Here is a 72,089-nt window from a genome sequence, read left to right on the forward strand (position 1 = left end):
GTTCAACGGAGTTCACTGCCCTTTTATGAAGCTTCTGATCGCGCTTGCACAGGCTAGTGGTGAAGACATGATACTGCCCACTATTCAACTGCTTCGGGTTGCTCTGGTAACCCAACTGTTGCTGCTGCTGACTCCCCTGATGATTATAACCACCCTGGCTGCCCTGACTGCCATGATTGCCATGTCCGCCTTGATTACCTTGAAATCCTGAGCCAGAACTGCCTCCACAATAACCCGGCCCGTGAGAACCGGGTCCTGAACCGTCGGACGGTCCATGATCATATTGGAACACAACCAAAATTGAACTCCCGCATAATAAAGCAATCCTTCCACAGGTGCGTAGCTGGCCTTTCTCGCGTCCCGTGCCTTGGGCAAGGCTGGTTTAACAGGCGCTCAAGATTGACACCTGATCCTCCACTCCACGGGGGCGGTTTACCCTTACGACGCTGACCATTATTCTGCATGTTGGTGTTAGCCACAAAATCTAAACTGTTATCCGCTTTACGCTTACCGTTGTTTCCATGGCCCGCCGGGTTATGTTGTTGCCCTTTGGTGCTGCCGCTCTTCTTTCCCTTTCCCGATGAAAGATCGTGGATGTCGCCTAGAGGGGGGTGAATAGGCGCTTTAAAATAATTACGGTTTAGGCTTGAACAAATGCGGAATAAACCTAGCGGTTAATTTGACAAGCACAAAACCTACAACAACTAGGCTCACCTATGTGCACCAACAACTTATGCTAAGCAAGATAAACAACTAAGTGATAGCAAGATATATGACAAGAAACAATATGGCTATCACAAAGTAAAGTGCGTAAGTAAAGGGTTTGGTTAAGAGATAACCGAGGCACGTGGAGACGATGATGTATCCCGAAGTTCACACCCTTGCGGATGCTAATCTCCGTTTGGAGCGGTGTGGAGGCACAATGCTCCCCAAGAAGCCACTAGGGCCACCGTAATCTCCTCACGCCCTCGCACAATGCAAGATGCCGTGATTCCACTAAGGGACCCTTGAGGGCGGTCACCGAACCCGTACAAATGGCAACCCTTGGGGGCGGTCACCGAACCCGTACACTTTGGCAACCCTTGGGGGCGGTCACCGGTACCCGTCAAATTGCTCGGGGCGATCTCCACAACCTAATTGGAGACCCCGACGCTTGCCCGGAGCTTTACACCACAATGATTGAGCTCCGAACACCACCAACCGTCTAGGGCGCCCAAGCACCCAAGAGGAACAAGCTCAAGGGCACCAAGCACCCAAGAGTAATAAGCTTCTCAACTTGTAACTTCCACGTATGACCGTGGAGAACTCAAACCGATGCACCAAATGCAATGGCAAGGGCACACGGAGTGCCCAAGTCCTTCTCTCTCAAATCCCACCGAAGCAACTAATGCTAGGGAAGAAAATGAGAGGAAGAACAAGAAGGAGAACACCAAGAACTCCAAGATCTAGATCCAAGGGGTTCCCCTCACATAGAGGAGAAAGTGATTGGTGGAAATGTGGATCTAGATCTCCTCTCTCTTTTCCCTCAAAAACTAGCAAGAATCCATGGAGGGATTGAGAGTTAGCAAGCTCGAAGAAGGTCAACAATGGGGGAAGAGCACAAGCTCAAGAGATAAGGTTCATTGGGGAAGAAGACCCCCTTTTATAGAAGGGGAAAAATCCAACCGTTATGTGCTCAGCCCGCACACGAGCGGTACTACCGCTCCACGAGCGGTACTACCGCTCCACGAGCGGTACTACCGCTCTGGCGGAAGAAGCAGGGAAAAGGAGCAACCAAACATGAACCTTGGGGCGGTAGTACCGCTTATAAGCGGTACTACCGCGCACACTAGCGGTACTACCGCTAGAGGAGCAGAACACGGGACCAAAAATGCAGTAGCGGTACTACCGCCCGACCGGAGCGGTACTACCGCCCATCGGGGCGGTACTACCGCTTATAGGCGGAACTGCCGTGCCTTACTGCCGTGCAACTACTGCAAAACTCGACACGAAAAATGCAAGACCCAAAATCGAGGCGGTACCAGCGCGGAACTGTAGCTGTACTACCGCTTATGGCCATAGGCGGTACTACCGCTTTGGACAGCGGTACTACCGCTTGGGGCGATAAGCGGTACTGCCGCTCTGGCCGCGGTACTACCGCAGGGAGAAAACCAGAACTGCCATAACTTCTTCATATGAGCTCCGAATTGAGCAAACTCAAGCTTGTTGGATACAAGACGATGAGTAGCATCAAAACGGCGACTGGTTATAGTAAGAAGAGGCAGGGGAGGTATGCCAACAAATAGAGGAGTGAAACCTCCAACCGAGAAGAACCGGCATAACCTCCAACATCGAAAACATCATAGAAGATGCGAGTGAACTCCGTTTTCGATGAACTCGAGCTTGTCATCAAGATGACCATAAGCTCCAAAACTCACAAAGAGAAGAACCAAACAAGAACCAACAAAGATGATGCAAGGATGCAATGGTTTGAGCTCTCTATGAACGATACGATCAAGCTACTCATCGAGAGCCCCCCTTGATAGTACGGCAATCGATCCTATAACCCGGTCTCCCAACTACCATCATGAGACCGGTAAAATAGAAAACCTATCAAGAGCAAACCTTTGCCTTGCACATGGTCCACTTGAGCTAGATGATGACGATCTTGACTCCCTCAAGATGGACCACCTTTCTTGGTTGTGTTGGCTCGATGAAGTCTAGTTGATTGCTCCCCCATACTCCACTATGGGTGAGCCACTCTTCCGCACATCTTCACCAGTCCATTGTCACCACAATGGACGGCAAGCTTCAAGCATTTGATCTCTTCATGATGCTTCACTTGAACTTGCACACCGCAACCTAACCCCACAAAGAACTCTCACGAAGATCATGGGTTAGTACACAAAGCGTAATTGACAATGCTTACCACACCATGGGATCGCTTGATCCCTCTCGGTACATCTTGTGCGCTTTGTGTGTTGATCAACTTGATTTAGTCTTGATCAACCTTGACTCTTTCCAACTCTCTTCATTTGGATGATGTCTTGAAGGTAAACATGAATGATCACACAATCTTCTTCTTCAAGACATGCTTGCAATAAGCTCTACTCTCACATGACCAATCTTTGGATAATTCCTTAATAACACCTTGGTCACCACATAAACTCCTTGAAACCAACACATGGACTTCAAGAAAAGCCTATGGACAAATCCTTCAAATATAACTCAAGGCAACCATTAGTCCATAGAGATTGTCATCAATTACCAAAACCAAACATGGGGGCACCGCATGTTCTTTCACCCGGCTTTTCATCGTCAGACTCGGGGTCCTTGGTACTATCAGAGTCGGCATACCTAACCAGAGCTGCCATAAGCGTTCCCATGTCATTGCAGTGACGCTTGAGTCGTCCTAGCTTCAGCTTCAGAGGCGTGAACCGGCAATTTCCTTCCAACGTCAAGACTGCTGTATCGGCGTTGATGCGGTCCGATGAATGCAGGATTGCCGAGACCCGGCGCACCCAATGGGTTCTTGATTCACCTTCTTCTTGGACACAGGCAGCTAAGTCCACAATTGACATGGGCTGCTTGCACGTGTCTTTGAAATTCTGGATAAACCGGGCCTTTAACTCGGCCCATGACCCAATGGAATTAGCTGGCAAGCTTTTCAGCCAAGTGCGAGTTGTTCCTTCCAACATCATGGTGAAGTATTTAGCACATGCCGCATCATCCACATCCAGCATCTCCATTGCCATCTCATAGCTTTCGACCCATGACTCGGGGGGTAAATCGGCAGTGTAATTGGGCACTTTACGAGGACCCTTGAAATCCTTGGGCAGCCACACATTACGCAGAGCCGGGGTGAGACACGGCACCCCCAAAGAACTGGAAGCAACACCTGGTTCCACTGAAGTAGTTGGACGGACCGGAGTAAGCTGACGGGCCGCATACTGCGCCGCTAACTCGGCTTCTCGACGTGCTCTACCGTGATCCGCCACGTCCTGAGCATTAGCACCACCGCCCGCCGGGTTATGCCCTCGAGGCGGGTTACGGTTCCGCGCACTGCTTGACACAGCCGGTTCATCAATATGCCTGCTATAACTCCGGCTTGGGCGGGGGGTGGAATGAATCCTCTCGCGGCTGTACGAATAGGCCTACTGCTGAGTCAAAGCTGTCTGAAGGAGCTCCCTAGCCCGTCGCGTCTCAACCGCTATGGGGGACTCGCCTTCGACTGGGAGGGCCGCCAATCGTGAAGCTGCGGCGACTATGTTATCCAAGGGGTTGGAGTAATGACCCGGAGGCGTTGACACGTGTTGTGACAGGACATTCTGACGAGGCGGATCCATTGTACGCGGCTGAACTGGCACCCCCGTTCCAGGTGCTTCTACCCGGTTTACCACTGGCTGGTTGCTGGTTCCTGCTCCTGGCGTGTTAAAGAGATTCCTTGCCTCATAAACCAGAGGCAGGTGAGACTGGTACCTTCTCCTCATTACATCATTTGACGCGTTCTGATCCAACATAAGCCGATAAGCCTGTGCATCCAACTCGGCCCGCTCTGCAGCCATCCACGTGTTTTCAGCTGCCAGGTCTGCCTTGGCTTGACCTATCTGATCCTTCACCTTTGCAACTTCTGTGTTATGCTGATCCTGATCCGCTGGGTTAACTTCAGCCGCCAGCAGTGTTGCCAAAGTGTCGAATAAATCGGACAAAACCTGAACCGGCAGTTGCGCAGGGCCTCCTGCCCCAGCCGTTGTCGCCGCCGCCGAACCAGATATCATCGCTGCTGCAGTCGAAGAGTGCTGCGCTCACTGTGTACCGGCCATGAAGATCGCAACTCGGCTCGACGGATCGAAGGGGTCCGGAATACTATCACCATCGGAACAGCCCCAAAACCGGCCATCTCGCAGTTGATACAATGACTCGGTCTCTCCGGTAGATGACTCATCATCAGAGTAAACGACGGTTTCACCACCAGATACCGATCTATCCTCAGATTCCACTCCGTGGACGACTCCCACGAAGGCACGCTTCATGGCAGGCTGAACCCGGGCAGGTCTTGCACGCTGAGCCGTTTCGACTATGTCGGTGCAGATGTCCGGCTCAGGGCCCGGTTCGCCGATCTTGCCAATGAAGACGTGAATACCGCCAAAGGGGACCCGATACCCGTACTCAATTGAGCCGGCCTCGGGGCCCCAGCCTGCATCGTAGAGCTTGCCGCGGCGACTCTTGGTCATCCAGCCCACAACGTATCCCTTGAGCCCTTCGAAGCTGCCGTCTAAGAACTTGAAACCATCATGCGATAGCCCCACGGTGGGCGCCAACTGTCGTGGTTTTGTCACGACAGATGTCCTAGCGTAAGGACTTAGTCGTGGAGCCATCGCGACGTAGTTAGCTTAAAGGGGTTAAAGCGGGACAAAGGATGCAAGGAGTTTATACTGGTTCGGCCCCTTACGGTGAAGGTAAAAGACTAATCCAGTTGTGGTGGAATTGCTAGGGTTTCGATGACCAGGGAGCAAATACGCTTTGCCTGGCTCTCGTTCTATTGTTTCTTGTCCCTAAACCGTCGCCGGGTCGTCCCTTTATATACACAGGTTGACGCCCGGCGGTTCACAGAATCCCGGCTGGCTCATAAATGTGTCCGGCTCGGTTTCTACCCTTTCCTGTCTTACAACACAAGTCATACACCATATGGCGGTTTACATCTACGGGCCTTAATCCGCCTTTGGGCCCTGGGCCTTCATGTTAGATCTCCTCCGTAAAGCGCCATACTCCTTGTCTTCATGGGCTTCAATATGAATAACTCATTATAGGTATAACCCGGACCCTTCTGGGCGGTTTATACTCAGTAGTTATATCCCCAACAGTACCCATTTTGTAATGGGTCCTTTGATGTTAGTAACAAGGGTCTTAGGAACCCAAATAGACCATTCAATGTACTCATAAGGAGAACCAGCAAATTTGGCATAGACATGCCCATCACTAGCACGACACAACACATAAGAAGGGTTAAAGTCGCCGGCTTTGTTGGAAGGAGTGGCATTGCCCTTCTTGACACCACCACCCTTCACATTGTTCTTCTTCTCCTTGAAAGCACCCTCTCCCTCCTTCACAAAAGTTTGCTTGAGAGGAGGAGGTCGTTTGGCCTTGTCATTCTTCTTCTTGTTCTTGGACTTGGGTGCGAACCCAATTCCCTCCTTGACCACAACTTCCTTTTGATTTCTCAAAAGGTCATTGAGGTTTTTCTCACCTTATATGCATGACACAAGGCCTTTCTCAAGTTGCTTCTTCAACTTAGCATTCTCCTCCGCAAGATGCACATGCTCACAACATGGGTTAGTAGCATTTGCATTATCAATTAAAACCATATGAGGAAAAGTGGCCTTTTCCTTAGTTAGCTTCACTTGGAGTTGATCATGAGACTCTTTGAGGCTAGCATGAGCACCCTTCAAGGCTTTGTGAGCCTTGTCAAGTATATCAAACTGATGAGGACATCAATACCATTGTTACACCCACAGCCCCTGCTGCTATACATATTGGACCAATTACTAGAGCTCGCGCACGCCAATTAAATTACCAGGTACTTTCGTTTCTTGGTAATGATTCTAATGTTCATGAGAATATGATGCTGCCTAAATTGGATACATTTGTTTTGCTTACAAATGAAGGGCCTAGCTTGGAGAAGGATGAACATTGGAGCAAGAACAAGCATGGAGATGATGGCATGCGCAAGGGGAACAAGAACGGAGTTACAAGTGATGATTTCAGGACGCTGAAGCCACCATAATGCGTGCATGAAGCCTCGGACGAAATATACAAGATGCTACTTCATAACTTTCGTCCAGAGGCTATTCTAGGTGCTGCGTCACCTTATTATTGGGCCAGGCCCATGTAATTTCAAAATACTTGAGTATAGGCTGTTTTTAGAGTCCGTATGTGTGGGGAAACGAGATAGGGTTGGTTTCGCACCCCTTCCCCAAGGGCCACGAAATTTCCCCCCTCTTCCTCCATATATACAGCCCTTAGGGCGTCGTTTAGACTTTGGGTTTTGTTTAGATTAAAGTTCGCCATAGCTGCAACTTCGCGTACTTCGTTTGTGTTCAACGACCAGACAAAGGCGTCACAGAACCCCACCTTGATCAATAAAGCTTTCATCTTATATTCGCAATATCTAGATTGCAATATCAGTTTCTTGCTTGTTCTTCGTTTGCTCGCAGCAAATAGACCCTCGTGGTCAGGTTGATCGTGCTCCGGTGTGGTCAATAACCTCTCGGAGTTGGTTTAGCGATTGCTAAGGCGCGACGTCCTCGCACGTTCGTAGTCGGATCGTCAAAGTCGACTTCCACCAAAGCGATATCCATCATCTCATTGAAAGACGGGACACCTTTGCCTCTATCACAAACTCCTCCTTGAGTCTAGCAAGATCAACCCCTAGTTTGGCCTTCTTGGAATTGAGCACACGAGATACAACAAGAGCATGATCAAGGTCTTTCTTTAATTTAGCATGCTCATCGTTGTGTGACTCCTCAAGAGCCAAACGATGACCACGCTCTTCTTCAAGAGCATTAGAAAGATCTGATATCTCATGGGCATAGTCACGACTATGTCCCTCCATCTTAGAGATGGTGTCTTTGTGAGCCTCGATCACGTCATTGGCTTCACCAAGTTGTTCCAAGAGAGCAACAAAGTGCTTCTTGGATTTACCCTTGAGCTTACTCATAAAAGACTCAAATTCATTTTCTTCTTCATTAGACCCCTCACTTTCATCAATGCAATCCGTCAAAGAGGGATTAGTAGTGATGGTAGTTTTGATGTTGGGGGTTACCTTGTTGGTGGCTTTGGCCATGAGGCACTTGGCGGTGATGTTCTCGTTGGGTGAGTCGAAGAGGGACACCCGTGGAGTTGTTGCAATGGCGACGGAGGCCATGGCAACCGTCTCACCGTCTTCATCATCATCATCATCATCATTGTACTCTTCTTGTGCCACCAACCCCTTGGGAGGAGTCTTCTTGGTGAAGTTGCTCTTGTTAGGGAAGGACTTGGCCTTGTCTTTTCGGATGAGCTTGCCACCATTGTCTTCCCTCTTCTCATATGGGCATCCCGCAACAAAGTGGCTCACATTGCCACAATTATAGCAAGTCCTTACACGTTGCTTGCCCTTCGTGCCACTTGAGTTGTTCTTGTTGAAGTTGGGCCTTGTGTTCTTCTTGCTCCAAAATTGCCTTGAAGCGAGAGCCATGTGCTCATGATAAGCATACTTTGTATCTTCGGGGTTGCTCTCCTCTTCTTCCTCTTCGTCCTCTTCTTCCACACTCGCCTTGGCCATTAGAGTGGTTGGTATTCTTTGCTCTTTGAGAACCCAACATGGCATTGTCGGCGGTCTTGTCCAAGATACTCATTGCCACAAACTCATCCAACACTTCACTTGAGGACAAGGTGTGGAAGTCCGGCCTCTGACGGATGACGGATGACATGGCCTTATGGTAAGGCATCATGGCTTTGAGAAACTTCCGCTTGATCCAATTGTCATTTGTATCCTTGCTCCCATGATCTCGGAGTGAGACCGCGAGAGTGGTTAATCTCCGGTAAAGCTCACGAGGTTCTTCACCTTCATTCATTGCAAACTCATCGGCTTCATCTTGCACCACTTCATAGTTGGAGCGTTGAATGCCTGCGCTTCCCTTGTAAAGGGAAACAACATGGTGCCAAGCTTCCTTTGCCACGGTGAAAGGTCGGAGATGCGCAATATCTTCGGATGGGATTGCATCTTGGATGATGAAGAGAGCATTCTCGTTGAATTGATGATCCGCGACTTCTCGAGGGGTGAAGTTGCTTGGGTCATGTGGATAGAAACCTTGCTCAATGATTCTCCAAATATTAGCATTGACATGATTTAAATGACGTTTAAAACGATAGACCCAAGAGTCAAAATCCTCATTTTTCACAATCTTAGGAGGAGAGCCGGCATGATTTAAATGAGTGGAGGGAACCGGTCCTCCATATGTAAGAGGTGGTTCAACATGGGCATAAGTGTCGTTTCCACTTTTACCACTTGACAAAGGAACTTTCTCAGTAGTAGCTTCCTCCTTGTCGGAGTTAGCATCCGTCACCTTGTTAGCGGGATCGACCACTTCCAAACGTGCGGTGGATAATTTAAGACCATCTAGAAAGTTCTTAAGCATGCCTTTGACCTCAGCCGTCATGGAGGTTTTCAATGTGTCCAAAGCCACATTGAACTCTTCACATGAGACCGAGGTTCCCCCATCGGCCGTAGACGAGGATGGAATCACACCGGGGTGCTCCTCCCCATCGTCTACGGTGTCAACCATACTCTTCAGACAACAAAGTCCTTAAAAAAGAGACGAGGCTCTGATACCAATTGAAAGGATCGATATAGTTGACTAGAGGGGGGTGAATAGGCAACTAACAATTTTTAGCTTTTCTTTACCAATTTAAACTTTGCATCAAAGTAGGTTGTCTAGATATGCAACTAGGTGAGCAACCTATATGATGCAACAACAACGAGCAAACAAGCAAGCAAGAGAAGCAACACAATATAAGCTAGCACAAGTAAAGGTACGAGATAACCAAGAGTGGAGCCGGTGAAGACGAGGATGTGTTACCGAAGTTCCTTCCTTTTGAGGGGAAGTGCGTCTCCGTTGGAGCGATGTGGAGGCACAATGCTCCCCAAGAAGCCACTAGGGCCACCGTATTCTCCTCACGCCCTCACACAATGCAAGATGACGTGATTCCACTATTGGTGCCCTTGAAGGCAGCAACCAGACCTTTACAAGCAAGGTTGAGTCTCTCTCCACAACTTAATTGGAGTCTCCCAACGAAACCCCGGAGCTTCACCACAATGGATTGTGGCTCCGAAGTGACCTCTTCCGTCTAGGGTGCCCAAGCACCCAAGAGTAACAAAATCCACACAAGAAAGTATGGGGGAATCAAGTTTCCTTTGGTGAGAGTGTAGATCTAGGTCTCCTCCTTCAATCCCTAGCAAATCAACGAGTTTGAGTGGCTAGAGAGAGAGAGATTGGGCAAGAAAGCTTCAAAGGCATTAATGGAGGAGAGAGAGAGGCAAGAGGTATAGGTGGGAGGAGGGAGAAGCACCTCCTTAAATAGGGTCCCCTCAGATCCAACCGTTATGCGCAGAAACCCATAGGAGCGGTACTTCCGGAAAGATCACCGGTACAACCGGTGAATGCAGGAACCCCTGCTAGGGCACCAGGGCGGTACTTCCAGTGGGGCAACCGGTAGTACCGGTATATCGGAATAAACCGGAACTACCGTTCCACCACCGCTCGACTACCGCAACACAATCAGAAGGTTTTCACCCTAGACCGGTAGTTAGAGCGGTGGTTGGGCCGGAGCTACCGCTGGACTAGCAATTCCTGGGCGGTGGAGTTCCAGGCAGTTCTACCGCCCTGAACACCGGTAGTACCGGTTAGTCAAGACAAACCGGAACTTCCGTTCCACCACCGGTCTACCACCGTACCCGGTACAGAATGGTGTCACCCCTGAGCGGTACTTGGAGCGGTGGTTTGACCGGAGCTGGATGCCAGCGGTACAACCGCTCAAGAGAGCGGTACTACCGCAATGACCAAAACTGCACAGTCATAGAGGACTTTTGGGAACCACTCTCACCTCGAACGGAGGGTATATGGTGGGTGTCAAGAATGTGTAGTGATTCACCCAATACCTTCCGATGTGGATTCCCTCTTAATAGTACGGATATCCTACGACCAAAGGAATAAAAAACGTCAGAAATTCCGTCTTCGATCTTTTCCGCATAGAGGGAAGGCCTAACCGTCTTGCGCCACACAATGTGTACCTGAGAAAACTAGGACGCACGATTAGTCCAGACGAGTGTTGTCACCATCACCAAAACCATAAGGCAGAAGATGCCCTTACATCTTTCTTGGACTATGGGTGATCGCCGTTGTCGGTGACATCGTCGTTATCAGTTGCCTCGAGGCTAGCATCGCTGTTACCTGCGCCTTTATTACGGCGTCATCGACATCGATGTTTGGGTGGCTCCTCCACTTTCCCCCCTTTTATCTTTGGGGGTGTCTACCATGTAGACGTCGAAGAAAGAGGTGGCTGCCCAGTTCCTGGTGTAACCGGATGTTAGAGGTGACATTGTATATGACATATCGTCGACGTCCTCCTCCATGTCCATGTTTTCCTGAGAGGCATAGTCTAGCACATCAGTTAAATCCTTGATCGTGGTGACTAAGTGGGTGGTGGGTGGGGCGAAAAATTACACACCTTCGAATCTGAATTCGATCTGATCATGGGCTGAGTTTTGCCCGTCCGAGATCCTAAGATCCCGGATCTGGCCCGGCATCTCGTCAAAGGTGAGAGTGTCGGTTCTACCCTCCTTCCAACAATGGGTGGTGCCGAGCTGGGCTTCAGTTGATGTACCGCAAAAGGTTGTCTCGGAGCTTTTACAGGATAGGCTCACCGCCTGGGCCGATGAGGGAGTGTTCGGATCTGAGATCGAGATTGGATCCGTGAGAGCAACTGTACCAAGGGCCCGTTCCAAGATCGAATCCGGGGCATGGGCGGTGGTGTCGACGGGCCGGTCTGACATCTGTCCTAGGGCGGTGATCTTGCCGTGGCGATCCGTGGCATTCTCCGAGCTGCCGAGCCGAACAGCTCGCCGTAGAGGGAGATCCTCTATCTAGCCTAAATGGCCTGTTGTATCGGCGAGTAGCGTGAAGCTGCCGAAGACAAAGAGCAGGCCTCGGACAAAGATGTCCCCGTAGCCGGTGTTGTCGACGATCCATAGATCCGCCATCGAGCTGGTGCGATCACCTGGTGGGACCTATATGGGCCACCAATGTCGGTGCTAAACCCGGCAGATCTCGGGGTAGGGGGTCCCAAGCATGATGATCAGATCTAGGTGGTACCAGGGGAAGTAGGGACACGATGTTTTACCCAGGTTTGGGCCCTCTTGATGAGGTAAAACCCTACGTCCTGCTTCTTATTGTTGATAATGATGGAGTACAGAGTAGAGATTGATCTACCTCGAGATCGTATGAGTATTGTCTAAGCTCTAAACCTTGCAAAGGTGAATGCATGTGTCCTCTAAGCTGTAAACCATGCGGCTTATATAAACGCCCGGGGTACCTAGGGTTTACAAATGGGCGGTTACAATCTCTAGAGATAAGCACGCCTGTTGAAGCACGCTTAAAGTGAACGCCAAGTCTTCAGGAGATCTTCATCTTGATTGCTCCGAGGGCCAGGGCTGATATGGCCACGTCAACAATCTTCAGTGAGTCCTCGACCCGACCCATTACTAGCGGGCCGACCTGGCAAGCACCCCCTAAATCAGGACACCAACACTTGGATCCTTCAAGTCTTGAGTTTTCGTGGCAGTTTTGGCTCGACGGCTCGTTGGTTTGGCAAAGGCAGAAAGGCGGTAGAATGAGGAGGGAGGGCTTCTTGCTTGGCAAGAGTCGAAAAGGAGGGAGGTCAATATTTTTTTGGGGGGAGGGGGAGGGTTTACTAACAGAGTGGGGCTTAGCCGAGCTGAAAGAGGGGGGGGGAGGGGGGTTGGCGAGTGGAAAGGTGGTGCAGATGCTGGCTAGGATCTTTCAGCAACGAGGGTGTCCATTAGCGAATAAATTAGTTCGCTGGGTTTGATCAGCCAGCCTGAACTAGTAGTTAGCCAGGATTCGTACTCATGTGAACGATCACTGGATATTCATCTATTAAATAAAATTAAATTATAAAATTTGTAACTACTCCACCTCTTTATAAAATCTATCTTTCTTTTGATTCCAAATCTCAATCGCAGTCTTCCTACCAACTGCATTCTTCAAATCTTGGTGCTTTCTCTTCATTGGCATGGCGTTCAATCCCTTCAATACCCACCACTTCATTTCTAGATCTCTACCGCCCAGATCCATAAAGCGTCACCCTATATGGCGATGCTATTGATGTCAACCTTATCAACGTCACGGAAGCTCTAACAACCTCCAACCAAGACTACTTTGTCTTCATCTTCATCGTCGGTGCGTCGAACTGTGAACTTAAAAACAATAGACTAATTTGTATTTAGTTTTGAGCTTATATATTTTATTGCTGACAAACAAATCCTGCTTGCCTTTTCGCACCGATTATTTGTCCTTTTTGGTTGAATGATGACTTGCAAATAGGAGATCACAAATTTCATTTCCAGCCTAGAGGGAAATCCCCACCCCTCGCCCCCTGCCTTCACATCTCTCTCTCCTCCAACCCTTGTCTCTGGCTCTCTCTCTCTCACTACCCCCAAAGCAGCAGAAACAGCAGCAAGCGCCAAGCGAGCAGCGAAGCCGATTCCCCAAATCGCCTCCCACATGCAATTCCTCGCCTGAAGAAACCCTACCTTACTCCGCCGCCGCTGTCGCCGCCATGTCGCTGCCACCGGTGGACCCGCCGGAGTGGCTGCGCACACTACCAGTGGCGCCGGAGTACCGCCCCACCCTCGCCGAGTTCGCTGACCCCATCGCCTACATCCTCAAGATCGAGCCAGAGGCCTCTCGCTACGGCATCTGCAAGATCGTCCCCCCGCTCCCCTCGCCGCCCCGCGAGGCCACCGTTCAGCTCCTCAAGGCCTCGTTCGCCTCCAATGCGGCCGCTTCCGCTTCCGGCGACGCTGGCCCCACCTTCCCGACGCGGCTCCAGCAGGTGGGCCTCTCCACAAAGAACCGTCGCGGCGCGAACCGTCGCGTCTGGGAGAGCGGCGAGCGCTACACCCTGGAGGCCTTCCGCACCAAGGCCCGCGACTTCGAACTCCCGAGGCACGCGATACCCCCGAAGCACGCGACGCCCCTCCAGCTCGAGGCGCTCTTCTGGGGTGCTTGCGCTGCGAGGCCATTCAATGTCGAGTACGGCAACGACATGCCGGGGTCCGGCTTCGTCAAACGGGAGGTGCTAGACCTGGACACTGACAGTCCGGTAGCTGCGCCCAGGGACGTCGGCGAGACGGAGTGGAACATGAGGGTGGCTCCGCGCGCTCGGGGCTCGCTGCTGCGAGCGATGAGCCGGGACGTGGCTGGCGTCACGACGCCGATGCTGTATGTGGCGATGCTCTACAGCTGGTTCGCGTGGCACGTGGAGGACCACGAGCTGCATAGCCTCAACTACCTCCACTTCGGCAAGCCCAAGACTTGGTACGGCGTGCCCCGAGATGCCATGCTTGCCTTCGAGGATGCCGTCCGTGTCCATGGGTACGCGGACGACCTCAATGCCATCAGTGAGTCATCTGTTCCACTATGCTTTTATTGTACTTCTGTTTCTTGCTTAGAAGCGCTTGAATTCTATTTGACTTGCTTGAGAAGTCGTAAGTGTTTCATTCTTGACTTGTAGAGTCAAAACCTTGTTTTGAATTGTCAAATTCTGCTGCCAATTGGGGAGATAACTGACATTCGGTAGTGTCAGGCTGTCAGCAACTTCAGATGAGCAATCTGCAATTGCAACAATGTGTAAATTAACCAGGAACCAGTGCCCTTCAATATGCAATTTATGGCTCTGAAAAAAGAAACATACTAGCGAATATGCGATCTGGAAACTGAACTAAGCAAGTAGATACAATAGATACTTTAATTTCAAATTGAACCATTGCAACCTCAATGATCATAGGAGGTTGCACTGCGACACCCTGGTAGGCCGGGGAGGGTCACGGCAGTGCACAAGCTGTGATTTGTGGGTAGGGACCGAGAGACAGGTGAGAGATTTAAGAAGGGTAAGTTGAACTTGAGAAGGGAGCCTATGCATGCTCGATTTGTTTGGTAAACTGACTTTTACTTTCGTATGGATGTGATGTGGGGGCAGCACTACACAGCTTGGTGATCAACTCTGTTGGGAATATTGAATAATAAACACATAACACGGTGTTTACCTCCGTCCCTATCTCTCCCTCCTTGGCGCAACTGCGCCAAAGCCCAAACATCCTCGCCCTCGCCCTCCACCTCTCATAACCCCCCTCAGAAACTCAGCATGTGACAGACCTATATGAAATGAAAGTGCACACTGCATGCACCAAGGATATGTCTATCAATCAAACCATCCTTCGTAGTAATGAAATCTAGTCTGGCTCCAAAACCTGTTTCGGACTTTCAAGGTATCTTAAGCTTCATAAAATTGGGGCTACTAGATTGCAGAACATGTAGGATTGGGGCAATAACATACATGTTATGAGCAGCAAGACATCAATGATAGCGGTTGAACAAATGGCATTGTGTGAGGATGACATAGATCACCGATTTTGTTCTGTGGGTATCTGGCCGACTGATTATTTGTGTAGTACCCTCAGAAATCATGATGCTGCACGGCTTCCTGCGTTGCTGGCAAATTCAGACATAGGTATGTATTACCCAAAAAGGCTTTCGCCCCGCTTTATATATAAAGCATACCGCCCAAGCCACACACAGGATACACGAGTTCATCCGCACGCACAAGGCGCGAGAGTCCACAAACGCACGCACACACATAACGAAGGTACCAAGGTTAATGCTGAGGGCACAACTCAACAAGCCCGAAAAAGGAGAAAAAAAGGCCGGCACACCGGAGAGAGCTGAAAGCCTAGTCTGGCTCTGGAGGAGGCGGCGGAAGCGGGGGCGCCACGTGGAAGGCCATCGCTCGAAGGTTGGTGATGAGGGTGTCGATGGCGTTCCGGTCCTGGAAGCGGCTAAGCGGCCGCCAGAGCTGCAAGAAACCACACATTTTAAAGATGGCGTCAGTCGCACGTCGAAGAGGGGCACGCTGGATGACAAGCCTGCTGCGCACGGTCCAAAGCGTCCAAGCGAGAACCCCAACACACCTAATGTGGCGGTGCCAGGGGGCAGAGGCCTGGATTTCCGCCAACAAGTCAGGGAAGTTGGTGTTGCACCAAGTTCCACCAACAACGTCGCGGAAGCAGGACCACAAGAACTGAGCGGTGACGCATGAGAAGATGTGGTTAGCATCTTCCGCCACGTCACAAAGGGGGCACTGACCGTCACCGGGCCCGTTACACTTGCGCACCTCAACCCCTGAGGGCAAGCGTCCTCGAATCCACTGCCAGAGGAAGATCCTGATCTTCAAGGGGAGGCGGATGTCCCAGATCAGACTAAACGGCTCAGGGGCCGTGGAAGGAGCAATCGCTTGATAAAGGGACTTGGTCGAGAAGCGCCCCGAAGTCTTGAGGCGCCATGAGACGGAGTCATCCGCGTTGTCGACGTTTAGAGGCTGAAGAGCGATGGCCTGAAGGAGAGCATCCCATGCAGCCACCTCGAGGGGGCCAAAGGGTCTACGGAAAGCGAGGCGCCCTAAGTCAATAAGGGCCACCTCCACGGAGACCCGAGGGTCAGCCGCGATGGAGAATAGTTCGGGGAAACGGGCGGCGAGGGGAAGATCCCCCACCCACCGGTCAAACCAAAACAGGGTCGAGGAGCCTGAGCCCACCGAGATGGATGTACCAATGCGGAGGATTGGCATGAGCTGGATCACAGCCTGCCAGAACTGGGATCCGCCTAAGCGCTGGCAGAAGGCAAGGGGCTGGCCATGAAGGTATTTGGATCAGATGATGTCCAACCAGAGGCCACCCTCCCCGTTGGCTATCCGCCAAAGCCAGCAGGTCAGGAGGGCGATATTCATGCGCCTAGAGGACAGGATCCCAAGGCCTCCTTGGTCCTTGGGTTTGTAGATCTCCGGCCAACTGACCATATGGTATTTCTGCTTATCCCCCTCGCCGGCCCAGAAGAATCTGGATTGGTATTTGGCTATCTCTTGATGCAGCGTCTCATGTAAGCTATAGAAGCTCATCAGGAACCAAAGGAGGCTGGAGCAGAATCACCCGGGCAGCCTTAGATAGCCACCTGCCCCTCTAGGGTTCAACCTGGTGCTGCATGCGGGTTACGGCCGGGCGGAGATCCACCACTGTCAGCCTAGAATCGCTAATGGGAATCCCCAAATAAGTGATGGGGAAGGAGCCCAGTTTACAGTTAAGCCGGTCAAGCCATATCTTGGCACTCCTCCTGGGAGTAGCCAAGGATCATCATCTCGCTCTTGTCGAAGTTGATCGTGAGGCCCGACATCTGCTGAAAGCAGAGGAGGAATTTAAGGTTGGCGATGTCGGAGTCCGAGCCCTCGATCATGATGATGGTGTCATCCGCGTACTGTAGGAGGGAGACCCCTCCCCCTCCCACCAGATGTGGTACCACCCCTTGGATATGTCCAGTAGCCTTGGCCTTATCAAGAATAGCAGCCAGGGCATTGACCACCATATTGAATAGGAACGGAGAGAAGGGATCGCCCTGACGGACCCCACATAGGGTGGGGAAGTAGGGTCCAATCTCGCCGTTGATGTTTACCGCGGTTCGACCGCACGAGACTAGCTGCATGACTCGGGTGACCCAACGATCGTCGAAGCCCTTGCGGAGGAGGACTTCGCGAAGGAAGGACTACCGAACCGTGTCATAAGCTTTATGGAAGTCAAGCTTCAGGAAGACCGCACGCTGGCGTTTTGAGCGGACTTCGTGCAGGACTTCGTGGAACACCAACACCCCATCGAGAATGAACCAGCCTTGGATGAAGGCGGATTGATTGGGGTGGGTCACGGAGTTAGCGAGCAGGGTCACCCTATTGGCTTACCCCTTCGCCAGGATCCGAAATATCACGTTGATCACCGTGATAGGGCGGAACTGGCGAATATCCGAAGCACCTGGGACCTTAGGGATTAGAGTAATAATCCCATAGTTGAGGCGGCCCAGGTCCATGGACCCCACATAGAACTCATTAAATAAAGCCATAACCTCGGGTTGATAGCTTGCCAGAAGGTTTGGAAGAACTTCACCGGGAGGCCATCCGGTCCCGAGGCTGAGGAAGGGTTCATGCCCTTAAGCGCGGCGAGGACCTCCTCCTCCCCGTAGGGGGCCATAAGGGCCTCATTGTCTGTAGCCGAGACCAGCTGGCACCCCGACCAAGTGTCCAAGGCTAGTGAAGCGCCACCCCGAGGGGTGGTGGAAAATAGGGCTTTATAGAAGCTGTCGACGTGAGTGCGAATCTCCGTGGGACGAAGGAGGATGGTGTCCCCATCCCAGAGGCAGTGGATGGAGTTGTGACGTCTCCTACCGTTGGCGATTGCCTGGAAGTAAGCGGTGTTAGCATCACCACGGAGCACCCATCGTTGGGTGCCCCGTTGGCGCCAATAAGCCTCCTCGTCCGTGTATATGACCGATAGCTGGTCCTCGAGCTCATAGTGCAACATCCATTCATCGGAGGAGAGCCCGGCGGTGTCGGCCCGGGCGTCTAGGATCTGAATGGATGAAAGCAGAGCGGATTTCCGCTCCCTAAGGTCACGGCCGAGATTGGCCCCCCATCCCTTCATAAACTGTCGGGCCAGTTTAGCACAAAACTGCCAGGAGTCTATCGTGGATAGGGACCTGTGCGGGCTTCCCAGGGCCCATCCACCGCGCGCCCACCGCGTCCACAAACCCCGGTTGGTTGAGCCAGGATAGCTCAAACCGAAACCGGGGCGGGATGGGAGGGCGGTCGTTGGATGTGGAGAGCAGCAAGGGGACGTGGTCCGAACCAATGTGGGTAATAGCCCGCAGTGAGGCGAGGGGGCACCGGAGCTCCCAGTCCGGAGAAACTAGGACGTGTCGAGTCAGCTTGTCTATTGGTCCAGGTAAACCTGGCCCCAGTCCGTTCTAACTCGCGGAGACCCAGATCCGTGATGCAGTCATTGAACATCTGCATGCGGGGGAGGTTCACTAAGTCGTTGTTTTTGTCCTCGGGAGATCACAAGAGATTGAAATCCCCACCAACCACAACCGATAACTGGGCCGCAGTGACCTTCCTCCGAAGCTCGTCAAGGAAGGTCGCCGAGCGGCGGTGGTCGGCAGGGCTGTAAACAATCACAATCTCCCACTTAAAGTTGAGCGAACGCTCGAACACTTCCATACTGACGATGAACTCGCCCCTATCCATGCCACCCACCTCAAAGGTGTCATCCTTTACGCCTAAAAGGATGCCACCCGAATGGCCTGCGCTCCCACTAGAAGGGAGCCAATGCCATGCAAACAGGTGGGTGCTCAGATGTTCAAGCTCTTGGAGGGAGAAGTCCGTCCGCATGGTTTCTTGGATGGCTACAATGTTGATGTGCTCGTCTCGGATGTACTCGACTAACTGGCGACGCCGGCCGTCTTGGCCGAAGCCGCGGATGTTCCAGAATAGGGTCCGCATCAAGGCGCCATTTGGGGGCTGCTTGACCCCAAGACGATGGAGGCACTACGGGCCCTGAGGGCTGCCGTGCAGGAGCGGGTGTGGCCACGGATCTCCCCAACCGACACCTCGGAGGGGGGCTGAGGTGCCAGCGTACGTAGGAGACGAGCCCGTGTCTCGGCGAGTTTCCCGTCAAGGATCTCACGGGCGCGAAGCGCCTCAATCTGCTGTAAGGGGGGGCCTAATTCCCCTCGGAAAACGATAGACGAGTCGGTGGCGACCTTGGCAAGGTGGCCGAGCGGAACAACCTCAAGTGCGGAAAACGAGCAACTGGAAGAACCGGAGGGGATGTCGGTCGCACCTGGCTCGAGGTTCCGGGCTGCCGCCCTAAGCTCAACACGCTCGGGGATGGACGGAGCCGGGAAGCCGGACGGGCGGTCCGCGCCGAGACGGACACTGCGGCGGGAGGCAGTCACCGGTGTTGAGGAGGCCCTGGCCCGTTGGACGTACGACACTGTCCGAGGTGGGCGGGAGGCGACGGGGGTGGACACAGCGTCGGCATCCCCCGGGAGTAGCAGCGTCGGTGAGGCGGGTGGAGAAGCAACCGGAGGAGCGTCGGTCCCCGACCGAGCGAGGGTGTACGAGTTCGGGACCAGGGCTCCAGCCTCCCGCACCACCTCGGAAGAGGGGTCCGGAGGGGCGGGTGAGAGCATAGGCGAGCAGCCCCCGGGGGCCACTGGCAGGGGGGCTCCAGGGGAGGGGGGATCGGCCATCGGGGGGACGACAGCTCAGGGAGGTGGGCGTCCGAGTCCAGCGGCGCAGCGTCAGAGGCGTGGATGGAGCAGGGGGAGCGCCGCGAGGAGGTCGGGAGGACGAGGCACGCTGGAGATGTCACTCATGTCGGCTCAGGAGGCGGGGGAGGCAGCCGGCAGCAGGGCGGGCACCGTCCCGTCTGTGAGGGCCAGCGCACGGGACTGTCCGGCTCCCGAGCCCCCACGGCTTGGATGAGGGTCGGAGGGCTCCCGGGAGGGGGAACGGCTGTGCCTAGAGCGCTCGTCGTCGTTGTCAGGGTCCCCGTGCCACAAGGGGCGAGGTCGACGGTAGTGGGAGTCGTCGCCCTTGCCCGAACCACCCCCACCAAAGTGGCCATCATTAGAGTAGCGGGGGCAGCCGACGTGGTTGGGAGGCTCGGAGCAGATCTTGAGGTCGAATCCCTGGTCGTTGAAGAAGACCCGGACGGTGGCGCGAAGCTTGGAGGAGTCCAGACATTTGAGTTTGACCCGAACCTCCTCCTCCTTGCGAAGGGAGAGCTCGTCCACCACCATCACCTTGCCGAGTATCTTGGACATATTGTGAATCACCCTCTGAGAGCGGGCAATGTCGGGAAGCCCGCTATGAGGATCCAAGCTGTGTCCAGGACAGCCATCGCCTTGGGGTCAACCTTTGGCTCAGATATGTTGACCACCAGCTTGTTAAGGGCCAAGGTGATGTCGTCGCTATGGGTGCAGTAGCCCATGCTGATGGCATCTGGAAAGATCACGGTGAAGGAGCTATCAGAGGTCGGAGTCACCCGCCAATCCCAAACGCACCGGCACAGGTGGTTGAGCGACGGGGAGGGAGGTGGGATGTCCTCCACCTCGATGTGGAAGAAGCCAAGGCCCTCGACGCCGTGGCCGTACATCATGAGCTCCTCCGACACCGGCCGGTCCGGGCAGAGAACCGCGGGGTGTCCCGCATCCTTGCACAGATAGCACATCGGGGGATTGGTGCACTCGACTTGGTAGTGACCCGCAAGCCCGCAGTTGAAGCGGACCGGCGCCGGTCCGAGCGCCACGACTTCGCCACAGGGGATCGAGGCCGGTCCCTACGGCCATCCCTGGCAGGGGAGCAACGGGAGTCGCGGACCGGCGAGCGGCGGGAGTCTCGGGGAGGAGAGCGGCGCGAGTCCTTGGAGGAGAGCTGACGGCTCAGGTCCGCCTTCCGACTTAAGCCCTCCGGGGAGGAGCGGGAAGGGGCCCGGCGGTCGTCCAGGCTGGGTTTGGGGGTGGCCGGCGTCGTCGACCCAGTCGCGCGGCACGGGAGGCGATGGCGGGGGGGTGGGGGGTCGACGCGGGAGGGGGCGGGGCAGCGGCGCGAGGCATTGGGAGCAGAGGGGCGGAGTCGGGGCGGAGGGAAAGGGACGTGGGGAGGGGAGGCGGCTGGAGGGGAAACCCTTGCGGGAGCCAAATTCCGCCCCTCACAGCCAGGCGAGGGAGCTTGGCCCTAGATGGGCTGGCACCCGCCGCAAGCCGCCTCGACCCGTCAACCACATGCCCACATGAGGGGCCTGCTACCGAGTGCAGCGCGGGGTGGAGGCCCAACAGCCGGCCCGGACCAGGCTGGGGGCGGCCCAGCCCAGTCGGGCGCACCTCGCTGCCGGCTAGGGTTACCCCTGCAGCCGCCGGCGACGACGGAGCGATGATCGGCCGGCGAGAGGCGCTCTAGGGCCGCAGGCAGCTCGGGTCGGGGAAGAAACGGAGTCGAGAGGAGCCGAAGGTTGCGATGAATGGCCGGAAGGGAGAGCGTCGGGAGATCACCGGAGGGCCGCAGTGCCTCGCCGGCGGGGACGCAGACGAGCCGGCCGGGGCGAGAGCGACCAGAGCCCTCCACGACGAATGGGTAGGGCCGAGGTCAGCCCGACCAGCGACCCCCCAGCCGGGCGGCGGCGGCGGCGGGAGCACCCAGCACGCAAGGCGTCGCCTTGCCCCGCGGGCAACGTAGCCGGCGACGGGACCGAGCTCGTGCGCGGGCAGCCGAACTCCCACCCCTGGGAGTAAGGCCGCCGGCGGCACGGAGCTGCGGCTGGCGAGCCGGAGCAGGAGGGGCACGCGGTCACGGCAGGCGACAGGGCGACCCGCAGCGACGTCGTCAGCTTCCGCCACGTCCGCCGAGACCACCCGAGCAGGGGCCAAGGAGGACCGGGGGGGGGGGGATCTACTGCGGGGTCGACGGCCGCCGGAGACGGGGGCGGGGAGGGCGGAGGCGCCGCGGGGGAGGCCGCGCCGGGCGCATCGCCCCGTAGGTCACCAGGGACGGGATCGCCAGAGCTCTCCGCCATCCCTTCCTTCTAGGCATGTATTTACGAAGACAAGAAGATTTAGGGAACATGACCAATGCTTCTAGGACTTGGATTCAAAAGTAACAGAAATACACAAACTACACGTAAGTCATCCGCACGTCCATCCAGATGCCTAGAATAAATCTTGTTTGGGTCATCCGTGTTTAGTACTCCCTCTGTCCATGATATAGTGCACATTTGTTTTTATGAAAGTCAATCTTAACAAACTTTGATTAAGTTTATATACAAAATTATCTGTATCTACAATATCAAATACATACCCTATGAAAATATATTTCATGATGAATCTAACGGTATTGATTTTATATTCAAGATGTTGATAAATTTTCGATAAATTTGGTCAAAATTTACGAAGTTTGAGTTAAAAAAAAATCTAATACACACTATATTTTTGGACCGATGGAGTATAAAGTTAGGATATCAAGATGTGCTATTTTTTGGGGTATACTTCATTGCAAGGAGCAACATTTCAGGATGGCTTTGTAAAGGCCTGGCTTTTATTCTAGGGGTTCTCCCAGCAAGATGGTTGCAGCTAAATTACGTTGTGGTCATGTCATATCGGATCTTCTCCACATTTTGAAGACTTGAAGTTATCAAGTCACCTCATTTGCATGGCTCCAAAAGTCCAACAATATTTTCCAATAAGTTAATCTCTCAGAATTCATAAATTGTAAACTATAACCAAAATATATTTGAATTGACTACCAATCACTTGATCACTATGTTGGATTGGTCCATGACCACTTTGTCTTGCCCCAAGTCCACCCACAATGATTAGATACACCAGCAAGGCCGCTCTTGCATATCATTCGCTGGTGTTTCTTGATGGTCTATGTGATTCCTTGCTGGTTGCAAGTTCTTGTGAAATTCTTTTGTTTCGTTTATTTGCATGAATTATGTATATGAGTCCCAAGAAACCTCAAAAGACCTTAATGCAACACCCCTGCTAAGGGTGTGTACAATAGCTTAGACAAGTTCCGCGTCTGTCTTTAGTGCCTCGCCATGCCACATGTAGATCATACTGTAGACACCTCCTACAATAGACTATAATTAGTTGTACATATAAGACCTCAAATAACGAGAAAATAAAAAACTATCGATGTAGGAATAATTAATTCTATTTGGGATCCCACCTAGTCCTACATGGCAAGTCAACAAAAATCCAAGCCTGTCAACAGCAAACCAAGAACATGGCCATGGTCAACAAGTCAATGGAGAAGAGGAAATAAAAAGACAAAATCAAAGGAAGAAGCAAAAAAGAAGAGGCCGAAGCCTAGAACATGCCCATATAGCCAATGCTCATCATGGTTGAGGGATGAGTGTTGGCACCCTCCACCTTTGACTAGTCCACGATGGACTGGTGGACCAAGTTTTACAATATACCCTTCCCAGCTACCACCACCATGGTAGCTTTGGTCACTCGTCAAGGATCCCTAACCTATGTAAGGCCCCATGGGCCCGTACTCATTCACTCTCACTTGAATGAAATCAAGGGGAGGACACTAGGGCAACTAAGGTAAGAATGGGAGCTCTAGGGTTTGAGTCCGAGGAGTCGCGTACGAGTTGGATCGACATTGAGGAAAAGAAGTTTGGAGAGGGTGCCGAGGAGTCACGCATGACTTCGACCTGCGACCAAACCTCCCTCAACGCTTTCCAAACATAGGACTAGGTCGCCCTCGTTGAGGTGAGGAAACCTCTTCAAAAAACATTGAGGTGTTAAATTTGTTGGTGTACGACTAACTTACTGTAAGACCGTCGTAGACACCTCTCTAATCTTTGTTTCGGCCTCATTGCTAATGTTACCCCCATTCACCCGTTGTTTTAACTACAATAACATTGGCGTCGATCGTGGGGAATTCTCTCCATTGTGTAAAGTCGTGAACCGATGAAGCTAGATGGCCCCCGCCTAAACAAGTTCCTTAGCCAAAAAGCAAGAAACAGTAAAGTGCAATAAGACGAAAAGGCAAAAGGCTCCTCGCGCCGGGATGTCGCTTGTCCCAGCTTGGTGTCGCGCCGATCCTCGACGTAGCTCGTCCTTGCCAGCGTGGAGCCGCGTAGACTGTTGATGGTCCAGTTACTAGGATGCCAAGCAGTTCTAGAACCCCCAAGTGCAAGGGATTGCAACTAGTCAAATTTAACAAATGAATACGATACAAGGGTCTTACGTCCAAGATACAACTTGCAACGGAAGTGAAATATACCTTACATAGGTAAAGTTTAACAAATGCCTTAAGAAGGCTAAAAAAAGCAAAAGGACATCCAGATCCCTGCCCAGGCCAAGTCTGGTGATAACCATAGTTAACGCTTCACCAAAAGATTACGTGCTCCAAATGCTATTATCTGATTTGCAGCATCTGGATAAAAAAGAATAATAAAACAAGGTGACCAAATTGTACTTGCAAGACTTACATCAGATGTATCTACGTAAGCAACATTTTGTATATGTGGTTTGAGCGGCGGCAATCACTAAGCATCTATAGAAGACACGCTACAGCTTGCTTCTACCAGAGACATGGTAGAAAGCGTATATGAGGTAAGATAGCATTAAAGATCAACTACTCTATTCACCTACCTAACCGCAAACATCCTTGCATTCCTCTTCGCATCATCCACAAAGAAGAATCTCCAACGCACTCACATGGTTGGCAAGTTTAATTAATTATTAATTGAAGTTGTTCTATGATCAAGTTAACAATCTCCAAGCTGTCCATAGCCGTGGACATGACTATTCGAATAGATTTAACCATGCAGGGGTGCACCAAGTTACCCATACACGTACGATCGTATCTTAGATGACGCACTGCACGGTGTATGCTGGCAGAGGTGATCGACTCAACACTTCCCGTATGTTGCAAACAAGTCCAGGGAGCTACTTGAGTTTTACCCGAATCGGGAGTCCAATCGAGGTCTGAGTCAAATCCAACCGTTGCGTGACATGCCCCTACCAAGTAAAAGGGGGGGGGGGAGGCTAGCCCACAATTCCTACATGTATGCAAATATCAGGGGATAACCTCCCCCAATGACAAAAACAAAATCATAACATACTCGTCTGTACGTGGAATAACATGAGTAATGTGCCCAGAAGGAAAGCCAGAACTATTGTGGCCCTTGGACAAGTCTGTGGTCTAAGGTAGTAGGTAGTAGGCTGACGAGGGCCCCATTTAAACCTCGCACGAGTTGTTAGTGCATCCAATCTTGAGTCGAGATAACAAGAACTCGGATCCTAGGCCGGCTCGAATGGAACAAATCACCGATGCTCTAAGCATGTCCTGCCAACCTTTAAATACATGTTAACATAATTAACTCCATTGCATAATAAAGAATGTATAAGAGCCAAGTTAACATGTATGATGCCCTAAAAGAACATCATGTAGATATGGCATAACTAAAGCATATACCCTAAACATGCATACTACAGTCAGAGCAGGCTCCCATGGTAGTATCAAGCAAGTAACTAGCATAATGAACGAAAGGTAAAGGCATATAAGGGTTACAATTGTTAGAGTTATATATATATATAGCCATGTAACCTTTCGTATTTACCCTATTGTATAAGGTTTTTTTTGCATATATTCCACACCTGTACATGTATATATACTGGCCTATGGCCACCTGGAAATACAAGTTGCATATTCCTAACATGGTATCAGAGCTAGGTCAATTTTTTGCACGCTGCAACTCGTGCTATTGATCCACTCTGCGTCGCCACCGTCCTCCGTGGCCGCCGCTCTTTTCTTTCTCCGCCCCGTCCGCCAGGTTCGCCCCTCTGGATCGATCTCTTTCTTCGTCTTGCTCGGTCTTCTCGGCTATCGATCGAGGCCCGCTCAAGTCTTCTAGGCTCCCTGGATCGAGGCCCGCCGGTCTTCCTGCTGCTCGAGACGGAGTCGGCCCGAGCTGGTTTCCCCGTCGCTGGAGCCAGCCCGATCTGTCTTCCCGTCGCCCGTGGCCCGCCGGCCGTCTTGCCGCTCGAGACCGATCTATCTCCACGTCGCCCGCCAGTCTTCCCGTCGCTTCAGTCCGCCAGATCGAGATTCTGCTTCCAGTGCGAGGCTCGTCCACTTCTGATTCCTACAGCTTGATCGAGACTCCCGCCGCTGCTGCAGATCGAGACTCCTGAACGTCTGCTTTCTGTTGATCCAAAAAAAAGAAAAGAAAAAAAAGGGCGTGATGTCTCTGTCCTCGGGCTATGTTGCTGTTCCTCGTTGTCCGATGATTTTTGATGGTACCAACTACATTGAGTTTGTCGGCTTCATGCGGATTCACATGCGTGGCCTTCGTCTTTGGGGCGTTCTTTCTGGCGAGGTCCCCAGTCCGCCGTGTCCAGTTCCTCCTGTGGCTCCTACTCCGCCGACGCCACCGGTTCTTGCTGCCGACGCTGATCAGGCTGCAAAGGATGCAGCTGAGCTGGCTGATGACGCTGCCGTTCTTGCTTATGATGAGCAGGTTCAGACCTATGAGGACGCACTTCAGACTTATCATGCAGCTCTGTCTGCTTACACTCAGTGGCTTGATGATGGTGCTCGTGCTGCAGCTATTTTGACTGCTAGTGTTCTGCCTCAGTTTGCCTCTGAGTTTCTCGGCTTCTCTACTGTATTTGAGATGTGGACTCGGCTTCGTCAGCACTATCAGCCCTCTGGTGATGCCTTATACCTGTCTGTGGTTCGTCAGGAGCATGCTCTTCAGCAGGGTGACTCCATTGTTGATGAGTTCTATGCATGGAGTTCTGCTATCTGGCATCAGCTTGATTCTCTCCGCACTGTTGGTTGTCGTACTTGTCAGTGTTGCCAGGCTGTGCGGGCTGATTTGGAGTTTCATCGTGTCTACGAGTTCTTGTCTCGACTCCGTAAGGAGTTTGAGCCCCGACGCGCTCAGTTGTTTGCTCGTGGTCGTATCTCCCTCATGGAGGCGCTTTCTGAGATCCGTGCTGAGGAGACTTGCCTCGGTGGCGATGGTTTACTTGAGGTTCCCTCTGTGCTCGCTACTCGAGTTCCTGCTATGCCTGCTGCACCGACTCCTTCCCACTCGAGTGCTCCGCCGCTCTTGCCTACTCCTACGGGCGGCTAGGGTCGGTCTCGTCCTCACTGCGGCTACTGCAAGATGGATGGTCATATTGAGTCTCAGTGCTTCCAGAAGAAGAAACACCTGCGTAAGGCGCGATCATCAGCTTGAGGGACTTCTTCTACTTCGACATCTTCAGCCACCGCCTTGACTGAGCAGGATATTCTACGACTTAAGCGTCTGCTTGCCGCTTCAGGTTCTCCTTCGACGGGCACTGCAGGTTCTGTGACTGATGCTTCCCGCACTGAGCAACCACCCTCTACACAGTCAGGTACATCCTCGTGGGTTCTGGACTCCGGAGCTTCTTTTCATATGTCTTCTCATTCTTCAAATTTGTCCTCTCTTAAATCGCTTGATTTTCCTGTTCATGTACTCACTGCTGATGGTACTCCTCTTTCTGTTGCTAGTCGAGGCAATCTTACCACACCTTCTTACTCTGTTCCTGATGTTGCTCATGTTCCTCGACTTACCATGAATCTTTTTTCTGCCGGTCAACTTACTGATTCTGGTTGTCGCGTCATCCTTGACGTTGACTCTTGTTCTGTTCAGGATCGTCGAACGCACACTTTGGTTGGGGCTGGCCCTCGCCGCCGTGACTCTCAGGGTCTTTGGGAGCTAGACTGGCTTCATGTTCCTTCCGCTGCCACCACTATCGCCAGTCTATCCGCTTCTGTCGCTTCAGCTACCGGCTCCTTCCAGCAGTGGCATCATCGACTTGGTCATCTTTGTGGGTCTCGCTTGTCGTCATTAGTTCGTCGAGGTCTTCTGGGGTCTGTCTCAGGAGATGTCTCTTTAGAGTGTCAGGGCTGTAGACTAGGAAAACAGATTCAGTTACCTTACCCTACTAGTGAGTCGGTGTCTCAGCGTCCTTTTGATTTAGTCCATTCTGATGTATGGGGTCCGGTTCCCTTCGCTTCGAAAGGGGGCCATCGATACTATATTATTTTCATACTCGTTACACTTGGCTTTATTTTATGATTTCTCGCAGTGAGGTTCTTTCCATCTATAAGCATTTTGCTGCCATGGTTCACACTCAGTTCTCTTCGCCTATTCGTGTGTTCCGTGCTGACTCCGCTGGCGAGTATATTTCCAAGATGTTGCGTGGTGTTCTTGTTGAGCAGGGCACTCTTCCTCAGTTCTCTTGTCCTGGTGCTCATGCTCACAATGGCGTGGCTGAGCGAAAACATCGCCACCTTCTTGAGACGGCTCGTGCGTTGATGATTGCCGCTTCTCTTCCACCTCATTTTTGGGCCGAGGCTATATTCACCTCCACCTATCTCATCAACCTTCAGCCGTCCGCTGCTCTCCAGGGTGGTGTTCCTTTCGAGCGTCTCTTTGATTGTTCTCCTGATTATTCGACGCTTCGCTTGTTTGGTTGTGTTTGCTATGTTCTTCTTGCCCCTCGGGAACGCACCAAACTGACCGCTCAGTCTGTTGAGTGTGTTTTCTTAGGCTATAGTGATGAGCATAAGGGCTATCATTGTTGGGATCCTATCGGTCGTCGGATGCGTATTTCTCGGGATGTGACTTTTGATGAGTCTCGTCCCTTCTACCCGCGTCCATCTTCCTCGACCTTTTCTGTGGAGGATATCTCTTTCCTTACTTTTCCCGACACACCTATCCCTCCAGTTGAGCCCTTGTCTCTCCGTCCTGCTCACTCTACTTCTCCACCTCTTGTGGATTTGCTGCCACCATCTCCCACGGTTTCCTCACCTCGCATGTCACCAGATTCTGCACCTTCATCCCCGGTGATTTCTTCATCTCCACCTCCTGATTCTACCTCGGCTATTCCTCCTCGTATTCTTCCATCTTTGCCTCAGTATTACACTCGTTGTTCACGTAATGTGGATGTGTCTGCTGACGTGCCGTCCTCCTCGTCTCAGCCTACCTATGGCTTGCGTCCTCGTCCGCTTTCGCCTGTTGATCGCCTTGGTTTTTCAACCGCTGGTGCTGTTGTTCTTGAGCCGACTTCTTATCGTGAGGCTCTTGTTCATCCTGAATGGCAGTTTGCGATGGCAGAGGAGATTGCTGCTCTTGAACGCACTGGTACATGGGATCTTGTTTCTCTTCCTCCAGGTGTCCGTCCCATCACTTGTAAGTGGGTCTACAAGGTTAAGACTCGCTCCGATGGTTCTCTTGAGCGTTACAAAGCTCGTCTTGTGGCTTGTGGTTTTCAGCAGGAGCATGGTCGTGATTATGATGAGACATTTGCTCCTGTGGCCCATATGACCACTATCCGCACACTTCTTGCCGTGGCCTCTGCACGCCACTGGTCTGTATCTCAGCTTGATGTTAAGAATGCCTTTCTTAACGGTGAGCTGCGTGAGGAGGTATACATGCAGCCACCATCTGGGTATTCTGTTCCTGATGGCGTGGTATGTCGTCTTCGTCGCTCTCTCTATGGCCTTAAGCAAGCCCCCCGCGCCTGGTTTGAGCGTTTTGCCTCTATGGTGACTGCCGTTGGTTTTTCAGCGAGTGCTCATGATCCAGCATTGTTTGTCCACCTTTCTCCTCGTGGTCGGACTCTTCTTCTTCTCTATGTTGATGACATGATCATCACTGGCGACGACCCCGAGTATATTGCCTTTGTAAAGGCCCGTCTTAGTGACCAATTTCTTATGTCTGATCTTGGACGTCTTCGCTACTTTCTTGGGATTGAAGTCTCTTCTACCTCTGATGGCTTTTTTATATCCCAGGAAAAGTATATACAAGATCTTCTTGTTCGTGCTGCTCTTACCGATGAGCGCATTGTTGAGACTCCAATGGAGCTCAATGTTCACCTCCGTGATACTGATGGTGACCCCTTGCCTGATCCGACGCGTTATCGTCATCTTGTTGGGAGTCTTGTCTATCTCGCCGTCACTCGTTCGGATATCTCTTATCCGGTTCATATTCTGAGTCAGTTTGTCTCCGCTCCCACTTCGGTTCACTATAGTCACCTCCTTCGTGTTCTCCGATATCTTCGGGGCACGATCTCTCACCGTCTATTCTTTCCTCGCTCCAGTTTTTTACAGCTTCAGGCCTATTCGGATGCTACGTGGGCTAGTGATCCCTCATATCGCCGTTCACTTTCTGCTTACTGTGTTTTTCTTGGTGGTTCTCTCATTGCCTGGAAGACGAAGAAACAGACTGCAGTTTCCCGTTCAAGTGTAGAGGCTGAGTTACGAGCTATGGCTCTTTTGACGGCAGAGGTGACTTGGTTACGGTGGTTACTTCAGGATTTTGGTGTTTCTGTTACTACACCTACTCCGCTCTTGTCTGACAGTGCAGGTGCTATTAGCATTGCGTGCGATCCTGTGAAGCATGAGCTCACCAAGCATATTGGCGTTGATGCTTTCTATGTGCGCGCTGGTGTGCAAGATCAGGTTATTGCTCTTCAGTATGTGCCTTCCGAGTTACAGTTGGCGGATTTTCTGACGAAGGCCCAGACTAGAGCGCAGCATGGCTTCTATCTCTCCAAATTCAGTGTTGTTAATCCACCATGAGTTTGAGGGGGGGTGTTAGAGTTATATATATATAGCCATGTAACCTTTCGTATTTACCCTATTGTATAAGGGGTTTTCTGCATATATTCCACACCTGTACATGTATATATACTGGCCTATGGCCACCTGGAAATCCAAGTTGCATATTCCTAACAACAATAAATAGGCCATGCACCAGAATAGGTATTGAAGACCAACTACAACATCGTTACACTAATGCAAGAACAAGGGAGGAAGCAATGGGATGTGTTGGAATGGACAAGGAGGTTTTACTTGCCTAGAATCCACACTTGGTACATTCTCATACCTTGCTCGTATCTCACGTCATCCCCGGACCCTATCGCGAAGAAGCTGAACACTGGAAATGAATCAACAGATGCAACTACGCAACGATCCAACATGCTCATGATATGCAATGTTATGTCATGGCAAGTTACGATGCTTGAATGGTCTAATGCAATCAAAATGCAATTAAACTAAATTCCATATTTAAAGAATAGGGCTCAATCTTGTTTAGCTACTCAAACCACTTTAAATGTCTTTAACAGGAGTGATCATGATAAGATGATGATGGAAATGAGTTCAGAAAGTTAATGAGGAAGGAATGAATTATATATAGCAATTCCAAAGTCCACATATATAAAGAATAGGTTCAATCTTGTTTAAGCCTAAACAACAATTTTAAATGTTGTTATGATGCATGAGAATGACTTAACGAGGTTCTATGCAATTTTCTGAGCAATTTGACATATAGTATGACACGTCACATTTTCATTGCCATGGAAGCACATTTTGTTGCCACGACGGTGTTTCCGGGGTTCCGGCCGCAAAAAGCCTCAAGTGTGTTGTCATGTGTGCAAATTGAGCTAACGGTGCATAGTGGTGACACGGAGGCCACAAGCTCAAGACAATAGAAGGTGCGAACGTCCAATTGGTCGATCCATTGCTATCATGCACACAACCGTCTCGGGTCGTCACCTTTGTTGTGTGCGGGTGGGGCGGATTGGGTTCGGTGCGGTGTAGTCATTCGTGTGTCGTAGTCGTACTTGGCAGAGGTCCACGACGGTGGTAGTCATTTGGGCGTTGGTACCCAGACTTGGTGAATCTCCAGATGGTGAGGAACTTGGCCCACATAATAATTATGAGGCCCTAGCCAAATCAGCCAAGGTTTATGAAGGGCATTTTGGACATTTGGCATAATTTAAGGTTTTAGCCCTTTAAGAAAAAGTTGAGGGTTGATTAAATCCTCATTTCAAATTAAATTGGATGCAATATGAATGCAATGCTTATGAGATGAACATGATGCAAATCAATGACTGCGGAAAGTGTTGGTCCTGGGCTGTTACATAGTTTAACCTAACCACCACATCAATACACTACCTTGCATCCCTCTCGCATCCTTCACGAGGTAGGATCCCCAAGGCACTCACACCTAAGCAAGTTTATTAAATTATTAGTTAAAGTTGTTCTACAATTAATTACAAAATCTCCAAGTCGTCCATAACCATAGACATGACTATTTGAGTAGATTTAAACCTGCAAGGGTGTACCATTTTACCCTATTGCGTGTCAAACACTCTTAATGCCATGTAGTCAACACACATGGGGTATGCCCACAGAGTGAGAGTGGCCACGACACTTCTCCTACGCAGCAAACAAGTCCAAGGAGCCATCCAACTGAGTTTTACCTGAATCGTGAGTCCGACCGAAGCTCCGAGACCGAAGCTCCGAGACGGACCCAACCGTTGTGTCCTGGGCTAAGGTGGCTAGGGCCTGCATGATAACCCCCTGTCCACTTCACAATTCCTATGTGTATGCAACGGCCATCCAAGCATTAAAGTCATCATAACTTATGGTTTGAAGGAAGTATTCACATTTCATTGGACTGTATGAGTTCCTGATTACATGTTTGCAACTGCATGTTCAATCCCGGGTTTAAATATGATCACAGTACCACAGGATCATCACGAACTAACTGCAGTTTGTAGCTCTTGGTACATTTATACAGGTTTAGGGACCTGAATGTGCAATTCATAAGTTGAGGGAGCCATGTGACGCGCACACAAGTTTAGTGACCTATGGTGCAGTTGACTCTTGATAATTCTTCCAACAGAGGCCAGCTTGCCTAGTTTAAATTATCTCAATTCTCAAAGCAATATTAAGCACATAGCTGACATCCATTCGTCTAGAGATCATTTGCTCCCTCCATTCCGATGAATAAGGTGCACACACATTTCAAACTTCAACTTTGACCATCAATTTAACCAACCAAATGTAGATTATGTGTGACAAAAGTTATATAGCTGGATTCGTATTCAAAAGAAGTTTTCAATGATATGATTTTTAAGTCACATAACTTATATAATACTCCATATTGGTCTAACTCGCAGGCAAAGTTGAATTTTGCAATACGTGCATGCCTTATTTATTGGAATGGGGGTAGTAGTACATAATGTTTAATATTCGTGGAAGAATGTGTATATTATTTTTAGGAAATGTATTTATTCTCCCCGGCCTCTGCATCCCTCATTCAATGCTTATTACAAAGAGATGTGTCAGGGGGATGACCCCCGTGTAAGCAAATCCAGACCTAACAATCTTCCAAAACAACGGGGAGGCAAGCGCCCCGCCATCCGGCTTGCCCTGCCATCCGGCTCCGGGCTGGCTGGGCGGGGCACCAAGGCTTGACCCGGCCGAGCCGGCTCCCGCTCAGGCCGACCGACGGGCGGGCGTGGCTACAGTGCACCTATTGTCCCGACCAAAGCAGGCGTGGCTACAGTGTGCCCCGAGGCCACATCCCGGAGTCCTCGGCGGCGACCTGGTGCGGTCCTGTAGCAAGTCGGCGCCCACCACCCCGTGACGCGAGCAACGGCGTGCCACAGATCCGCGGCCCCCGCGGGACTCGTGTCCAGCGGGTCTGGCAGCCGGCGGGACCCGTGGCCGGCTCGAGACGATGACATGAGGGCCCCGTGCCCATGTAACAATTACCATTGTAACCCTGGGGGGCAGGTCTATAAGACCCCCCCAGGAGCCCTCCATCCGGGGGGTTCCATTCCTTTTCCACACACACACACACACGCATAACCAGGAGAAGGAGAGAGCTAGCTCTTCTTCCTCCTCCCCTCAAACAGCTCCAGGAGCGCCTTGTATTCACCTTGTGAGATCCATCTAGTAGATCCAGCAGGACTAGGGGTTTTACATCCCCCGGAGGGCCCTGAACCTGGGTACATCGCGAGTCCCTCTCCGCTTGTCCCCGATCTCGCATCCGGAACCCTCCGACGTCCTCCGGCCCCAACCACGTTCGATAAGCCTACCCATGGCATTTGCCGTGAGAACACCACGACAAGATGAAACTCCTATCTTGCCAAAAGGAGGGCAAGATAAAAACATGGACCAACTAAGACAACTCATGCCAACAAAACTACTCTAAACACTCAGGGAGCCTACCGTCCAAACTGGGACGTAAACTACTTGGTAATCCACTCGAGCTTCTTTGCATCAAGCTCCATCAGCACAAGGTGCTGGGCCTTGTGTAATAACGTCCATAACAACAGCCAATTGGTACATGCGATTAGCACCTGCATACAAGAATGACCATTTTTCTTGTAAAAAATGGCGTCATTTCTGCATAGCCAGATAGACAAAAGCACCGCTGCTGCCCCAACTAGAATAAGAGATCTTAAAGATTTATCAACCCCCCTTAGCCAGGACCCAAAAATATGTGAAATAGTATGGGGCGGGGTGATATTAAAGGCTAAATACACAGCTTGCCATGCAATACGTGCTAGACAACAATCAAAAAAGGAATTTTGAATGGTTTCTTCATAACGGAAGCTACAACGAGTATCCCCTTGCCACATTCGTTTTACTAGATTATCCTTAGTATAACTTCTCGGTAGAGGAACCAAAGGAAAACTTTTATCTTCAACGGTAATTTAAAAAAAAAGGCAGCCCGGTGCACATAGCTCCCGCTTGTGCAGGGTCCGGGGAAGGGTTCGACCACTTTGGGTCTATAGTACGCAGCCTTTCCCTACATTTCTGCAAGAGGCTGTTTCCAGGACTTGAACCTGTGACCTCATGGTCACAAGGCAACAACTTTACCGCTGCACCAAGGCTCCCCTTCATCAATGGTAATTTAAGACGCCACAAGCTTCTCAACTTAAACTTGACCCTTGTATACATCGAGTGCACAGAAACAGGCAAGAAGCGTGAAGATCCCATTTAAATAGGTCCTGGTCTGTAGTAAGCTGCACATCTGCAACCTTTAGGACAATCTCATTTCTGTCCACCAAATGCTGACGAATGACGCAATGAGAGCCGTACGAAAGTCAGACCTGTGAGTTCTCTACTCCAATAATCGCAGGAACAGTGGCATCCCTGTGACGGACAATATTAAATGACTTGGGCTACAAAACCGGAAGAGGCTTATCCCCAATGCATTTATCCTCCCGGAATCTAATTGATTCACCATTACCTAGAGAAAAAAGATCCAGATTGAAGAAAAGTATCTTTAACCTTCATGAGACCCTTCCAAAAGTGGGAGTCCGTTTGCCTTTAACTGCCATGAGTGAGTGGATTCTACCCCAAATATTTATTACATAAGAGTGACTGCCACACTCCGTCCTTGGTTAGCAGCTTAAATAGTCACTTACTTAGAAGGCACCTATTTTTGACTTCTAGATGGGTGCCGAGGCCACCCTGGTCTTTAGGAGTACACAAAATCTCCCCACCATGCTAAATGATACTTTCTCTTATGTTGATCCGGTTGCCAAAAGAATCAGGAGCGATAATAATCTAACCTCATGCGAACCCCCTTGGGTATCTCCAAAAAGGACATCATGAAGATGGTGAGGTTGCTCAGCACAGAATTAATCAAAACCAAGTGCTCATTGTAGGGAAGAATCTGTATATTATAACTTGCTAATGGGCCTTATGTTACTGCATGCAGTGGCCTTTCAAACTTTAAATCAGAAGACGACCGTCTTGTCCCCTGAAGTGCTACTTTCTGCGGGAGTTCCTTGCTGCAGGTACGGGGACATGGTTTAACATTCTTGTTTGTGATATTCTCTTGGTCATTATTTGAGCATTGGGCACTATTGATAGATACTTCTCCAAAGCAGATTGGTTCAGAACCCTGGAGAATTTGTTATCACCTTCCCTGGAGCTTATCATTGTGGTTTTAGCCATGGTAGGCCATCAATCATGTCTGTATACATTGAATGCATTTCTATAAGTTATCTGTTTGCTCCTGCATGTGTGGATCTACTTCACTAATTATTGTAAAGAAGTGTTCTCAGATACTTAGAAATGGAATTTTGAAAAGCTACTTTCAGTAGGTGTTCTTATGATTTTATTCAACTTTGTTCGTCAGTCAGATGCTGCAGTAATAGTATATATTGTTATTACTGATTTAGATGACAACCATTCGTTATAGCCGTTATTCTACACCTGTGATGAAATGTTTCAATTTATAGCTTCTTTTAGAGTTATCAACAGTGGGCTTGCACTCACTTGAAATAACTTTATTGGTGATTATTTCATGATAATTGACCATGATGTTTGCATCCGTAGGCGAATTTGAAAGAGTTAACTGCTGTAGACGGTAGGCCTAGTTTCTTGTAATAACACAGTCCCAAATTGTTGGAAGAGGGATGGCAGTTTTGACTGGTCAGGGTTTGTAATTTCATTTGCGGATGTGGATCACATGTATTCATTTTTCCAACTACCAAATCACTGCTACATTTAAAGTTTGGCATTTAATATGTGTCTTCTGAAGAGTTATGAATACTAATTATTGTAAATGATTTCGACCCCTATGATTGAAACAATGAATTTATTTAACTATTTCATTTTCACAGGATTTAATTGTGGGGAAGCAACAAATATTGCAACTCCTCTCTGGTTGCAGGTGGCCAAAGAAGCTGCAATCCGGAGGGCTTCAACTAATTGTGGTCCAATGATTTCTCATTATCAGCTGCTTTACAAGCTTGCATTGTCATTAAGTCAAAGGTGTGCTGCAACGAATACAAATATCATTCTTTTTTGTCATATAATTTTTTGTTTATGCAAGAATACTGAACTGATGCATTCTCTTTATATCTTTTTAATTTAAGTTACACTAAAATAACTAGATATATTGTTGGAATTCAAACGACTTATGATGGATGCATTACAGTTTCATCTGATTAAACTAGTCTATTCAGTTATGACACAGCCTCCTCTTCAAAATGGACAGTGAATGTGAATTATCTTTGCGATAATTTTGTAGAGTTATATTTATGCAGTTGGTTATATTTTGGAAAATTATTTGCTTGTTATAGGGAACCTAAGGATTTCCATACTCTTCCAAGAAGCTCTCGATTAAGGGATAAGAAGAAGAAGGATGAAGGAGATACAATGGTGAAAGAAAAATTTGTTGGAAGTGTGATTGAAAATAACAATTTGCTTAGTATCCTTCTGGATAAGAGTTCTTGTATAATTGTTCCTGAGACTCCATTTCCTCCTACATCCTTTCCTACGATGATGAAACCTGAACTCACTGTTAAACAAAGTTTGACGGGTGGTCACTGTAGTATTAGTCAGCAAGCAGTGCACAATATGTCTGTTGATGTGGCACTAGACAAAAGTATAGTAGTAGAGAACATGAGTCACTCTCAGTCAGTTACTGAAGCATCTTTATCTGCATACAACAGAAGAAAGCTTTATGAAACAAAATATGGTGAACTTGGCACTGCTGCCTTCTGTTTATCACCATCCAAGTTGCAGAGTGGAGTAACTGATAAAGATAAGAGAGGTGGGCTCTTAGATCAGGGGCGGTTGCCGTGCGTTCAGTGTGGCATATTAAGCTTTGCTTGTGTTGCCATCATTCAACCTAGAGAAGCAGCTGTCCAGTTTGTGTTGTCTAGAGAGGGCATCTCATCGAGTGCAAAACCGGGAGAAGTTAGTGAATCAGATGGTATCTCAAATTGGATAACCAAAAATATTGAGATAGTTCCTCAACAAGGTTAGTGCGACTTGATCTTTACCCCTACACAATCTCATGTGCATAATAATCACTTTTACCCCATATAATTTTTTTCCCCTCCATCGTGTCATTTCTAAATATTGTACTGGTTATGGTATTGTTTTTTTTTTGATCCAGCACATATCATCTTAATCATCTTTCTGATTTTGGTCAAATTGGAGCTAAAAACAGAAATAGCGTTGCATTCAAAGTAGTGTTTTTGCACTATGAGAAGTGATCGATCTGCTAAAGTTTTCTTGTAATCATAATATCAAACAATGAATGTTATGTTTTGAAATTATTATATTTGTATGTGAAAGGTGCAAGTGATAAAAATCATCAGTGCTTCTTTTTTAGTTCCTGATTTCCTACAGCTGAATGGAACTAAAGGATAAGAACTATTATGATGAAGTGTGTTTCATTTTGCATACCTGGAAGACTTGATATAAATATCATGTCTGTTTTCAACAGGACAAGCTTCGGAAGCACTTAGCGTAAGTTTAGCCCATGTATCTGATCGGTGTGGACAACTATACAGCAGGAACAATAATGGATCAACCTCTGCTCTAGGGCTTCTAGCTTCTACTTACGGATCATCAGACTCTGAGGAGGAATCAAACCAAGGCAAAGATAATCAGTTATTGGAAACATCAGTTAGCTTCTCAAGTACAGTTCAGCGTCAAAGATCAAATTCGCACTTGTATGAAGAGTGTTGTGAAGCCAAAACCACAACTTCTTTGCTGAAATCTATAGAGGATAATAGTACGACAATAACTCGATGTGGTAGGGACACAGATATCAATCATTTAGCAAAGCTGAGAGAGCAAGGAACAACCTATGATCAGTGTTCTGTCTACGTTGATTTGGCTAATGATCTAACCATATCAGGTGTAAAAGCCTATTCAGATACTCATGTAACCACAGCTAAGTCCTCAATTGAACCAGATGTGTTGACCCAGCTCAAGTACAACAATGATTCTTGCAGAATGCATGTATTTTGTCTAGAACATGCTTTGGGGACATGGACACAACTTCAGGAAATTGGTGGTGCTAATGTTATGCTCTTGTGTCATCCGGGTATTAACACTGTTCCATAATCTCTTGAGTCCTGAGTTTGTCCTTCACTATGCTATCTTAAACAAAAGTCCAATTTTGAATCTATTGCAGAAGTTCAGTTTTCAACCTTGGAACCTGAAATCGGTTGTTTTAATATTGAAATACTGAACCAGTTTTATATTTTACGGCTAGAAACAACCAATTTTTTTAGAGTTTAAGGTAGAAAAATGATTTTCTGTGATGGTTCCGGGTTGAAAAGTGGACTCTTTTCTTTATCTTTAGATTTTGGGCTTGTACAATAGGATTTGACACTTCAAATATTTTCTTGTTTGACTGTTTTGTGTATGCACCTTATTGGTGATTATAGATTTGAGACTATCAGTCAGATGGTAAACTAGGCATGAGATGTGGGGAGATTCAACCTTAGAATTTATTCAAATAGACTGACACCCTTGACGTTGAGCATGTTATTTGAGCAACTACAATATTTGGTTTCCTTTCTATATTCCCCAAAAATATATTCATACTCATTGCAATTTTCTTGGGGATATCTCTGAATTAGTATGCGGGTATGCTGAAAGGGATAAAGTATACAGTTTTTATTAAGTGAATAAAGTGTGAGCTTTTTTTTAGTATGGAATAGTCATATGATTCCATAATCCTAGGAGTGCCTTCCTGCTCCTCATATCCAACATGTTTGTGTTATACCCTTAATATCATTTTAAATATACTTAAGTAGTACAGGATACTCCAAAGAGAAACTTGATGTATTTTCCTTTTTGGTCCATATTTTTAGCACAATTGCTGTACATACTCTGTTGTATGGAGAAGGCCATATAGTAACAAAGAGCTTCAGTTACATATTTTTCATCAAATTCAGTATGGGGTATACTATATTCTCAACAACACTTCAATATTGCTACGAAGGTGCAAGGAGAGTGCTTCAAAAGCTTCAGAGCTTTCATAGGCACTGTCCTTGTTTTCTTTCTGGAAATATAGGCTATATGTATAATGTTAGAAGAGCTATTTTTTAGCAATCTTTGTAATATTATTGCTAGAGTCAACAGTGTTTTTAGTGGACGTCAATCATGTATTCCATGTAAAATGAAGTTGTTCTTGATTAGTGATTTACGTTGCATTTTCAGAATATCCTAGAGCAGAGTCAGCAGCAAAATTCATAGCAGAAGAACTTGGTTTGAAGCCTGATTGGAAAGATGTAGCTTTTGAAGAAGCAACTGATGATGACATCAGAAGAATTCAGTTGGCTTTGCATGATGAAGATGCTGAACCTGCAAGCAGTGACTGGGCAGTTAAAATGGGTATCAATATATACTACAGTGCAAAACAGAGCAAATCCCCGCTTTACAGCAAGCAGATACCATACAATTCCATCATTTACGAGGCATTTGGCCAAGAAAACCCAGACAATTTGACAGATTATGGACGGCAAAGATCAGGCGTGACAAAGAAAAGAGTGGCTGGATGTTGGTGCGGGAAAGTTTGGATGTCAAACCAAGTCCATCCCTTTTTAGTTCGTGAGCACGAAGAACACAATCGTGCTATAGTTTGCAGCAAAGTGATGCTTGGTGCTAATTACCATGAGATAGTATACGATGAACCATCGCTTACATGTAATACAATGGTTGACTGTAGCCCATCAAAAAGGATATCCAGAAGGAAAGGAAGGGACTCTATTGAAAAATCTGGAGCCAGAAAGAAGAGATGCTCCGCCAATGATGAAGCCATTTTACATTGCAGTAGCCTTGGGATGAACTCTAAAACCATCAGCGATCAGCCTAGAAACTTCGATGATCATGACAAACATGAAGGAGGTAAAATTACAGAAGCACCAAGCACTCAGCAATATCAACAATATACCTTGCAAAGCATGAACATGAAGTCAAGTTCTAACAAGCCAAAGGATGATAAAGGAAACCGCAATTTTCTTGACCTTTATGATGAAGCTAATGACGTGGACTGCTGGTTTAACATAGATTCTGGAGATAATGCTGCAATACGACACTTGGAAGACAGTCGACAACAAGAACTTGGTACTGTGAAAGCTAAATCTCCAGGTAAATTGCAAGGTAATATGAGAAAATCGAGCAAGTGCAAGGCGAGAGATGATTCTCTGAATGGAGACAAGAAAGTGCAAAAGATGAATAAGAAATCAATTTCTAGGAAGCAAAAGGACGTCGAGATAAATACACAGTTTCGAGAAGAATACGAGGGAGATAACAACTGGGAGGAAGTTCCAGAAGGAAAAGATCATGATGTGAAAGAGGAATCTAGAGCCAAAACACGAAATGGTGAGGATGATAAAAGAAACAACAACTCTCATGAACTACATGATGAAGATAATGATATGGATTGCTGGCATGACATACAAGGCGGAGATAACGCCACAATGGGAAACTTGGATAACAGTCCAGTACAAAGACTTGAGGCTGCAGAAGTGAAATCTGGTGGTAAATTGCATTGCTGTAAGAGAAAACCCAGCAAGGGCAAGGCAAAGGATGATTACTCAAATGGAGATGAGAGATTGCAAATGCTGAACATAGAATCAATCTCTAGGAAGCAAAAGAGTGATAGCCAGTTTGATGAAGGTTGTGACAGAGATAACGCTTTGAACTCTTTGCTTAATGATGTGGATGAAGCCACACGAGAGAACTGTTATGAAGTTCGGGAAGAAGAAATGGATGGCATGGAAGTGAAGCCTAGAGGGAAGGTGCAAACTGGTAAGAGAAAAACCAGCAGATGTCAAGCGGGTGATAAAGCAGCAAAATTTCCTTGTGATATAGAAGGGTGTGACATGAGCTTCAACTCACAGCAGGATTTGTTGTTGCACAAGCGTGATATTTGTCCTGTTAAAGGATGCAAGAAAAAGTTCTTCTGCCATAAATACCTGCTCCAGCACCGCAAAGTGCACATGGATGAAAGACCACTCAATTGTGAATGGAAGGGCTGCAAGAAGACATTCAAGTGGCCATGGGCTAGGACAGAACACATGAGGGTCCATACGGGGGTGCGACCTTACGAATGCATGGTACCTGGCTGTGGTCAGACATTCAGATTTGTGTCGGATTTCAGCCGCCACAAGAGAAAGACTGGCCATTCCAGTGGTAAGAAAAATAAGGAGAGTACATAACTTCTAATCCCTGTGCAGGAGTGCAGGTTCTTTCTCTGAAGGGTATGCTGATTGAATAACTGCATCAGATTCCATTTGTCGTTGGATTAACCTGCATTAGGAGTCTAATTCATTCCATTGTTTACTGACTCCGCATAATGAGTCAATTTTTCCAGTGCCTTGGGTCCAACTGGCCTGTTGTTGACTGGGGTTATTCCAAGTCAATTGTATGTGCTTTAGTTTATCGCCAACGCTTGGGGAAGTTCCTTTTGTCATCATGGTTAAATTGACATACTTATCTTGCTGTCTGGTGGCATTCAGTTAGTTGTTCGTTATTATTTTCCTATTTATTATTACAAATTGCAGCGTAGGTAATAATAATGTGCACGCTTATTACTATGCTACATCTTTGTTTTTTCTTTTTCAAAATATTGTCAGATAGATCTCACTTTCGATAAAGGGTATTTTTATCGGGTTTGCTATGATTCAGTCTGAGTCCAGGTCCGTTAGAGCCATGTGCGCTAAGATCCATGCATTTTGTGCGTTGGCTTTTTCTTTTTTGGAGAGAATTTTTGTGCGTTGGCTGAGGCTGGAATTTGGAACATTCCAAAAAGTGGGAGATCCAACTACAAGGAAACAGGCAGTCTGGTACATATTGTTATGGTACCTTTCACCTTTTTTTTTGACATGGGAAACATCTCCCGTCCTTTCTGACTCTTTTTCTTTTTTTATATGGGAAATTATCCCAAATGACAAATGAAAGTAATCAGTTTGAGCTTGATTAGTCCTAAACACAATGTGAGTTTTTCTTTTGACTTAGTCCTCTGCGGTGAGTTAACGGGAATGGATAAGAGGCTCAGCTGTTCGTGTTTTTCTCGGGCAGATCGCGTGGCCCATCCCATCCAATTCACGCTACGACGACAAACAAAGATATAAAAAAGAGAAAACCAAAGCTTCAGTTGGTACTTCATGTCCTCGATCATCGCTGCATATGCCGAAGAGTCCATCTTGCGCAGGTCCAACGCCTTCGCCAGGAGTTGCGAGTCGGTTTCAAACACTACTCGAACTAGGCCGAGCTTAGCTGCCATAGTGATTGCATGGGACATAGCTACAGCTTTCGCCGCAAAAGCATCGCTTACGTTGTCTTTCCTCCCAGCCCGAGCACAAAGCAGGCCCCCTCCTTTGATCTAACCGCGACACCCCACCCGGCGTGGTGCTGACCAGGAACAAAGGATCCGTCCACATTGATCTTATAATCAGCCTCGGCCGGGGGTCGCCATCTCTCAGGGTTTCTTCGCTTTTTCGCCAACAAATCTAAATTATCTTGAAAAATAGAAGGATAGATAAAATTCCAATGGCCATTGGACATGATTCGATCCGACGTTGAATAATCAAGAATTGCCCTATCTTTTTTACCATAAGTATTCATTTGATCTTGATCCTTGTGGAGTGAAAAAGACGCTATACTGGATCTGCACATACTTACTGACAATATCCATAAATGGCTTGTTTTTGGTAATCGGTGAAGATTACCATATTGATATTCGGGCGCATGGTAAACATCAGTACTCCAGTGCATTTCGCCGTCTGATTCAGCATAAATATGCTTTTGTACCCTTTCTTTAAAATGTAAAGTGGACGTTCCGGCACGAATCTCTGCAATTACTTGTTCGGATTTTACATATTGATCATTTTGCACTAGAATCAAGCTTTTTGAGGGAATATTCACACTATATAGAATATCTTGACTCTGAATAGTTACATGCAAGTCTATATAACATAGAAAAGTAGGCTGCCCATGACTGGTACGTGTGGGGTGAACCAAATTCTCATTGGATTTTATTTTTCCATTCGAAGGGGATCGTACAAGGTCAGCAGTACCCCCTGTGAATACTCCGCCAGTATGAAAAGTTCTTAATGTTAGTTGAGTCCCTGGCTCCCCAATTGATTGACCTGCAATAATACCTACGGCTTCTCCCAATTCGACCAGATCACTATGAGTAGGACTCCGGCCATAGCATAATTGACAGATCCAAGAAGTGCTTCGGCAAGTAAAGGGGGTTCTAATATATATTGGTTGTGCTCGAAATGGTAGTGCTCGAAAGGCAGTTATGAATCGATTGACTAATCCAATTCCAATATCTTGATTTCGCGCGGCAATGCATCGTGAACCGATATATATCGTCTGCTAATACACGACCAATTAGTGTTTGGACAAAAAGTTTTTCCGTCATCCCATTTTGAGGACTTACGGAAATACCTCGGATAGTACCACAATCTCTTCTACGCACAATAATATGTTGAACTACTTCAACAAGTCTACGTGTAAGATATCCAGCATCTGCTGTACGCACAACAGTATCTACAACCCCTTTGCGGGCTCCGTAGCAGGAAATTATATATTCTGTCAAAGAAAGTCCCTCGCGTAAATTGCTTTGAATAGGTAAATCAATCATTTGTCCTTGAGGGTCCGACATTAATCCTCTCAACTGCTTTCCCGAAGATTTGAATATATTCGAGCACACTGGACCTCGTCCGTCTTGCCACTTCTGCAGCCGCAAGTGGCAATTCTCCCTCTCTGAGTTTGTTCCTATTTGACCACCACAACCACCAAAAGGTAAACACGTGAAGCCGCTTTTTTACATCGAGGCCCCATAGATAATCCATCATCACATGCACGGACATAATGGTCTCCAGCTCCATGCGCTCCTTCTCCATGGCTAGGTCCCTCCACACTTCTTTCACTGACTTGCATTTTATGAAAAGATGTGCTCCATCCTCCTCTGCCTTGCCACAGAATAAGCATTTGGTGTCGGCGATTGGGATGCCCTTGCGTGCTACATTTGTGCGAAGAGCGAGAGAGTCATGTTTAATCCTCCAAGCAAACATTTGGATATTTTTTGGGCAAGGCATCTTCCAAATAAGTTTCCATGAGTCATCCTTAGCGCTGTTCAGATCTCCAGGGTTTGAATCACTTCCCCCACCCCACCATTACGAGTATTCTGCTCGAGCTGACGCTAGAGTTTATATGCACTTTTTACGGAGTGCATCCCCTTGGTATCGTATTGCCATGCAATGAAATCCTGGACTCCTTCCCGCAGCGGTATCTGGAGGATATGTTTGATGTCATCCGCCCAGAAGGTGTCGCGCACCAGTTGCTTGCCCCACTGACCGGTATTTGGATCAATGAGATCGCAGACTCGCTCAAGAAGGGATTGCCCTTTGGGGTCAGGACACGTCGCGACCAGGGCCGAGGTATCCACGGATCAGACCAGATTTTTACTTGAGTACCATCGCCAATCCTCCAAATATACCCCTCCCGGAACAGGTATAGCCCATGAAGTAGGTTGCGCCAAGAGTAGGAGATACCATCTCTAGGAGCAGCATCAAGGATCTGACCGTTTGGGAAGTACCGAGCCTGCAATACCCTAGCACAGAGAGAGTCCGGGTGTTGGATAAGTCTCCATATTTGCCTGGAAAGCAAAGCTATGTTAAAATCATTCATGTCTCGGAATCCCAATCCCCCCTGTGCTTTTGGCTTAGTAAGTGTTTTCCAGCCAATCTAATGTGTGGTATGCTCCTTGTCCTGTTGGCTCCACCAGTAATTTCCTACCAGCGAGCCGAGTTCCGCACAGAAAGATTTTGTCAAGTAAAAACAAGATATAGCAAAGGTGGGAATAGCCTGAGCAACCGCCGTGACCAAAGTTTCCTTGCCGGGCGGCCCTCGCGATGAACCTCTCCTTCCACCCATACACTCGTCCTGCCATCGCGCCCTTGACAAAGGCAAACGCTTTCCTTCTTGATTTACCAACATGAACGGGGAGGCCTAGATACTTCTCATTCCATGACTCGCTTTAAATTTGTAGGGCATCCTTCATAGTCGTTTTGATCGTAGCTCCGGTATTACGGCTAAACATGATCGCTGATTTCTCCAGGTTGATACATTGTCCCGAGCACTCCTCATAGATATCAAGTACCTGGCGCAGTTCTTGGGCCTCAACTTGTTTGGCTTTCAATAGAAGAATGGAGTCGTCCGCGAAGAGCAGGTGGGACACCACCGGTGCTTGCGGACAGATCTTAACCCCGGTTATCCTCCCCGACGCCTTCGCATCATGTAGAAGGGTTGACAATCCCTCCGCACAAATGACGAACAAGTACGGCGAGGCTGGATCCCCTTGCCCGAGACCTCGGGAGGGAGTGAATTGTTCGGTTAGAGCGCCATTTACTTTGATCTGATACCTTACCGAACAAACACAGTTCATGACCAGATCGATCCATCGAGTGCCGAAACCCAGTTTACTCAACAATGCCCTCAAGAATTCCCACTCAACCCTATCATATGCTTTACTCATGTCCACTTTCACTGCTGCAATGCCTTCCTTCCCCTTCTTCTTGTTCAGTATGTAATGTGACACCTCATAAGCCAGAAGCACGTTGTCGGTTATCATCCGACCAGGGACAAAGGCGCTCTGCTCTGGTTCAACGAAATAATGTCCGGAAGCACAATTTTGAGGCGGTTGGCGATAACCTTGGAGACTAACTTGTAGACCACGTTGCAAAGGCTTATTGGCTGGAGATCCTTGATTCTATTGGGGTTCTTCACCTTGGGAATGAGGACTACAACCATGTCATTCCACCCAGGCGGCATGTCACCTCCATTCAGCACCGCAATCACCTCATCCACCACTTTGTCCCCCATGAAGTGCCAATGCTTCTTGTAGACGACCGAGGGCATGCCGTCTGGACCCGGAGCCTTTAAATCACCAATGTGGTCGAGCGCCGCCTTCACCTCCTCCCGTGTTACCTCCGATTCCAGGATTGCCCGCATTGCAGGAGTCACACAAGGTTGAACCTTGTTGATAAGTTCCGGTAGGCGATTAACACCCGCAAAAGTGAATAGATCCTGAAAAAACGAACAGACATAGTTAGTCAGCTCCTCCCCTTCCTTCACCTCCGTGCCATCCTCCCTTCTCAGCTTTTTAATCCTATTAGCCTTCCTCTTTGCTGAAGCAACAACCATAAAGTATTTTGTGCTCTTATTTCCATCCCGTAACCAGTTGACATGAGAGTACTGTTTTGCTTTGGTGTTCTTCTTGCCCTCCAGCTCCTCAACAAGACATCTCAGTCGAGCTTCCTCCCTAATTTTTGCTTCCAAGACCACCACCTCCTTACTCCACTTCTTCATTCTCCCAGCCACATTATTCAATGTAGTGGCAACATCACCTCTATCCTTCAGACATCCCTCTTCCCAAGCTCCTTGAATCTCTGCACTACACCCCTCCTCCTGCAGCCACCAAGCTTCAAAACGGAACCCTCGATCGCCACCCCCTTCCTTTCTGGGCACACCTTGTGTGCTAAAAATTGCAAGTCGATGGTCGGAGTGTCGAGGGGCCCCATTGATCACATTGAAATCAGGGAGCCACTAGCACCATTGTGCGTTTGCCATTGCTTTGTCAAGGCGCTCACAAATATACATATCCACCACCCTGCTGTGATTTCTCCACGTGAACTTATCGCCTTCATAACCAATATCACATAAATCACATGCCTCCAGAGCCCCCCTAAAGTTATCCATGGACCGTTGGGGGCGGACCGCACCTCCTATCTTCTCATCCCCCGTTAGAATTCCATTGAAGTCTCCCAGGCACGACCAAGGCCGATTGGATTGGTGTTGCTGCCCAAGGATGCGCAACATCTTCCATGTTTCCACTTTCCGCTCCAATTCTGATTCGCCATTGTCGGTGGAAACGACACCTATGGGATCACGGGGAATCCCTTCTACGGTCAGCGGGCGCGGGGCTGTGGAAAGAACAGGTTTAAGGGATCAACACGGGAGATTTAACCAGGTTCGGGCCGCAAGTGATGCGTAACACCCTACTCCTGCTAGCTTGGGTTTATCTGGTGTTCTTGGACTAGCTACAAAGCATGCCCGGTCCAAAAAGTCCGAATCCTCTCAGTATGCTGCGGGCCTCCTTTTATAGTCAAAAGGGGCTGCCATAGTGGCACACAGGAGGTGGAAAGTTGTACAGTGGTCGAGTTTATCACCTGACATCACAGGACAAAACGCATTAAATGCGCTACTTAGGTGTCCTCTTGCTTTATCGCGGGCGGTAACGAAGCCCGTCCCGTCTGTTGCCGCTTCGCCTCGGTCCAACGCGCGTCCAGGCTGACTAGGCGCGCAGCGCCACGCTGGCTGGCTGGCTGCTGAGTTGGCGTGGTGGCAGAGTCTTCACGAAGATCTGCATGCCACCACGGAGGTGCTTACTGAGTTGGCCTGGAAGCTGCACGTCGCCATGCAGGCGCTTGCCTTGTTGGCGGGTTGATCGCTGTGTTGGAACGGCGGTGGAGCCTTGGCAGGTGGGGGCCTGGCTGCGGCCCCGCATATGTCCCCGGCAAGGGCCTTGTCGGGGTCTCGTAGGTGTCCCCGGCAAGGGTCTTGCCGGGGGTCTCCGTCCCTTGCCGGGGGTCTCCGTCTTCTGGTCCTCATCTAACATTGTATGTTCTTGGTCTTCACAAAGATCTGCATGCCACCACGGAGGCGCCTCCCGGGCCTTGGTTCCAATGTGGTTGATGACGTCGGAACTCTCAGGCTCAAGGGCGGCGGCTCTGCTGGTGTTGGGCGAGTTTCCCCGGCAAGGCTCTTGCCGGGGCTGTGAAGGCCACCTCGGCAAGGGCCTCGCCGGGGGAGTTCCACCTCGCCCCTCAGCTCTTCATGCTTCTAGTCTTGAGCATGGCTCTGGTAATCTTTGCTTCTTCTGCCCCGCCAAGCGTGGCCACGGGCATGGGGCTGCGACTGCCCGCGCATAAGTAAAGGGTACAAAAAGGGACCCCTACTTTTGTACACCGACAGGAGCCCCCGGGCCTGAGCCACATATAAGCGCGGGGCGTTATTGGGCTAGGCCCAGAACGGTGCGCAGGCGCGCGCGCGGCGGAGTTTCTACTGCAGTAACTCCCTCACTCGTTGCGCTTCCCCACGACCAGCGTTGAATGCATGACGTGGGGGTCGTGCGTGGGGTGGTTGCTGCACGCATGCGCCACATCGTGGTAAAGAGGCGGTCTGTGCCTTCCCCATAAAAAGGAAAAACTGCAGGCGCACTGCTCATTTACCCCCTGCGCCTTTTCCAATCTCGGAACCGCCGTTCCCCTCTTCTTCCTCAGGCGAAAGATTCGAAACTCTCGCCCCTGCTCGCTGCCGCCGCGCCCCCATTGCTCTTGATTCTTCGCCCTCTTCCAGCCGCCATGGCACCCAAAACCAGCAAGGGCAAGGGAGTGGCCAAGGACGCCGAGGAGAAGGAGGCGCTGGAGAGTGAGCTGGCGGTGCTGCGGACGCAACACGCCTATTTCCCCTCGAGGGTCGATGCGGTCCACCTCAGGGACTACTTCAAGCCCTTGTGTGGGAGGGCGACGACGGGGTACCCTGCCACGCATACCATCCCTGCCGATTTCGCCAAAGCCAGCCCAAATCGGTATGCCTTCTTCGTTGATTACTTTTCTTGCGGGCTCTGCCCCCTTTCTCTGATTTCTTCAATGACATCATGCACACCTACGACTTCCACCTCCTTGACTTCACGCTGCATGCCGTGGCGTGTATGGCTCTCTTCGCCCATCTCTGCGAGGGCTTTGCCGGAGTGCTCCCCAGCACGGCGCTCTTTCGCCACTACTTCTATCCTCGCATCCAGCTAGGGGATGCCATTTCTGGGAGCATCGCCTGGATCCCGAGGGCCGAGGAGAAGGGCACGTACCCGGGGGGGTGCCCAGAAGGAGAGGTGGGAGGAGTGGCGGGGCCGGTGGCTCTGGATCAAGGAGGAGGATCCGCAGGAGTTCTGTCAAGTTCGTCAGAGCGCGCCAACCCGCCGCAGGGACTGGAGTGACCTCGACGCCAACGAGAAGAAGCTCTCGATCGCCACCACTAGGATCCATCGCCTCACCATGACCGGGCTGAATCGCCACGTTGCACAACAAGCGCAGGCCGGCCTGGGACTTCAGGAATGCGACCGACGTCATGAGGCTCTGCCCTGGCTTGAAGCATAACTTCACGGTGATGGGGCATGCCCATTTTTGCCAGAGGCTCTTCCAGGTCAATGTGGGCGACGACGGCTGGGCTGAGAGGACCGGCAGGGCCGTGAAGTCCGGCAAGGCCGTCAATGGGCCCCTGTTTGGGTTGCCAGCAGGAGTGGTCCCGCTGAGCAACAACTCTCGCCAGTCCGCCATTATCTCTATGACGCCGGACTTCAACGCGCTCGGCCTCGACCCGGCCTGGGCTGAGCCACCAGCAGAGAAAGTGCAGGAGTTCTTCTACAACTTGTCGGAGAGCTATGTTCGCGACGAGCCGGAGCTCATCCGCGACACCACCAAGGAGGAGCTGGATTACATCGCCGCCAGGGCGGCGGAGGCAGCGCTTGCCAAGGAGGTCGGTAGCGCCAGTGCCGTGGAGGACGAGGCTGACGCGGCCGTGGAGGAGAAGGAGCTCGCCTAGTGGGCGGAGTCTACCGGGGAGGCCAGCGGCGCCGGCCCTAGGTCCCCCCTTATCGAAGACGTGGGTGAGGACCGCGCAGCGGCAACCGGCTCAGGAGCAGCTCGTGCGCCTGACGAGGGCGATGAAGGTCGCGGTAGCGAAGAGGGCGGTGAAGGCCCGGTGGCGAAGAAGACGGCGACTGCCTCCTCCTCGTCCAAGCAACGCTGGACCCCATCCCCTTCTCCCTCTCCTCGGACAACACCCTGGAGGCCGAATTCGACCTCGGGTCTTTTAGCCCGAAGAGGAAGAGGAGGCCAGTGGAGGAGGAGGTGGAGAATGAGTAAGTATTTCATCCCGCATCATCTCATGTCCTTACGCCCGTGTTATCCTCATTTGATTTGATGTCGTCTTAACAGGGACATGGAGACGCTGGCCCAAAGGCTGTCGAAGAGGGCCAAGGCCTCGACGAGCGACAAGCCCCCGACGGGTACTTCGCGTACGCCGGTGTTGGTGGATAGCAGCCTGATGTCTATTACACAACCTTCTTCTTGTAGACGTTGTTGGGCCTCCAAGTGCAGAGGTTTGTAGGACAGTAGCAAATTTCCCTCAAGTGGATGACCTAAGGTTTATCAATCCGTGGGAGGTGTAGGATGAAGATGGTCTCTCTCAAACAACCCTGCAACCAAATAACAAAGAGTCTCTTGTGTCCCCAACACACCCAATACAATGGTAAATTGTATAGGTACACTAGTTCGGCGAAGAGATGGTGATACAAGTGCAATATGGATGGTAGATATAGGTTTTTGTAATCTGAAAATATAAAAACAGCAAGGTAACTAATGATAAAAGTGAGCGTAAATGGTATTGCAATGCTAGGAAACAAGGCCTAGGGTTCATACTTTCACTAGTGCAAGTTCTCTCAACAATAATAACATAATTGGATCACATAACTATCCCTCAACATGCAACAAAGAGTCACTCCAAAGCCACTAATAGCGGAGAACAAACGAAGAGATTATGGTAGGGTACGAAACCACCTCAAAGTTATTCTTTCGGATCGATCTATTCAAGAGTTCGTACTAGAATAACACCTTAAGACACATATCAACCAAAACCCTAATGTCACCTAGATACTCCAATGTCACCTCAAGTATCCGTGGGTATGATTATACGATATGCATCACACAATCTCAGATTCATCTATTCAACCAACACAAAGTACTTCGAAGAGTGCCCCAAAGTTTCTACCGGAGAGTCAAGACGAAAACGTGTGCCAACCCCTATGCATAGGTTCATGGGCGGAACCCGCAAGTTGATCACCAAAACATACATCAGGTGGATCACGTGATATCCCATTGTCACCACAGATAAGCACGGCAAGACATACATCAAGTGTTCTCAAATCCTTAAAGACTCAATCCGATAAGATAACTTCAAAGGGAAAACTCAATCCATTACAAGAGAGTAGAGGGGGGAGAAACATCATAAGATCCAGCTATAATAGCAAAGCTCGCGATACATCAAGATCGTACCACCTCAAGAACACGAGAGAGAGAGAGATCAAACACATAGCTACTGGTACATACCCTCAGCCCCGAGGGTGAACTACTCCCTCCTCGTCATGGAGAGCGCCGGGATGATGAAGATGGCCACCGGTGAGGGTTCCCCCCTCCGGCAGGGTGCCGGAACAGGGTCCCGATTGGTTTTTGGTGGCTACAGAGGCTTGCGGCGGCGGAACACCCGATCTATTCTGTTCCCCGAAGGTTTTAGGGTATATGGGAATATATAGGCGAAAGAAGTCGGTAAGGGAAGCCACGAGGGGCCCACGAGGGTGGAGGGCGCGCCCCCCTGCCTCGTGCTCTCCTCGTTGATCCCCTGACGTGCACTCCAAGTCTCCCGTATTGCTTTCTTTCCAAAAATAACTTTTCCGATGGTTTCATTCTCTTTGGACTCCGTTTGATATTCCTTTTCTGCGAAACACTGAAACAAGGGAGAAAACAGAAACTGGCACTGGGCTCTGGGTCAATAGGTTAGTCCCAAAAGTAATATAAAAGTGCATAAAGCCCATTAAACATCCAAGATGGATAATATGATAGCATAAATACTTCATAAATTATAGATACGTTGGAGACGTATCAGCATCCCCAAGCTTAATTCCTGCTCGTCCTCGAGTAGGTAAATGATAAAAGAAATAATTTATGAAGTGTGAATGCTAGCAGGTGCATAAGTTTGATCAATGATAATTTCAATCACCTTTTCTAGCATCATTATATGTCATAACAGTAGCTCAACTCATAGAACTTTTCATGATCAAGTAACAAACTATTCACATGTTAAAGTATAGATCATAAACTTTCTTGAAAACTAACAAACCGTGTTATTAGTCATCAAACAATTACAATTCATTTTATTTTCAGGAGGAGTCTATGTCAGAGCTTTGATTCAGCAAACTTCACATACTCAACTATCATTTAGTCTTCCATGATTGCTACCACTCAAAGCATATTTTTAGAACAAATAGTATTCATCGAACATAGAGAAAGATAGGGGCTTAATGTTTCGCCTCCCATCCTTTTACCTCAAGGGTAATGTCAACCGTAATAATTCATGCTCAAATATATTTGAATGGCCATATATGCTTAGATCTTTCCATCACATGATGCTTGCCAACTAAAGAGTAGGTTGGAATGAGAAGGAATACTACTGACTCTTGCATAAAAGTAAAAGATAGGCCCTCCGCAGAGGGAAGCAGGGATTTGCAGAGGTGCCAGAGATCGAAGCAAAAAAAAAAGATGAAAATAATTTTGAGAGGTATGCTTTCATTGTCAACATAACGACCAAGAGTTCCCAATATCTTCCATACTAGATACATTATAGGCGGTTCGCACGCAGAAAATTAAAGTTTTTACTCCCCCTCCACCAACATTCACACTCCACGGCTTGTCCGAAACAACGGGTGCCGTCCAACTATCAACTTTCCTGGGGGAGTTTTGTTTAAATTATTTGCGATTTTGTTTTTGATCTTTTGATCATAGGACTGGGCATCCTAGTTACCAGCCCTTTTCTCGTGAATGATGAGCGGAGTCCACTCATCGTGAGAATAACCCACCTAGCATGGAAGATACTGACAGCCCCTAGTCGCTACATGAGTGATTCGGGCATACAAAACAGATTATTATTTGAAGGTTTAGAGTTTGGCACATGCAAATTTACTTGGAACGACAGGTAAATACCGCATATAGGTAGATATGGTGGACACTCATGGAAGAAACTTGGTTCAAGGAACTTAGAGCCAAGATTCTAAAAAGCAAGCACGACATGTTAGAGGATCCATAAGAATATAACTTCTATACAAATATACCCAAGCATAACTCATTATGTTGTCTTCCTTGTCCAACTTCAACTAATTTGCTCAGGTTTGAAAATAATTTATGGGGCTCACAATCATAGAAGATGTCCAAGATAGTATATTTATATGTGAAATCTCTCTTCCTTCAATATTCTTTCATGAATTGTTCAAGTGACCGATACAATGTTTGCTAACCTTCGAATTTTTTACCACATCTACTTCTTATATGTGAAGGCATTACTCCCCACGGGAAAGGCATATGAAACATATATAATTTCAGATTTATGACATTCAAATCATTCGACTATTTACTCATAGGATATAAGTGAAGCACACGAGTAAATGACAAACTACTCCAAAAAGATATAAAGTGAAGATCAATGAGTAGTTAAATAATTATGTAGCTATGTGAAGACTCTCTCATTTAAGAATTTCAGATATTGGTATTTTATTCAAACAGCAAGCAAAGCTAAAGAAAATAAAATGACGCTCCAAGCAAAACACATATCATGTGGTGAATAAAAATATAGCTCCAAGTAAAGTTACCGATGAACGAAGACGAAAGAGGGGATGCCATCCGGGGCATCCCCAAGCTTAAGCTCTTGGTTGTCCTTGAATATTACCTTGGGGTGCCTTGGGCATCCCCAAGCTTAGGCTCTTGCCACTCCTTATTCCATAGCCCATCGAATCTTTACCCAAAACTTGAAAACTTCACAACACAAAACTCAACAGAAAACTCGTAAGCTCCGTTGGTATAAGAAAATAAAACCACCACTTAGGTACTATTGTGAACTCATTCTAAATTCATATTGGTGTTATATCTACTGTATTCCAACTTATCTATGGTTCATACCCTCCGATACTACTCATAGATTCATCAAAATAAGCAAACAACACATAGAAAACAGAATCTGTCAAAAACAGAACAGTCTGTAGTAATCTGTAACTAACGCAAACTTCTGGAACTCAAAAAATTCCACCAAAATAGGACGACCTAGATAATTTTATTATTGATCTTCTGCAATTGGAATCAGTATTTTATCACGTTCTGGTGATTTTTAACAATTGGTTTCGTGAACAGAAAGTTTCTGGAATTTTCTGGAATTTTACTTGGCACAAACACTAATTAAAACATAAAACCACATCTAACCAGAGGCTAGATCAAATATTTATTACTAAACAGAACCAAAAAGCAAGAAACAAAAATAAAATTGGGTTGCCTCCCAACAAGCGCTAACGTTTAACGCCCCTAGCTAGGCATGATGATTTCAATGATGCTCATATAAAAGATAAGAATTGAAGCATAAAGAGAGCATCATGAAGAATATGACTAGCACATTTAAGTCTAACCCACTTCCTATGCATAGGTATTTTGTGAGCAAACAACTTATGGGAACAATAATCAACTTGCATAGGAAGGCAAAGCAAGCATAACTTCAAGATTTTCAACACATAGAGAGGAAACTTGATATTATTGCAACTCCTATAAGCATATATATTCCTCCCTCATAATAATTTTCAGTAGCATCATGAATGAATTCAACAATATAACCATCACATAAAGCATTCTTTTCATGATCTACTTGCATAAAAAAATTACTACTCTCCACATAAGTAAAATTCTTATCATTCGGAATAGTGGGAGTATCATAAGAGACTTGAATACTATAAATTGTTTCCACATTAAAAGAGTAATGTTCAGAAAAAGGGATGATGAGGACATCAATACCATTGTTACACCCACAGCCCCTACTACTACATATACTGGACCAATTACTAGAGCTCGCGCACGCTAATTAAATTATCAGGTACTTTCGTTTCTTGGTAATGATTCTAATGTTCATGAGAATATGATGCTGCCTAAATTGGATACATTTGTTTTGCTTACAAATGAAGGGCCTGGCATGGATAAGAGGGATGAACATTGGAGCAAGAACAAGCATGGAGTTGATGGCATGCGCAAGGGGAACAAGAACGGAGTTACAAGTGATGATTTCAGGACTTTGAAGCCACCATAATGAGTGCATGAAGCCTTGGACGAAATATACAAGATGCCACTTCATAAACTTCGTCCAGAGGCTATTCTAGGTGCTGCGTCACCTTATTATTGGGCCAGGCCCATGTAATTTCGAGATACTTAAGTATAGGCTGTTTTTAGAGTCCGTATGTGTGAGGAAACAAGAGTTAGGGTTGGTTTCGGACCCCCTCCCTCAAGGGCCACAAAATTCCCTCCTCTTCCTCCATATATACAACTCTTAGGGCGTCGTTTAGACTTTGGGTTTTGTTTAGATTAAAAGTTCGCCATAGTTGCAACTTCGCGTACTTCGTTTGTGTTCAACGACCAGACAAAGGCGTCACAGAACCCCACCTTGATCAATAAAGCTTTCCTCTTATATTCGCAACATCCTGATTGCAATCTTAGTTTCTTGCTTGTTCTTTGTTTGCCTGCAGGAAACAGACCTTCGTGGTCAGGTTGATCGTGCTCCGGCGTGGTCAATAATCTCTCGGAGTTGGTTTAGCGATTGCTAAGGTGCGACGTCCTCGCACGTTCGTAGTCGGATCGTCAAAGTCGAATTCCTCCAAAACGATAGCCACCATCTCATCGAAAGACGGGACACCTTTGCCTCTATCAAGTGGTATCAGAGCTCCAGGTTGCTCGGTGAGATTTTACAGTTTTTTCGTAGTTTAGACCGAGTCTGTTCTTCATACCTATAGTCCACGAAAAAGCCAAAAAAATTAGGGGTAGTTCATCTTATCCGAACCAATCTGAGCCTTTGCATAATCTTTTCTGTATTTGCTTTGTTGAATTTGAGGTCGCATCGTCGTGTCAAGTTGCTGGTCCTAGCGTCTAGTACTTTAGAGTTTCGAGTTCTATTCACAAGTTGTCACGCCGCCGCCGCACCATCGTCATCACCGCTGCCATATACCACCATTGTCATCACCGCTGCCATCTACCACCATTGCTTATCCACCACCGCTCTGAATCCGTATCCATATACCACCACCAATCCGTATCCATATACCACCACCGATCCGTATCCATATACCACCACTGCTGCCATATCCTACCACCATATATCCACCACCAATCTGAGTTCTTTTCATATTAGGTTTGTTTTCGAGATCCATCTATTTTCTATTTCGTGTTTCCTTGCCTGAGTAGGTCTCGAAAAAAAAAGAGTCTGGAGACCCCCGAGCAGTTTTTAGGCCAAAATTTCGGCGACCAAAAATATTTTTCCCTATCTTATTTTTAGGCTTTTCTGAGTTTTTTTGAGACACTCGCCATCATAGTGATTTGTTGTCGCACTTTTTCGTCGTCGCTGCCCTGATTTCTGAAAAAAATAGTCAAATTTTTTTTGTACCCATCCTGTCAGTTTGACCTGGGAAGAGTTTTGAGACACTCGCCATTATAGTGATTTTTCGCAAAAAAAGAGGAACGCAAAAAAAGAGGAAAAAAAGTGCAAAAAAAAAGTGAAAAAAAGAAAAAAAATCAGAGTGTGCTCCTCCCTTGTTTACGTGCAGCGCCGTGATTTTGTTAGTGTTCTAGGCTCGCGTCTCTAGTACGGTTTAGCCTAGGACCAGCACAGTACCGTCGTTGAGCGTTTATTCAACTTTGCATCTCTGAATTGATTATTGCTGACCCTTTTTGCTACCATATTATAAGCCTTCCCAGCTCCACATACATCTACATCGTGCGTTTGACTCTCCCTGGTAATCGCTCTATCCAAGCTTTGAGAGTTTTGACTACATCGGTTGCCGATCACCGCCTGCTGCTGGGTAAGAACTGGTAAGAATTTGAGATTTGCTTGACGGATTTGTGACACCCACCACCACCACTTGATGCGGAGCATCCTACGGTCATCCCCATGGACCTACCATCGTCTCATCAAGAGCCCCATGGACCTATGACACGAGCACGAGCTAGAGCTCTTGAGAACGAGGTGACTTCCTTCCTTAGTGATATCACATATGATCCACTCGAGACATGGCTACTACCTAAGTCCGATATGCTATGCATGATTAGGTGTCAAGAGGAGCCTCCCGAGGATGCACGTGAAGACGGACAAGCCGCCAAGTTCACGGATGAAGAGAACCAACGGAAACGGGCAAGTTCACCTTCCAGGCCCCGGACATCCGGCCAAGTCCCCGGACATCCGGCCCCTGGAGCAACCACAGCAGCAGCAGCCCAGACGGCCAAGCCTACAGGGCCCGGACATCCGGCGTCCAGCCCGGACATCCGGCCCCAGCCCGGAAATCCGGCCAAAAGCCCGGACATCCGGCGCCACGCTACAGAACATCCAGAAGTTTTGCCCTCCAGCCCGGACATCCGGCCCCTCCTGAAGCCCCGGACATCCAGCCCGTCGCCCGGACATCCGGCCACCCCTGTCTGCGCACAGTAAGGGCCGAGGCCCGTGTACCCCTTCGACCCCCTAGACTATATATACTCCTTCTCCTCCATATTTCCAGGGTTAGCAAAGGATTAGCTCATTTAGAGATAGAGCTTTGCTCATCCATATCGGATCTACTCCACGAGAGAGACCGCGGCCCCTCTACGGAGACGATCCACCTTGGATTCAAGACCTCCTCACGGAGAAGACCCCCATCAAGACCTCCTCACGGAGAAGAACCGGTTACCCTTTGTATCATCCTTTGTTGACTTTGGATCTTGTATCTTACCTTTGTGTTCATCGATCTAGCGCATGTGTGATCTATTCTTGTTGGTTGAGTGATTCCCCTCGTGTTCCTCTCGTGTTTCCCCTCATGTTCATCACGTTCCTCGTAGGGATCCGCTCCTTTCGTGAAAGATCGGCCATCTAGGGTTCCACCCTACATCATCTTGGTATCATGAGCCACGTTGATCACGATTTCGGAGCCCCCTCTCTTTGTTTTCTAGCTTGATTTTGTTGTTTTTCGTCCTAACCCGAAAATTGCCCCAATTTTTTTTTGTGATTTGTTGGTGTGATGAAGTTTTGTTGGATTTGATCCGCGGATTTCGTGTGTTGCAGGTAGATCTAGCTTTTCCCCGTCTTTTCCCCAATTTCCATCCACAAATTCCTCCGAAATTTTGCCCCGGATTTGACCTCTCCACGCGGTGTTCATCCACGGATCCCGAGCCCGGACATCCGGCCATCAGCCCGGACATCCGGCCCCTGACAGCATCAACTCCATCCTCCATTCCGTTTACCGCCTAACTTTCGTCCAATTTTGTTCTGGAGCCCACATACACTTCCGCATACCACCACCATTTCCGCATAGCACCACCATAGCCTTTCCCGCTACCAACTCCGACAATTTTGACTCATTTTGTTTTGAGAATTTGAGTTGTGGTTTCCGTGTCCTATTGTGTTTCGGCTATCTAGGTACGGTTCGGCATCAACATCACCACCGCTCATCTTCGCCAAGGACTACTACGAACGGCTACATTGGTATCACCTTCACCTTCATATCATCTTGGTATAGCGATATCATCATACTCTCTTGCATTTGCATTGATAAACCCATGGCCTTACTTTTGCGTAGCTTACCCATCGAGACTAGCCTTTGAGTATTGCCGGCAACATGACTTGTGCACATTAGTGTTCATACTTCACATAGCATACATACCATCATTGAGTTGCATATCTTGGTATCATCTCTTGTGTCACAAAAGTTGTCTTCGCATACACAATTGCTATCTTGGTTCGTGAAGCATTGCATGAGAAAAGAGCTCAAACAACAAAGAGCCAAACAAGCTTTTAAGCAAAAGGAGAAAGATAAGCAAAGAGCTTAAGCAAGAACCATAGCATCATACAACATTAAGATTTTCATACTCGATCATCTTGGATCAAAGCATAGAAACATCATACATATAGCATACTTGGGATAGGAGTCGTTGCATTTTTTTGCTTAGTAGGTTGTGCACAAGTTCGTATCCGCCTATTGTGCAATCGTGCTAGCGTCTCTCTAGTGTTGTGCAACAAGAGCATCTTGGTGGATTCCACATTTTGGCTCACCCTTGGTTGCCCAACCCCACTTATCTATTTGCGTGTGTGTTTCCGTGTACCATATCTTGCTATTGGTCTACTTGTTGCATTTGCAAATTTGTGAATCTTTTCCAACATTATTGAGTCTCACTTACAATTGCATCAAATTTCGTACCACCATCCTAACCAAGCTCGACCATAAGCTTTTACTTGTGTAGGTGTGAGAACCGACAAGAAACGGTACCAATTGTGCTATTTCCTTGCTACACATTGGAGTGATCTTTGATCCATTTTCAACATCGGTCAAGGTACATTTGGTATTGGTTCTTCTCTTTCTCCCACTCACATATCTTTGTTTGGAATGATGCCCAAGTACTTCTACCAATCCACTCTTCTTGGAGCAAGACGACGACATGTCATCCTACGTCACCAAGACTCAACTATTTGGTGCACACCGAGCTTTGCATCAAGAACAACTTGCTTTGGGCGATCGCATTGACAACCTCGCCACCGATCTACGACAATCTGAGCAACGTACAAGAGACTACTTCGACACATCCATGAGTTCCCTCAAAGAAGATATCCGAACCATGATGGTCCGCTCTTCTACAACTTCGTCCTCGTCAAGACGGAGCCGCTCAAGTCGACACTACGACGACACCATCTCCGGTTCAAGTACACCGACATCGAACACTCTTCGTCGTGCCGCGCGTCAAGACCGTCAAGCTAACCGCAATCCTCTACACGACACCGACTCTCAAGAGCATCGACATAGTCACAACCAAGTTGCTTTCGCACAAGCACAAGAACGGCAACGCCAACGACAACAAGAACAAGAGGAGCGAGCGCGACAACATCAAGATGCACAAGACGCCGAGGCACAACGTCAAGAACGACAACTACGTGAAGCTCAAGCACTTGAGGCGCAACGTGCTCTTCAAGACTCAAGTCGTGCGGTAGCCAATCGAGGCCGACAAGCTCGACTACATCAAGAAGCACTTCGCGACGAAGCTCAAGAAAGGATTTACCAAGCACGTGTGCATCGTCAAGCCCCTCGTCAAGATCAACAAGCTCCTCGTCAAGATAGACAAGTTTCTCCTCAAGCGAGACAAGAACGTCAAGTCCATCGAGAGCAAGAAGACAATGGACCCCCTCCTCGCCAAGAGCAACATGAGATCGACAACCCTCCTCGCCAAGAGCAACATGAGGAAGACGACTGATGAGGACATCAATACCATTGTTACACCCACAGCCCCTGCTGCTATACATACTGGACCAATTACTAGAGCTCGCGCACGCCAATTAAATTACCAGGTACTTTTGTTTCTTGGTAATGATTCTAATGTTCATGAGAATATGATGCTGCCTAAATTGGATACATTTGTTTTGCTTACAAATGAAGGGCCTAGCTTTGAGAAGGATGAACATTGGAGCACGAACAAGCATGGAGATGATGGCATGTGCATGGGGGACAAGAACGGAGTTACAAGTGATGATTTCAGGACGTTGAAGCCACCATAATGCGTGCATGAAGCCTTGGACGAAATATACAAGATGCTACTTCATAACTTTCGTCCAGAGGCTATTCTAGGTGCTGCGTCACCTTATTATTGGGCCAGGCCCATGTAATTTCGAAATACTTGAGTATAGGCTATTTTTAGAGTCCGTATGTGTGGGGAAACAAGAGATAGGGTTGGTTTCGGACCCCTTCCCCAAGGGCCACGAAATTCCCCCCCTCTTCCTCCATATATACAGCCCTTAGGGCGTCGTTTAGACTTTGGGTTTTGTTTAGAATAAAAGTTCGCCATAGCTGTAACTTCGCGTACTTCGTTTGTGTTCAACGACCAGACAAAGGCGTCATAGAACCCCACCTTGATCAATAAAGCTTTCATCTTATATTCACAATATCCAGATTGCAATCTCAGATTCTTGCTTGTTCTTCGTTTGCTCGCAGGAAACAGACCCTCGTGGTCAGGTTGATCGTGCTCCGGCGTGGTCAATAACCTCTCGGAGTTGGTTTAGCGATTGCTAAGGCGCGTCGTCCTCGCATGTTCGTAGTTGGATCGTCAAAGTCGACTCCCATCAAAGCGATATCCATCATCTCATCGAAAGACGGGACACCTTTGCCTCTATCAAGTGGTATCAGATTTCCAGGTTGCTCGGTGAGATTTTACAGTTTTTCGTAGTTTAGATCGAGTCTGTTCTTCATACCTACAGTCCACGAAAAAGCCACAAAAAAAATTTAGGGTTAGTTCAGTATATCCGAACCAATCTGAGCCTTTGCATAATCTTTTTAGGGTTTTTGCTTTGTTGAATTTGCGGTTGCATCGTCGTGTCCAGTTGCTGGTCTTAGAGTCTAGTCTTTTAGAGTTTCGAGTTCTGGTCATCAGTTGTCACGCCGCCGCCGCACCATCATCATCGCCTTGCCATCTACTACTATTGCTTATCCGCCACCGCTCTGAATCCGTATCCATATACCACCACCGATCCGTATCCATATAACACCACCGATCCGTATCCATATACCACCACCGCTACCATATACCACCACCGCTGCCATATCCTACCACCATATATCCACCACCAATCCGAGTTCTTTTCATATTCGGTTTGTTTTAGAGATCCATCTATTTTCCGTTTCGTGTTTCCTTGCCTGAGTAGGTCTTGAAAAAAAAAGTCTGGAGACCCCCGGGCAGTCCTATTTTTAGGTCTCGGGGAGTGTTTTGAGACACTCACCATCATAGTGATTTTTTGTCGCACTTTTTCGTCGTCGCTGCCCTGATTTCCGAAAAAAATAGTCAAAATTTTTTGTGCCCATCCTGTCAGTGTGACCTGGGAAGAGTTTTGAGACACTCGCCATTATAGTGATTTTTCGCAAAAAAGGAGCGCAAAAAAAAGAGCGAAAAAAATAGCAAAATAAAAATTCCAGAGTGTGCTTTTCCCTTGTTTACGTGCAGCGCCGTGATTTTGTTAGTGTTCTAGGCTTGCGTCTCTAGCACGGTCTAGCCTAGGACCAGCACAGTACCGTCGTTGAGCGTTTCTTCAACTTTGCATCTCTGAATTGATTATTGCAGACCATTTTTGCTACCATATTATAAGCCTTCCCAGCTCCACATACATCTACATCGTGCGTTTGACTCTCCCTGGTAATTGCTCTATCCAAGCTTTGAGAGTTTTGACTACAACGGTTGCCGATCACCACCTGCTGCTGGGTAAGAACTGGTAAGAATTTGAGATTCGCTTGAAGGTTTTGTGACACACCACCATCATCACCACTTCCTAGTAGTCTGCAGGATCATATTCTTTTGTGTTACTATTGCTGCTAACTATGGCAGGATCACAAGCCGATGAGACTGATTGGGAGAACATGACGAACAAGGAGTTGTATGATAAATTTCAGCAAATGATGAGTGGCCAGGTGGGAGATGTGCTAAACAGATTTGAAGAGGCTATGGAGAAGATAGATGCCGTGGAGAAGTCGTTCGAGACAAAGCTGGATAACAAGTTTACTGAATTACTCAAGCGTCTTCCCCAACCACCACCAGCTGCACATGTCGCACCTCTACAACAACAACAACCACATCTCCAACGCCGCCTTCCAAATCAAGTGGGACGAGCACAGCGCGTTCCAATTGAGACTGGTCAAAATTCGGGTGCCGCTGCACCTACTGTTGATGCTTCTTTGGCTCCTGCTACTGCGGCGGCTGAGGAGGATGACGATTATGTGGGCGATTATGAGGATGAGGTTGATCAAAATCAGAACTACGCGCAGCCACCAGCACCACCACCAGCAGGTCGACCTCAGGTATATATTCGCAACGGTAGGCCGGCACCACCACCTCAGGTACGAGATCATGACCATCTCCCTAAACTGAAATTGAATATTCCACCATTTGAGGGTAGATATGTTCCTGATATATATCTTACTTGGGAGTTAGAAACTGAACAACGATTTACATGTTTACAATATCCTGAGGAGAGACGTGTTCCTGCTGCTGTTTGTGCTTTCACTAGCTTTGCATGTGTTTGGTGGTCTGAACATTGTAGATTATATCCTGTTCCAGCTACTTGGGCTGCTTTGAAAACTGCTATGCGTACTCGTTGGGTTCCACCATATTATCAACGTGAATTACTTCAAAAATTGCAGCGCTTAAGACAAGGGAAAAATTCTGTAGAAGAATATTATCAGGAATTACAAACTGGCGTGATTAGATATGGTATTGTTGAGGAGAATGAAGCTATGCTTGCACGTTTTATGGGTGGATTAAATAAAGAGAGTCAGACCATTCTAGAGTATAAGGATTATAATAATATCACTCGTTTATTCCATCTTGCTTGTAAAGCTGAACGTGAAGTGCAGGATCGACAGCCATTGGTGCGAACTAACTTTTCTGCAGGTCGACCTTCATCATGGACACCGCGTGCATCTTCTACTTCCACTGCACCAGCACCTCCATCAGGTTCCACCTCCAGCCGTGATACAAGAAAGCAGGCACAACCACCACTATCTGCCAAGAGCGCACCTGCCGGGCCTGCACGGAGCTCTTCTTCTTCCATGGCATCGACAGGGCACACAAGTGATATTATTTGTCGTCGTTGTAAGGGAAGAGGACATTATGCGAGAGAATGCAAATCTCAGCGTGTAATGATTGCTACTGAGGATGGTGGGTATGAGTCCGCTAGTGACTATGATGAGGAGACTTTGGCTCTTGTTACACGTGAAGAACATGGTGGAGATGATTCTGAAAATGAGACGCAATACATGGCTCCTGAAGACGCTGACAGGTATGAATGTTTAGTTGCTCAACGTGTTTTGAGTGTGCAGGTCACACAAGTAGAGCAAAATCAGAGGCATAATTTGTTCCATACAAAGGGAGTTGTGAAGGAACGTTCTGTTCGCGTCATCATAGATGGAGGGAGCTGTAACAACTTGGCTACCATGGAGATGGTGGAGAAGCTATCTCTCACCACAAGACCACATCCACATCCTTACTACATCCAATGGTTCAACAACAGCGGCAAGGTTAAGGTAACACGTACTGTTCGTGTGCATTTTAGTATCTCTACATATGCTGATTATGTTGATTGTGATGTGGTACCCATGCAAGCATGTTCCTTATTACTAGGTAGACCATGGCAATTTGATAAAAATTCTGTACACCATGGTAGAAACAATCAGTATACTCTTGTTCATAAGGATAAAAATATTACATTGCTTCCTATGACTCCTGATTCCATTTTGAAATATGACATTAATAGAGCTAATAAAGCAAAACAGGAGAAAAATAAGAGTGAAAATTAGATTGTGGCAAAAGAATTTGAGCAACAAATGAAACCTAATAATAAACCATCTAGTGTTGTTTCTGAAATTAAATTGAAAAGTGCATGTTTACTTGCCACAAAATATGATATTGATGAGCTAGATTTCAGCAAATCTGTTTGCTATGCTTTTGTGTGCAAAGAGGCATTATTTTCATTCGAGGACGTGCCTTCCTCTTTGCCCCCTGCTGTCACTAACATTTTGCAGGAGTTCGCTGACGTCTTCCCACAAGACGTGCCACCGGGATTACCACCTATTTGAGGGATTGAGCATCAAATTGACTTAATTCCCGGTGCATCGCTACCCAACCGTGCACCATACCGTACCAATCCAGAGGAGACGAAGGAGATTATGCGTCAAGTACAGGAGCTGCTCGACAAAGGTTATATACGCGAATCTCTTAGTCCTTGTGCTGTTCCTATTATACTAGTGCCTAAAAAGGATGGTACGTCGCGTATGTGTGTTGATTGTAGAGGCATTAATAATATTACTATTTGTTATCGTCATCCTATTCCTAGGCTAGATGATATGCTTGATGAATTGAGTGGCTCTACAATATTCTCCAAAGTTGATTTGCGTAGTGGATACCATCAAATTCGTATGAAATTGGGAGATGAATGGAAAACTGCATTTAAAACTAAGTTTGGTTTATATGAGTGGTTAGTCATGCCTTTTGGGTTAACTAATGCACCTAGTACTTTCATGAGACTAATGAACGAAGTTTTACGTGCTTTCATTGGACGATTTGTGGTAGTTTATTTTGATGATATACTGATTTATAGCAAATCTTTGGAAGAACATTTGGAACATTTACGTGCTGTTTTTATTGCTCTATGTGATGCACGTTTGTTTGGTAACCTTGGGAAGTGCACCTTTTGCACCGACCGAGTATCTTTTCTTGGCTATGATGTTACTCCACAGGGAATTGAAGTTGATAAAGCCAAGATTGAAGCTATTGAGAGTTGGCCGCAGCCCAAAATGGTCACACAAGTGCGGAGTTTTCTTGGACTCGCTGGTTTCTATAGGCATTTTGTGAGAGATTTTAGCACCATTGCTGCACCTCTCAACGAGCTTACAAAGAAGGATGTGCCTTTTGTTTGGGGTACCGCACAGGAAGAAGCCTTCACGGTATTGAAAGATAAGTTGACACATGCTCCTTTACTCCAACTTCCTGATTTTAATAAGACTTTTGAGCTTGAATGTGATGCTAGTGGAATTGGATTAGGAGGTGTGTTATTACAAGATGGTAAACCTGTTGCATACTTTTCTGAAAAATTGAGTGGGCCTAGTCTGAATTATTCTACTTATGATAAAGAACTATATGCTCTTGTTCGGACTTTAGAAACATGGCAACATTATTTATGGCCCAAAGAATTTGTTATACATTCTGATCATGAATCTTTGAAACATATTAAAAGTCAAGCTAAACTGAATCGTAGACATGCTAAATGGGTTGAATTCATTGAAACTTTCCCTTATGTCATTAAACACAAGAAGGGTAAAGAAAATGTTATTGCTGATGCATTGTCTCGTTGCTATACTATGCTTTCACAACTTTTACTTCAAAATATTTGGTTTGGAGACCATCAAAGATCAATATGTGCATGATGCTGATTTTAAAGATGTTTTGCAGAATTGTAAAGAAGGAAGAACCTGGAACAAGTTTGTCGTTAATAATGGATTTGTGTTCCGTGCTAACAAGCTATGCATTCCAGCTAGCTCTCTTCGTCTTTTGTTGTTGCAGGAGGCGCATGAAGGAGGATTAATGGGACACTTTGGCGTGAAGCAGACGGAGGACGTACTTGCTACACATTTCTTTTGGCCAAAGATGAGACGGGATGTTGAGCGTTTTGTTGCTCGCTGCACTACATGTCAAAAAGCTAAGTCGATCAATCCTCATGGTTTATATATACCTTTGCCTGTACCTAGTGTTCCTTGGGAGGATATATCTATGGACTTTGTTTTAGGTTTACCTCGAACAAAGAAGGGGAGGGATAGCATATTTGTTGTCGTCGATAGATTCTCAAAAATGGCACACTTTATACCATGTCATAAAAGCGATGATGCTGTTAATGTTGCTGATTTGTTCTTCCGTGAAATTATTCGTTTGCATGGTGTGCCAAATACTATTGTTTCAGATCGTGATACTAAATTTCTTAGCCACTTTTGGAGATGTTTATGGGCTAAGTTGGGGACTAAACTGCTTTTTAGTACTACTTGTCACCCCCAAACTGATGGCCAAACTGAAGTAGTCAATAGAACATTGTCTACTATGCTTAGGGCTGTTTTGAAGAATAATAAGAAAATGTGGGAAGAATGCTTGCCTCATATTGAATTTGCTTATAATCGTTCGTTGCATTCTACTACTAAGATGTGCCCTTTTGAAATTGTGTATGGTTTCCTACCTCGTGCACCCTTTGATTTGTTGCCTCTTCCATCTTCGGAGAAGGTTAATTTTGATGCTAAACAACGTGCTGAATTGATCTTAAAAATGCATGAGTTAACATGTTGTCTTTGCACCTGGAGATCTTGTTTGGTTACATTTGCGTAAGGATAGGTTTCCTAATTTGCGCAAATCAAAGCTAATGCCACGTGCTAATGGTCCTTTTAAGGTGTTAGAGAAAATAAATGATAATGCATATAAACTTGAGCTGCCTGCAGATTTTGGGGTTAGTCCCACTTTTAACATTGCAGATTTGAAGCCTTATTTGGGTGACGAAGATGAGCTTCTGTCGAGGACGACTTCATTTCAGGAAGGGGAGGATGATGAGGACATCAATACATTTGTTACACCCACAGCTCCTACTACTACATATACTGGACCAATTACTAGAGCTCGCGCACGCCAATTAAATTATCAGGTACTTTCGTTTCTTGGTAATGATTCTAATGTTCATGAGAATATGATGCTGCCTAAATTGGATATTTTTGTTTTGCTTACAAATGAAGGGCCTAGCTTGGAGAAGGATGGACATTGGAGCAAGAACAAGCATGGAGTTGATGGCATGCGCTAGGGGAACAAGAACGGAGTTACAAGTGATGATTTCAGGACTTTGAAGCCACCATAATGAGTGCACACAAAGGCCGGCATCAATGGATGGTCCGTCAAGGTCATCATCGATGGAGGGAGTTGCCATAACTTGGCAAGTGAAGAACTATGCTCCAAACTCCAATTGGTCAAGATGAAGCACCCGCACCCCTACAAGGTTCAATGGCTAAGCAACAACGGCACCATACAAGTCGAGCAGAGAGTACAAGTCTCTTTCAAGATCGGCGCCTATGAAGACACTTTGGAGTGTGATGTCCTTCCGATGACCGTGTGCCACCTCCTTCTTGGACGGCCATGGTAATTTGACCGAGGTGTCGTTCACAATGGGCGTACAAATCACTATAGCTTCAAGATGAAAGGGAAAGAGTTTGTGCTACGTCCTATGTCTCCATGCCAAGTGCTCGCCGACAAGCAAAACACCCATCGTGGAGAGAATAGTGAGAGAGTGAACCACCAAAAAGAGAGTGAGCGCCACAAGCCCAAATTGAGTGCCTCCACGATGAGCGACAAGAAAAACTTAGTCCTATTTTCCACCAAACGTGAGATGAGAGAAGTGTGTGAGAACCCATCAAGTGTCCTACACTATGTCCTATTATGCAAGGATGAGGCACCAAAAACTAACAACTCTCCCGATCTACCTTTGGTGTTATCTGCTTTATTGCAGGAATTCCAAGATGTTTTCCCCGATGAGCTACCTCCGGGTCTACCTCCACTACGAGGCACTGAGCACCGAATTGATCTCATCACCGGAGCGCCGCTTCCAAACAAAGCGCCCTACCGCATCAACCCCGAAGAAACCAAAGAAATTCAAAGGCAAGTAAAGCATCTCATAGACCATGGACATGTGCGTGAAAGTTTGAGTCCTTGTGTCATTGGCTTTGAGCATATAAAAGACTTGTATGAGCATGATCCTACATTTTCTATTCCTTATGCTAAGTGTTTGACGCATACTTCTTGGGATCGATACTACATCAAAGATGGATATCTTATGAGAGCTAACAAACTTTGCATCCCCGAGTCCTCTCTTCGCTTGTTGCTTTTGCAGGAATCTCATGGAGGCGGACTCATGGGACACTTTGGACGCGACAAGACATTTGCTACGCTCTCCAAGAACTACTTTTGGCCCAAGATGTTCCGCGACGTCAATCGCTTCACCAACCGATGCTCTACATGTCGCAAAGCTAAGTCCAAAGCTCAATCTCATGGCCTCTATATGCCACTTCCAATTCCATATCACCCATGGGACGACATTAGCATGGACTTTGTGCTTGGTTTGCTTAGAACTCGAAATGGCAAGGATTCCGTTTTTGTTGTTGTGGACCGATTCTCCAAAATGGCACATTTCATTCCTTGCAACAAGATAGACGATGCTTCACATGTTGCAAATTTGTTTTGTAGGGAAATCTTGCGCCTTCATGGAGTGCCAAAGACGATTGTCTCGGACCGCGACGTCAAGTTCTTGAGTTACTTTTGGAAGACATTGTGCGCCAAGCTCAGAATCAAGCTTTTGTTCTCTTCGGCATACCATCCACAAACTGACGGCCAAACGGAGGTGACCAACCGCACGCTCTCCACTCTACTACGCGTGTTGATAAAGAAGAACATCAAGGAGTGGGAGGAGTGCTTACCCATCGCCGAGTACGCCTACAATCGTGCAAGACATTCGACTACCGGCAAGTCCCCCTTCGAGGTCGTCTATGGCTTCAACCCATTGTCTCCATTGGACATTCTACCTCTACCGCTACAAGAGCGCACAAACATGGACGCGAGTGCCCGAGTCAACTTCCTCAAGAAGATGCACGAAGATACAAGAAACACCATCGAGCGCCAAGTACAACGACTCGCGGCCAAGCTCAACGTCAACAAGCAACCCATGTTGTTCAATATTGGAGATCTTGTGTGGCTACACCTTCGCAAGGATCGCTTCCCCAAGGAATGCAAGTCCAAGCTACTACCCCAAGCGGATGGACCCTTCAAGGTGCTTGCATGCTACAACAACAACGCATACAAGATCAACATCCCACGCGACAAGTACTCCGTGAGCGACATCTTCAACATCAAAGATCTATCCCCGTACCATGGTGATGAGGATTTCGATCCGAGGTCGGATCTTTCCCAAGGGAGGGGAGATGATGCGGAGCATCCTACGGTCATCCCCATGGACCTACCATCGTCTCATCAAGAGCCAAGAGGACCTATGACACGAGCACGAGCTAGAGCTCTCGAGAACGAGGTGACTTCCTTCCTTAGTGATATCACATATGATCCACTCGAGACATGGCTACTACCTAAGTTCGATATGCTATGCATGATTAGGTGTCAAGAGGAGCCTCCCGAGGATGCACGTGAAGACGGACAAGCCGCCAAGTTCACGGATGAAGAGAACCAACGGAAACGGGCAAGTTCACCTTCCAGGCCCCGGACATCCGGCCAAGTCCCCGGACATCCGGCCCCTGGAGCAACCACAGCACCAGCAGCCCAGACGGCCAAGCCTACAGGGCCCGGACATCCGGCCCCAGCCCGGAAATCCGGCCAAAAGCCCGGACATCCGGCGCCACGCTACAGAACATCCAGAAGTTTTGCCCTCCAGCCCGGACATCCGGCCCCCCACCCCGGACATCCGGCCCCTCCTGAAGCCCCGGACATCCGGCCCGTCGGCCGGGCATCCGGCCACCCCTGTCTGCGCACAGTAAGGGCCGAGGCGCGTGTACCCCTTCGACCCCCTAGACTATATATACTCCTTCTCCTCCATCTTTCTAGGGTTAGCAAAGGATTAGCTCATTTAGAGATAGAGCTTTGCTCATCCATATCGGATCTACTCCACGAGAGAGACCGCGGCCCCTCTACGGAGACGATCCACCTTGGATTCAAGACCTCCTCACGGAGAAGACCCCCATCAAGACCTCCTCACGGAGAAGAACCGGTTACCCTTTGTATCGTCCTTTGTTGACTTTGGATCTTGTATCTTACCTTTGTGTTCATCGATCTAGTGCATGTGTGATCTATTCTTGTTGGTTGAGTGATTCCCCTCGTGTTCCTCTCGTGTTTCCCCTCGTGTTCATCACGTTCCTCGTAGGGATCCGCTCCTTTCGTGAAAGATCGGCCATCTAGGGTTCCACCCTACATCACCACTTGTTAGTAGTCTGTAGGATCATATTCTTGTGTGTTTCTATTGCTGCTAACCATGCCAGGATCACAAGCTGACGAGATTGATTGGGAGAACTTAACGAACAAGGAGCTTCATGATAAGTTTCAGCAAATGATGACTGAACAGGTGCAAGATGTGCTGAACAATTTTGAAGAGGCCATGGAGAAGATAACTAGCCTTGAGAAGACGTTCGAAACAAAGCTCGATAACATATTTAATGAACCGCTTGTGCATCTTCCACCACCAACTGCACCTGCCGCACCTCTGCCACAACAACAACAACTACCTCCACGTCGCGAAACAGCCCTCTTCCGAGCGAGCCGTGTCCTTCTTCAGCCTGGCCAAACTGTTGGTGCTGCTGTTGATACTTCTGTGGCTCCTGCAGCTGATGCGGAGGATGATTATGCGGGAGATTATGAGGATGAGGTTGATCAAAATCAGAACTACGTGCAACCACCAGCACCACAACCACCAGGTCGTCCACATGCAAATAATGGCAATGGTAGGGCTCTCCCTCAGGCAGGAGATCATGACCATCTCCCTAAACTGAAATTGAATATTCCACCATTTGAGGGTCGCTATGTTCCTGATATATATCTTACTTGGGAGTTAGAAACTGAACAACGATTTACATGTTTACAATATCCTGAGGAGAGACGTGTTCCTGCTGCTGTTTGTGCTTTCACTAGCTTTGCATGTGTTTGGTGGTCTGAACATTGTAGATTATATCCTATTCCAGCTACTTGGGCTGCTTTGAAAACTGCTATGCATACTCGTTGGGTTCCACC

General features: G+C 48.0%; 1 protein-coding gene across 1 annotated transcript; it reads left to right on the forward strand.

Moving 5' to 3' along the window:
• The first annotated feature begins 13,190 nt into the window (after positions 1–13,190).
• LOC123120022 (lysine-specific demethylase JMJ705) lies at positions 13,191–42,367 on the forward strand. The gene is made up of 7 exons (XM_044540029.1): positions 13,191–14,221; positions 35,780–35,858; positions 35,952–36,019; positions 36,690–36,840; positions 37,152–37,834; positions 38,306–38,911; positions 40,036–42,367. The coding sequence occupies exons 1-7, from the start codon at positions 13,378–13,380 to the stop codon at positions 42,036–42,038; spliced, it is 4,434 nt and encodes a 1,477-aa protein (XP_044395964.1). The 5' UTR covers positions 13,191–13,377; the 3' UTR covers positions 42,039–42,367.
• The last annotated feature ends 29,722 nt before the right edge of the window (positions 42,368–72,089 follow it).

Source organism: Triticum aestivum, chromosome 5D (assembly GCF_018294505.1).
Source record: "Triticum aestivum cultivar Chinese Spring chromosome 5D, IWGSC CS RefSeq v2.1, whole genome shotgun sequence".
In the NCBI taxonomy this organism is placed as follows: Eukaryota; Viridiplantae; Streptophyta; class Magnoliopsida; order Poales; family Poaceae; genus Triticum; species Triticum aestivum.

Excerpts from the sequence above, each read along its gene's own strand:
- LOC123120022 (XM_044540029.1), top strand. The coding sequence starts at position 13,378 with ATGTCGCTGCCACCGGTGGACCCGCCGGAGTGGCTGCGCACACTACCA. Across the intron at positions 36,841-37,151 it reads GCATTGTCATTAAGTCAAAG|GGAACCTAAGGATTTCCATA; the intron begins GTGTGCTGCAAC and ends TGCTTGTTATAG. Across the intron at positions 38,912-40,035 it reads TATGCTCTTGTGTCATCCGG|AATATCCTAGAGCAGAGTCA; the intron begins GTATTAACACTG and ends TTGCATTTTCAG.